Source organism: Acomys russatus, chromosome 31, assembly GCF_903995435.1.
Source record: "Acomys russatus chromosome 31, mAcoRus1.1, whole genome shotgun sequence".
NCBI lineage: Eukaryota > Metazoa > Chordata > Mammalia > Rodentia > Muridae > Acomys > Acomys russatus.
In genome coordinates, this window is record NC_067167.1 from 3,543,802 (window position 1) to 3,604,749 (window position 60,948).

Below are 60,948 nucleotides of genomic sequence, written 5' to 3' on the forward strand. Positions count from 1 at the left end.
TGAGAGACTGATGGTCTGCCTTGTCCCACAGGAGCAGCCAAGGTTCCATGCACCTGAAGTTTGCGTGGACCCGGGAGAACCAGGTCGTGCTGGGCCAGCACAGCGGGCCCTTCCCCAGCGTGCCTGAGCTGGTCCTGCATTACAGTGCCCGCCCACTGCCTGTGCAAGGCGCAGAGCACCTGGCCTTGCTCTATCCTGTCACCAGCAGCCAGAGCCCCTGAAGGACTCTGCACATTGGCTGCTAGGCCAGAGAGGGAGTGGGGGACCCTTGGCGCACAGACTTCCTCCAAGCCATCTTTCATGCCCCTTGGTGGGGTGCTCCAGACCACTAAAACACTGTCAGGACTTGTGAGGGGCTTGGCCAGCTAAGAAAGGCGCTCACTTGCAGCCCTGCCAGGTTCAACCCCGGGACCCCACATGGTGGCAGCAGAGAGCCAACACCTGCAAGTGAGTCCTCTGATTTATGCACAAGTCACACACCATAAATTAATAAATAAATGTAATAAAAAATGAATTTTAGAACCTTCTCTTTCCCTGCTGTTCTTCCGGGGCTGGGGAGGGGGCGCTCAGGGGGCGGCTGATTCAGCAGGACAGGTGACCTCTCTGACCTTGAAACGTCCTGAAAGCCATTGCAAACACAGGTGCCTGTGAGCAAAGAATGACAAAGCTGCCTTATGCCTTTGTCATGGGGACCCAGCTGGGGTTAGAAGCTGAATGTCCCCAGAGGCAGGGACACACAGTTCTGCCTTGTCCTCAGCCTGCAGCTGGGCCTGTGGCTTCCCAAGCAGAGTGACATCTGTTCCCCACCACCACCACCACCACCCTACACCCAGGAAATCCACAGAAGTGGAGGGGAGGCAGCTACAGCCCTTGTCATTTCAGGGTGACAGAGAGAGAATGCTGGTAGTGCTGACCCTCAGCTCTCTTTTCCTTGTTCAAGAACCCCCCCCCCCCCCCCCGGGGAGGAAGAAGCCAACCAGGCCTGTGTGTGGACCCATGCTTCTTGAACATGTATGAAGCAAGGGAGGGCAGGAAATAGTGTAATTACATTATAATCACACACACACACACACACACACACACACACACACAAACTCCACATTGTTTGACTTTTGTTATTTTATATACTTGTATGTGTGTGGGTAACTGGTCCTCTGGAAGGGCAGTGTATGGTCTTTACCTCTGAGCCATTGTTCTAGTGCCTATTATAAAAATATAAGGCAGTTAGGTAGACAGAGGCAGGCGGATCTCTGAGTTCAAGGCCAGCCTGGTCTTGCATAGTGAGACATAGTGAGACCATGCCTCCAAACAAACAAGGGGGGAAAAAAATCAAAAATGAAGTAGTCTTCCTGGCCAAAGTGGGATGTGCAGGCCATCTCCAGGGACCCTGGAACTCACAAATAACTCTGCATTATTGTTAGCACCCCCCACTCAGCTTTGTCACTGCAGCTACTGGTGAGGTTGAGGATTGCCAGTTCCAGACCAGCAACACAGTAGGAACTTGTCTCAAAAGTTTAGAGGACGTAGTGTCGCACACCTTTAATCCCAGCGCTCGGAGGCAAAGGCAGACAGATCTTTATGAGTTCGAGGCCAGCCTGGTCTACATAACGAGCCCAGGACAGCCAGGGCTACATAGGGAAACCCTGTCCCTAAAAATAAATAAATAAATAGATAGATAGATATTTAGAGGAAAACCAGAACTAGGGCTGGGAATACGAACTAGAAGCCCCAGTTAGGGGCTGGGGGCGTGGTCAGGGGTGGAGCCCCGCCTAGAATTTTGCAGTGAGAGGCTGGGGGCGTGGTCAGAGGTGGGACAACGCCTGGAACCTCCAGTGAGGGGGCGGCTAGGATCGTGATCAAGGGGTAGAACCACGCCTGGAATCCCTCAATGAGGGAATGGGGCGTGGTCAGGAGTAAATCATTTGCATAGCATGTTTGAGGTCCTGAGTACCGCGTACCGTGTTTAAAACAGCTTTTATTGAGAGCCCTTGGGTCACATGATTCACGTCAGCCTGAGGCTGTTGGAGGTCCCCTCCCCTTATAGAAACAGTGAGGCGCTCACATAGCTCTTGTTTGGGTTGACTCGGGTTTCCAGAGTCTCCAAGGCCTCTTTAGACTTCAAGGAACCCTCTTGGCGTGTGGCCTGTCCCTGCCTCCTAGGGAGTGCAGGAGACGCACAGTGGACAGGCCTGGGCCTGGGGCTGGGTTTGAGAAGCTGCTAGTGCAGGGCAGGTTTGGGGAAGGCCGCAGAATAGATGACCTCAGCTCTCTGACCCCTGGCCTTGTCTTCAGACCGGGCCTCAGGCCTGTGTGTTGTCTCCCGGGGCCGGTAGAGGACATTGCTGTAAAAAGAATTTTCTGGGAGGGGCAAATGACATAAATCAAAAGGTTCCAGCCAGTTAAGAGTGGCACAGCTGAGGAACGAGGCTTCCCCCTACTACGCTGCCTCCCCTCTCACCCACACCCGCACCCAGAATGCCCATTGGCACAGTGCTGCAGTTCCCATGTCTGCCGCACGGGGACGGTAGAGCCACGTATCGAGAAGCCTTCAGCACCCTTGAGTCTCACCTGGGCAGGTGCTCTCACCTGAATCCTCCCGGTGACACCTGCTGAGGCCCCATAACACAGCACCCAGCACCAAGGCTGCCACCACACCCCCAGCCACCAGAAGCACCAACGAGAGCCCTGGGTTGGGGAGATAGGACAGTCTGTTGGGGAGGGCCATGAAAGAGTGGGAGAGGTGGGGAGGGGGACGGGGGAAGGGTCTCACCTGACTGGCTGGAGGTCTCTTTCCGCTGGGGGTCACCTGCAGGAAAGAGGTGCCTGTCTCAGGAGGGGGATGGCTGTGGAGCCCAGACACCTGCAGCCACTCTCCTCCCTGCGCCAGGTTATTAAACCTGCTCGGTGATTTGGGCAGGTGTCCATGTAGAAACAACCCTCTCTCCCCATCCTCCTCTGAAAGTGAGTGAGCAGTCTTCTTGGGCTATCAGTGGGATATAGTTACGAACTAGGGATTCCATCTGGGGCCCCTCCAATTTTTTTTTTTTTCTTGAGACCTTCCCTCCTCCAAATGACATCTGCTTCCAGACTGGGGGACTCTTGGAAAGACAGAAGCTCATCCAAACTCCAAATCTTTTATTGTTGTTGTTTTGTTTTGTTTGAGACAGGGTTTCTCTGTGTAGTCTTGGCTTTCCTGGACTCACTTTGTAGACCAGGCTGGCCTTGAACTCACAACCATCCACCTGCCTCTGCCTCCTGAGTGCTGGCATTAAAGGCATGCACCACCACCGCCTGGCCAGTTTTCTTTTTGTTTTGTTTTGCAAACTCCAAATCTTAGTATGAAGCATGTTAAACGTCATCCCTCTAAATTCACCCTGCCACATTAGGAAAGGCCCATGGCTGCACGTGACAGAACAGGCAAGGAGCTGCCAGGGCTGGAGCCCAGGTCTATACAACTGATAGGAACCTCAGTCAAAGGTGCAGATCGCCCCAATCCTTCCTCTTGCAGGTGCCCGTGTGGGCAGGGGTCCCTGGAGGCTGTTGGGAGTAGAGAAGCCAGCTGGGTACAGCTGCTCCCCCACCCCACCCCAACCCCACCCACCCCCTGCCCTCAAAACCATGCTAATTGCCCCTGGCCCCTGGGGCCAGTGGATTTGACCCACACAGCCAGAACACAGTTCCTGCAATCACACTGAGTGCCCCTGCCAGCTGTGACAAACACACCAGGTGAGGCTGGCAGGAACCACAGGGGTACTGGGGTCCCACAAGGCCCTGCCATGTCAGAAAGGGAGAGGTGTGAGCCTGGCTCCAAGGCAACCAAGCTAAATGTGGTGGGATTTGCCTTTTGTTTCGTCTGAGACTGTGAAGCCCAGGCTGGTGTTGAAGTCTTGGCAATCCTCCTGCTTCAGCTTCCTGACCTCTAGGCTAGCAGGCAAATGCCGCCACAGCCCACTGACGCTGTTTGGTTTTTGTCTGCCTCACCCTCTTAAATGCTGGGATGACAGGAGTGCGCAACCATGCCTGGCTCTTCTATTATATATTGGTTTTGAGATAAGAGCTCCCTCTGTAGCCCAGGCTAGCCTCCCAAGTGCCAGGATGACTTTATTTTTGTTTATGTGTGCATGGGGTACCATTGGTGGCCAGAAGGGGTGCTGGGTCCACTGGAGCTGGAGTTAAAGCCTGTTGTGAGTCTCCATTGCTGGGAACTGAAACAGCCAGTGCTCTAACCACTGAGGTGCCTCTCCAGCCCAGACACAACCTTTTGAGACAGGATCTCGTGTAACCTAGGCTGGCTTTGAACTCCTGATCCTCTTCTCCTGCCTCAACTGCCTGCTTTTTGTTGTTGTTGTAATTGGTTTGTTTTTTCAGACAGGGTTTCTTTGTGTAACCCTGGCTGTTCTGGAACTCACTCTGTAGACCAGGCTGGCCTCGAACTCAGAGACCCACATGCCTCTGCCTCCTGAGTACTGCGTGTGCTGCCTCCACCCAGCTTAACTGCCTGCTTTTTAATTTTTCTCTCATTCATTATGGCGCCCAAACTAGCTTTGTGCCTGGCATCCTCCTGCCTCAACTTCTCAAATGCGGGTGTCACAAGTGTACTGTGAACAATTTTATATTCTAATAGGATCTAAGATTCAGGAGTTTAAAGATTCTGGACGCTTCCCCACCCACACATTGCTTCATCCGCACTCATACCTTCCTTTACCACAACCTCTGTCCCGTTGCCCTTAGCCTCCTGCCACATGGGGATATCCAGGGCGTCCCAGCACACGTAGTTCCCACTGTCATTGAGGCTAACACGGTCCAGCTACAGGGTGAAGTTCCCAGGTGGCTCCCAGAATAACTGTCCCCGAGACCCACAGCCCATATGGCTAAGGCTGCCATTTGAGACGAGCAAGCAGCAAAATTTATTGTGGTTCTGGGACCACTCCACGTGCAGGCTCTCCCACGCCTGACTCTGCATCACCCTGCAGGACAGGGGCACGTTGTCACCTTGTGTCACCGTTACTGACAGGGGCCACTGCTGCACGCTCAGGCTCACGACTTCCTGTAAAGCTAGAAAGGACATGGTGTCACACAAGTCTAGCAAATTGTGTGAGGGCCTGAGTTTGAATCCCTAGGGCCCCTGCAAAGGGCAGAGGGTGGTGGTGCACTCCTGTCACCTTGTGCTGGGAACAAAAAGACTCAGGGACCCATGAGCTCTCTGCCTCGCAGCCTCCCATCTACAACAGTGAGAAACAAAATCTTAGAAAATCAGTGGAGAGCTGGGCAGTGGTGGTGCACTCCTTTAATCCCAGCACTTGGGAGGCAGAGGCAGGCGGATCTCTGTGAGTTCAAGACTAGCCTGGTCTACAATGTGAGCCCAGGACAGCCGAGGCTACACAGAGAAACCCTGTCTCAAAAAAACAAAAAAAGCCGGGTGTGGTGGCGCACGCCTTTAATCCCAGCACTCGGGAGGCAGAGGCAGGCGGATTGCTGTGAGTTCGAGGCCAGCCTGGTCTACAAAGTGAGTCCAGGAAAGCCAGGTCTACACAGAGAAACCCTGTCTCGAAAAACCAAAAAAAAAAAAAAAAAAAAAAAAAAAAAAAAAACAAAAAAACAAAAAACAAAAAACAAAAAAAAAGAAAAGAAATTCAGTGGATATGAATTCCTGGGTTGAACTTAGGCCTTTGTATATGCCCTACACACACACACACACACACAAGCACACACACGCGCGCGCGCGCACACACACACACACACACACAGAGGCCAGCAAGATACCAGGACCAGCAGGTAAAGGGGCTTGCTGTCAAGGCCAATGACCTGAATTCTATCCCCAACAGGCCACATAGTGAAGGGGCTCAGTAGTTAAGGCGGCTTCAGGAGACACCACACCCTGGCCTCTGGGAGCACCTGCACTCACATGCACACGAACACCCCAGATACATATAGTTTGGTTTTGTTTTAATCCCCCCGTGGAGCGTGGTAGCACACGCCTTTAATCCCAGCACTCGGGAGGCAGAGGATCAGTCTGGTCTACAAAGGGAGTCCAGGACAGTCAAGGCTACACAGAGAAACTCTGTCTTGAAAAACAAACAAACAAACAAACAAACAAATAAATAATAAATTCCAGATCCCCAGAGGCAAAAGCAGGTAGATCTCTGAGTTCCAGGTTGGCTTGGGCTACAGAATGGGACCCTGACCCTGGAAAGCAATATCCTGCCTCAAAAGAACAAAAGAGTGTCGGGGGACAGAGACGAGATGCTGGGGTTCCAGGTCCCCACAGGCTGGGGTTTAGGTTGTGGTTTGGACCCCCTCTGAAGACCCCATAAGGGCCCAAGTATCCAGAAGAGGAGACTGAAGTTCACAGTGGCTTTGATGGCGGATCAGGTGCCTGGAGAGGGTTGGACAAGCCAGGCGCACACCTTTAATCCCAGCACTCGGGAGGCAGAGGCAGGCAGATCGCTGTGAGTTCAGGACCAGCCTGGTCTACAAAACAAGTCCAGGACAGCCAAGGCTACACAGAGAGACTTTGCCTCGAAAAACCAAAAAAAAAAAGAAGGCTGGACAGCAGGAAGGGGCACACAAGATGGGGACTCCCGGGTACTCACCCCAGAGCTGGAACAGGATGAACACCCAGCCAGGAAACATCATCATCCTAGAACCATCCAGGCCCAGGCTTACCCTGCTACACTCAGATCACCCCAGCCGCCCCCCTCTCTCTCACACACACACACACACTCTTCCTGTCACGGCATCCACCCCACCCCCCACTGAGGTGACACTGGGGGACAGGGAAAGACAGAGGGCGGGCAGATATCCTGTGTTTCAGGCTATGGGGAGGGAGAAATGGGTTCTAGTTCCTTCCACCCCATGCCTCAGTTTACCCCAAAGCATTGTACATCCAAAAAGGAGAAGACATCTAGCTGTGAGTGTAGAGATTGGGGTTGTGGTTGTGCAAATCCCTTTGGAAGGTTCTCCACGCATATACAGAGGATGCAGAGGAAAAGCAGTAACAAAGCGTGGGACAGAGGGACGTTGAGGGAAAATGGGGGCTGGGCTCAGTGGGGTGAACGTGCCTCCAGCATGCACAAAGCCTGGGTTCCAGGCCCAGCACCCCATAAAGTAGGCATGGCGGGACACACCTGTCATCCCAGCACTTGGGAGGTAAAGGCAGGAGGATTAAAACTTCGGGGGGCAGTAGCCCGGCGTGGTGGCGCACGCACCTTTAATCCCAGGACTCGGGAGGCAGAGGCAGGAGGATCGCTGTGAGTTCGAGGCCAGCCTGGTCCACAAAGTGACTCCAGGACAGCCAAGGCTACACAGAGAAACCCTGTCTCAGAAAACAAAACAAAACAAAAAAGAAAATAACAACAACAACAAAAAAGTTCAAGGGCAGCCTTGGTTACATACAGAGCATGAGGCCAGCCTGAGCAATGTAATACTTATCAAAAATCAGTAAATAAGTTAACAATCTCCTGTCTCGGTCCCCGGGTCCCAAGCTGTGTCCTGGTTGCAGTGCTGGGCACGAGGCTGAGGCTCTTTGCAGGTGCTCAGGCCCTGGCCATGTCAGCAGATTTCTGTGGTGACTAGATTCACACAGGCGTTGTGGGGTAACAACGCCCCCCCCCCCACAACCCCCGTGTCTGGCTTGGTGGAGCATGCCTTTAATGCCAGCGCTCAGGACGCAACCTGGGCTACGTAGAGAGACCTGGTCTAGTAGCAAAACTCAGCCATCCTGTTCTCAAACCACAAGAATGGCTGTGGCTTCCTGGTGGGCCATCCCCAGCCTCACTGACTGCTGAACCCCTCATCTCCTTGTGAGAACCAAGAGGTACTCGATGTGGCTCCAAGGCCTGGGCAAAAGTGGGGGCTGTCAACCACCAGCCTCAGCCCTACTTCCGGGTCAGTGGCCAATACGGCAATTGCTAACCAAAAGAGTTGTCTCCTAGTCAACCACAACCATGACCTGCTTTCTCACTGAGCGCTTCCTGGAATTGTTCTGAGGAGAGGGGAGGGCAGAACGGCAGTGTTTAAAGATCCAGGCCCGTGGTTCTCAACCTTTCTAAAGCTGTGACCCTTTAATACAGTTCCTCATGCTGTGGTGGACACCCTCCACACCATAAAATTATTTTCGTTGCTATTTCCTATGTGCGATTTTGCTACCGTTTTGAAGCGTAATATCTGTTTTCTGATAGTCTTAGGCGATCCCTGTGAAAAGGTCACTCGACCCCAAAGGAGTCTCGAGGGACCCACAGGTTCTCAACCAGACGCTGTTGTGTCGTGTCTCCCCGGCCCCCGCTAGACTCTGCCAGGTTGACAGCAGAGAGGGAGTTGAACATAATTAACATGTCTAGCGGGGGTGGGGATGGGGCAGTGGTGGCACACGCCTTTAATCCCAGCACTCAGGAGGCAGAGGCAGGTGGATCACTGTGAGTTTGAGGCCACCTGGTCTACAAAGAGAGTTCCAGGACAGCCAGGCCCATTAAATAGAGAACCCTGTCTCTAAAAACCAAACCAAACAAACAAATTTAAAAAACATGTCTAGATCTGAAGACCAGGGCCTGGTACAGAGGTTTCTAGGGGTAGATATAGTCTGGGGCTTTGTAGGATGTATAGGAGCTTGTCTCCCTGTGTGACCATAATGGCTGACCGATGGTTGATTGTACAGTTAAAGGCAGCAACGCGAGCCATGGAAAGACAGCTCTCAGGGTGGGCAGCCAAATGAGGGCAATGTGGGAGTAAGAGATAGTCCCGAGATCACAAGAGAGAACCAGAGGCCAAAGCCAGATATCCTGACTTCTTCCTGGGCGCTTTATTATCCCTCCTAATATCACAGACTGAGACCCAGGCTCTGGAGGAAGGCGAGTCTCAACTCCGGACTACATTTCCCAAGGAGCGACAGCCCCTCGCGCATGCGTAGTGCATGCAGTGATGGAGCGCTGACCGGGGGCGCGGCGGAGGAGGAGGAGGAGGCGAGGGCGCGGAGGGATTAATTGGCTGCCGGGTGCAGCCAAGGAGGTTTGAGGGTTTGGAGAACCAGCCGAGAAGGACCCCGCGGCAGGGCCCGGGCGACCCAGGGCTGCAACCATGGAGGACCAGAGGGTAGGACCCGGAGGGATGCGCGGAGCGGGCGCGGGGAGGGGACCAGGTGATGCCGCAGCGCCCCTCCCCCGCGTGGGCCGCCCGCTCCTTGGCCCCGGTTAACACACAGACCCCCCACCCCTCCCCCAGCCCTCACTCAGCACCTCTTCATCCCATCCTGGGCTCAACAGGGACCCCACCCCGCAGATCACTGACCCCAGCTCTGCACTGCCCAGCACCCCCACCCTGAGTGGGAGCCGAACTCTGGTGCCATTCTCTTCCACCTGCCCTGAGGTTCCTCCTTACCAAGCCCCGCCCTTCACAAGCCCTTCCGGGCTGCCCAGGTGAACTCTATCCATTTTCCAAGCTGACCTCTGCCTATCACACCTCTCCCAGGAGAAGTTTGTTTCTCCATGAAATCCCTTACTTCAAGCTAGCCCAGTTGGGTTTTGGCACTCGCCTTGCCCAGGCTACTCTCTCACTGCAGCTCACCTTCAACTTTCAAGATGTATATACTGTCCTGGGGTACACTCTTGTCATCCAGGCCCCCCCCTCCCCGAGGTAGAGGCAAGAGGTTGATGTGAATTCCGGGATAGCCTGGGCTACACAGTGAGACTGTCTCCAAAACAAAACAGCAAGGAGCTGGAGAGGTGGCTCAGTGGGTAAAGTGTTTGCTGTGCAAGCATAAGACCCTGAGTTCAAGTCCCCAGTGTCCGTGTAAAAAGTTATTGTAGCTGGGCAGGTGATGGCGCACGGTTTTAATCTTAGCACTTGGGAGGGAGAGGCAGGTGCATCGCTGTGAGTTCAAGGCCAGCCTGGTCTACAAAGTGAGTCCAGAACAGCCAAGGCTACACAGAGAAACCCTGTCTCAAACAACAACAACAACAAAGTTACTGTAGCTGCAAACACTGTAACCCCAGCCCTGGGGACACAGACACAGGAGGGTCCCTGGGGGACTTAGTGGCAGCTGGCCTGGCCCAGACTCAGTGAGAAACCCTCCCTCAAATAATATGTGGAGAGTGAGAGAGGATGACACCCCACACAACATGCGCACACACACACACACACACACACACACACACACACACACACACACTCCAAAATTAACACCACGTGAGCTCAGTGCTCAGGGTCTGTCCCTGCGAGGACTGCTGTGAGCCTCCATTTCCTTCCGTGCTATGGGAATGCTGCAGCCTCGCCTCGGGCCTGTATCCTTGGAGGGTGGCACTCACCCAGCCCACTGCCCATGGCCTTTCCGTCCCTCAGGAGGCACTAAGGAAAATCATCACCACCCTGGCCGTGAAGAACGAGGAGACGCAGACCTTCATCTACTCCCTGAAGCAAATGCTGCTGAATGTTGAGGTGGGCAGTGTGCTCTGTTCTGCAGACCCGGGTGGAGCGGTGCTGGGGACAGGCCGGGAGGCGTCGTCCCTCTGTGTCTGCTGCACACCTCGGTTTCCGTGTCCCCGTGGCCCTGGCCACCTCCGCCTCCTTCTCCTCCTCTTCTTCTTCTTCTTTGTTTTTTTGAGACAGTGTTTCTCTGTCTGTCTTGGACTCGCTTTGTAGACCAGGCTGGCCTCGAACTCACAGCGATCCGCCTGCCTCTGCCTCCCAAGTGCTGGGGATTAAAGGCGTGCGCCACCATCCTGCCCGACCTTGCCTTTTCTTTTTTGAGGCAGGGCCTCTGTGCAGCCTTTGCCGGCCTAGAATGTGCTCTGTAGAGCAGGCGGGCTTGGGACTCAACAGAGATTCCAACCTGCCTCTGCGCCCTCCCCAGGGCTGGGATTAAACACGTTTGCACCGCCTTCACGGTGGACCTCTTCCCGTGCAGGCAAACTCAGCCAAAGTCCAGGAGGACCTGGAAGCCGAGTTCCAGTCCCTCATGGTGGTTCTGGAGGAGCTGAAAGAATCCATGTTGATGAAGATCAAACAGGACAGGGCTAGCCGCACCTATGAGCTGCAGGTGTGCCCACCGCCCCCCACCCCCACCCACCCCACCCCGGTCCCTTCCCTAGGATTTCCCAAAACCAGGGCAACACTTCCGCTCAAACACCGCCAGTGGTACTCGAGGACTCCCCAACTCCAAGCTGGCTTCTCTCACGTTGTACCCAAAACTTCACCCTGATTTCTCAAGATCCCACACTCCCACCTGTGGCAAACGGACAGGCTGGGGGAGTCGGGTGTGACCCGGGCCACAAGTACGGCTCGTCCTGGCTCCCCTGGTGCTCAAGGCTTCAGTCTGCTCCTCCCCCCCTGGAGCCCTGTCAGGCCGTGGGTCCTGTGGGTGGCAGAACTCCGGATGGGTTTGTGGTGGCTGAGGGATCTGCCCTTGTTTCACACGGCCCACAGAACCAGCTGGCCGCCTGCACGAGGGCTCTGGAGAGCTCGGAGGAGCTCCTGGAGACAGCGAACCAGACCCTGCAGGCTGCAGACAGCGAGGACTTCCCTCAGGTGGGTGTCACAGGGGCCCTGGGGTCCACAGCACTCCTGCCTTCCCTTCATGTGAGTCTGTGGATCCTCCTCAGATCCACCAGGCTTGGCGGCAAGCACGTTTTCTCACTGAGGCCTCCCAGCAGCCCACAAGTCATTATATTTAGCTAATGCTTCCATGCAGCAGGCGTAAGTATGTTTCTGAGACCGTTCAGTGAGCAGCTGGACCCAGCGTGCAGTCGGTAGGATGCTTGCCTGCCCAGCATGCACCAGGCCCTGGCTTCCATCCTCAGCACCATATAGGCCAGGTGGTGCACATCTGTCACCTCAGCAGTTAGGAGGATGATCAGGAGTTCAAAGCCAGCCTCAGCTATGTAGTGGCTTCCGGCACAGCCTGGGCTACATGAGACCCTGCCACAAAAAGTAAAATAAGTTGTCTCAATGAATAAGTTATTAGCATAATCTCATGTCACTCAGTAGTGAGTGTATCAACACCACTCAGGATGGGTTTTTACTCTGTGGAGTGTCCGTTACTTTCTCTGAGGTTTCTGTAATTCTGAGCCATCTATATTTTTGTTAAATGTGAGGCTCTGGCCAGGAGTGGTGGCACAGGCCTTTAATCCGAGTACTTGGGAGGCAGAGGCAGGTGGATCGCTGTGAGTTTGAGGCCAGCCAAGGCTACACAGAGAAACCCTGTCTCAAAAAAAGTAATTAAAAAAATATTTGTTTATTTATTATGTATAATGTGTTCTGCCTGCCATGTACACCTACACACCAGAAGGGGGCACCAGATCTCATTATAGATGGTTGTGATCCACCATGTGGTTGCTGGGAATTGAACTCAGTTCCTCTGGAAGAGCAGGCAATGCTCTTAACCTCTGAGCCATCTCTCCAGCCCAATTAATTAAAAAAAGAAAAAAAAAAAAAAGAATTTTTTTTTAAAAAGTGAGGCTCAGAGCTGGTGGGGTGACTCAGGAGAACGGTGCTTCAGCCAAGCCTGATGGATCTGACCTCAATCCCCATATGGTGGGAAGTGAGACCTGAGTCCCAAAGGCTGTCCTCTGACCTCCATACACGTTAGAAATAAATATAATTTTGTTTGTTGGGTTTTGGTTTTTCGAGACAGGGTTTCTCTGTGTAACCCTGGCTGTCCTGGACTCACTTTATAGACCAGGCTGGTCTTGAACTCAAAGAGATCCGCTGGCCTCTGCCTCCTGAGTGCTGGGATTAAAGACGCGCACCACCATGCCTGGCTAGAAATAAATGTAATTTTAAAAAATATTTAAATTTAAATTTAAATTTAAAATATTAAAAAAAAAATAAAGCCAGGCAGGGATGGTGCACACCTTTAACGGCAGCAATCAGGAGACAGAGGCAGGTGGATCTCCGGGTTTGAGGCCAGCCTGGTCTATATTGTGAGTTCTAAGACAGCCAGGGTAACACAAATCCTATCTCAGAGAGAGAGAGAAAAACAAAAACAAAAACAAAAAAAACCCAAAGCAAAACAACAGCAATGGCAAAAAACCTAGAGTAAGCGCGCCTGTTGCCTACACGGGAGTGGGTAGGGGGCTACCATTGTCTGTGTCTCTTTGACATGCAGCCCGAGAGGGGACAGGTTAGCCCTTGCCTCCTGGCCAAGATTTTTGCCATTTGCCACCTGCCATGCCCTAGTCTCCCTGCCTGTATAGTAGAACAGATCTTGGTGACACCTTTGATTTCTGCTCTGTCTTTTTCTAGGCTGCCAAGCAAATCAAAGATGGGTAAGATGCCAAGGTCAGGCCTTCATCCCAGAGTCCTGCCTGTGTGTGAGGGTGGGGACACCCCACTGGGGGAGGCCAGGTCGTGAGCACTGCACAGGAACACAGGGCAGGGAACCCCAGATGTCCTAGCCTGGCCATTCTACCACCAAGTTGCCACTGGTTTGCTCCTCCCTCCCTCCCTGCAGCGTGACCATGGCCCCCGCCTTCCGACTGTCACTCAAAGCGAAGGTCAGCGACAATATGAGTCACCTCATGGTGGACTTCGCACAGGAACGGCAGATGCTACAGACCCTCAAGTTCCTGCCTGGTGAGATGGGGACCAGCTTGTGGGCCCAGGACTCTGGGAAGATTAGGAGTGGAGATAGAAAGTTCAGCCCACACTCACAGCCAACCCTGGCTGAGCCAGGACTGCACTAGGTTGAGCCTTGCCTGGGCTCTAGTTGAGCCCTGCCCACGTGAGGGTGGGTCTGTGGGTGGGGCCCTAGTCAAGCCCTGCTCATGCAGGGGTAGAGCCTGTGGGCAGTGCCTAACCAAGCCAGGTTCACTGGCTAGGGCTGTCTTGGGGGTGCGCTCTAATGGAGCCCCACCCACGCATAGCTAGGGCCTGTGGGAAGGGCCCCAATTTGGCCCCACCCACTGGGTTCTGTTACTCTAGGAAAGCCCTATTATGGGGATTGTAGAGAATTTTACCTCCTAGGGACCTGGCACTCTCAGGAGGACCACTGTGAGGAGGAGTCCCAAAAAAGCCACACCCCTAGTTAGTAGAGAATTTTACAGAAAAATGCCAAGTGGTAGTAACCTGAGATGATATAGAAAGCCCCACGGGGCTGACCCCTCTCCCTGGGCTTTGGCAGTGCCCAGTGCCCCCATCATCGACTTGGCAGAGTCCCTAGTGGCAGATAACTGTATAACGCTGGTGTGGCACATGCCCGATGAGGACAGCAAGATTGACCACTACGTGCTGGAGTACCGCAGGACTAATTTTGAGGGCCCACCCCGCCTCAAGGAAGACCACCCCTGGATGGTTGTCGAGGGCATCCGGCAGACTGAGCACACCTTGACAGGTAAGGGAGCACCCCTCAACAAATGAGGGAGGGTGGTTGGGCAGGTGAGGGAGTACACATAGGCGTGCGGGAAACAATGCCTGATGGATAAGGGAACGCTGTCAGGCAGGCGAGGGAGCACTCTAGGGTAAATGAGGAGCACTCACAAGGAGATACGGACGTTTAGTCGGGCACATGGGAGAGTACTGTCAGGTGAATGGAGGGACATGGCAGACAGGCATGTAGGGGAGCATAGCCTGATGGGGGACACTCTTAGGCAGCTGAAGTAGCATCCCTAAAAAGTGAGGGAACATTCCTGGGCAGGAGAAAGATTACTCCCCGACAGGAAGGAGCATTCTAGGCAGAAGAGGAAGCATTTCCTGACAAGTGAAGGAGCACTCCCAGGCAGGAGAAGGAGCACTCCCAGGCAAGAGAGGGAGCATCTGTAGGTAGAGAGAGCTTGCCTAAGCAAGAAAGGCAGCAGTCAGCCAGGCATGGTGGTGCATGCCTTTAAACTCAGCACTTGGGAGGCAGAGGCAGGTGGATCACTGTGAGGTGGAAGCCAGCCCGGTCAACAAGGCAAGTCCAGGACAGCCAACGCTAACACAGAGAAACCCTGTCTCAAAAAACCAGAAAAAGAAAAGAAAGAAAGAAAGCAGTCATTGACAGCTGCGGAGCAGTCCCCAATCAGCTTAGCTGTACATCTCACAGCCGCGCAGCCTCCTTATGGTACCATTGCCCTGTGTTGGTACTCTTGCCTTCCTGTAGCTCCCTGGGGTCTGAGAGGAGACTGGCAGGGTTAGCCTGTGGAACCATTAGCAGAGCAGACAGCAAGATGGGTGAATCTGTCCTAGTGTAGAGTGCAGGCTTCTCAAAGCTGTTCCTCCTCAAAGTGGAGGAAACTGAGGCATGGGAAGAGCTTCACCCTCATCTTTCTAGTTCTGCCATCCAGCTGCCGGACATGCGTGTGTCGGTGTGGAGGTCAGAGGTCCTTGTTGGCCGTCTCCATCTATGGCTCTCTACCTTAGTTTTTTGAGACAGTGTACCAGTGGCCTGGGGCTCAGGGTCAGCTAGCCTGTCTGCGCCTGGCCATTGGCTGGATGCTTCACACCTGGCTTTTTCCTTGGGCTGGATGACTGGATTCAGGTCCTCAGTAGCAGCTTACCCATCTCTGCTCCCTCCACTCACTAGTGAGTGGTAGGAAGATTCGGGGCAATTGGAAAAAGTCAGCAAGTCCAGGCATCCACACTGCGGGCAGGAGCTCGGGAGGCAGGAGTCATCGGGGCCCTAATGAGTTTACAAAACCTCTCCATGCAGGGAACCCCTGATTTTCCTCCCTAACTCTTACATCTCAGGCTCTAATCACCAGCCTGCTAGTTATCTGTAATTAGCATTCATGGTTAATAATGAGCATGCTAATTGTGGCAGCCGTGTCCGCCAGTGCCAGAGCCCCAGAAGCTACTGGTGTCCCCTCTGTACAGAAAGCAAAACAAATCTACCCTTGCTTTCTTACCCCACCGTGGGACCTCAGAACCTCCCACTCCAGGCCTCTCCGCTCCTTCCTGGTTTTGTTGTGCCTTTTTCCTCTGAGGGTAATCACACTGAAGCGAGGCCTCCTGTCTCCCCATCCGTGGCAGCTTGCTGAGTAGCTACAGTTCAGCGCCAAACCAAAGAAATGAAGGGAGAGGCGTGGCCCAGCTGCCAAGAGCTCACCTGGCAGGAAGGGAGCCCTGAGTTTCATCCCCAGCTCCGTGAATAGCCATGCCAGCACCGGGGAGGTGAAGGCAGGAGGATCAGGAATTTGAAGTCAGCCTTGGATACATAGAGAGTCAGCCTGGACTATGCGAGACCTGCCATATAAAAAGAAAACGGGCCGGGCGGTGGTGGCGCACGCCTTTAATCCCAGCATTCGGGAGGCAGAGGCAGGTGGATCGCTGTGAATTCAAGGCCAGCCAGGTCTCTAAAACGAGTCCAGGACAGTCAGGGCTACACAGAGAAGCCCTGTTTCGAAAAAGGAAAAAAAAAAAAAAAAAAAAAAAAAAAAAAAAAAAAAAGAAAGCAAGCAAGCAGAAAGCCATGGTGGCGCACACCTGTAATCCCAGCACTAGAGGAGGCAGAGGCAGGCAGATCTCTGTGAGTTCAAGGCCAGCTTGGGCCCTACTGCACAGTAAGACTCTATCTCAGAAACAAAAAGAGTGTGATGAGGCCTGTGTTCTCTTCTGTTCTGTTTGTTTGTTTTTGAGACAGGGTTTCTCTGTGTGGCTTTGGCTGTCCTAGAACTTGCTCTGTAGACCAGGCTGCCCTCACACTCACAGAGATCTGCCCGCCTCTGTCTCCAGAGTGCTGGGATCAAAGGCGTGTGCCCCCACCGCCCAGGGGGTGCTTGTGTTCTAAACTGGAGCTCTCTGATAACACAGTGAGCTATGGAAGGTGCTAGAGCACAGGGCATTGACTAACGTTTGCCATGGCAGCCAGGGAGCAGATATGAGGCTAACAGACATATAAGGCTAGGCTGGAGGTCGGGCTTGGTATCCTGAGTGGAAGGAGACAGTATGCAGAGCTATAAGCATGGAGCCCGGGCCAAGGACAGAAAAAGAGGGCGGGACCGGCAGGCCTGCCACCTGCAGTGACAATCAAGGGTCCCAAGAGACAGTCCGGTGGTATGAGCACCTGCCACTCCTCGCCCCATGCACACCTCCCACCCCGAGACAGGGCTTCTCTGTGTAGCCGTGGCTGTACTGGCTTTGTAGACCAGGCTGGCCCCGAACTCAAAGCGATCCGCCTGCCTCTGCCTCCCAAGTGCTGGGATTAAAGGCGTGCACCACCACGCCTGGCTTCTCTTATAGAGGACCTGGGTTTGGGTCCCAGCACCCACATGGTGGCTCACAACTGCCTGTAACTCCAGCTCCGCTGGATATGACACCCTCTTCTGGCTATCACAGACGCTGCATACAGGTGGTACATAGACACACATATACATCAAAATAAATCTTAATGAGACACAGACAGACAGACAGACAGACAGACAGACAGACAGAGGTGGGATCCCTGTGATCTTACCTCCTTTTCTTCCCTCCTAGGTCTCAAATTTGATATGAAATACATGAACTTCCGTGTGAAAGCCTGTAACAAGGCAGTGGCTGGTGAATTCTCCGAGCCGGTGACCTTAGAGACACCAGGTGACTGCTTCCCACCCCTTCCTGACTCTGTATCTCCTACCCGTCCTTCATAAGGATCTCGTAATGGAGTGATGTGACCTTTGTTGCTGTGGTTACTGGGGAGCTCACCCTTAGTCTATAGTGGCCATCTTCACTTGGATATCTTAGGCTTTTGTGGGTTTTTTTAACTTCTATTTATGAGGTGACCCGTGTGTGTGTGTGTGTGTGTGTGTGTGTAGGGGGTTTGTGCCTGTGGATAGCATCATCAGGAGTCATTCTTCAGGCATTGTCCACCTGGCTGGCCCGGGCCCTAAGAATCCCTGTCTCTGAGCGAAAGTTACAGCGCTGGGGTCAAAATGACACCACCGTGCAGGCCTTGTTTTTAACTTGGACTCTAAGAATTAGAATCCAGGGTTTTGGTTTTTGTTTTGTTTTAAAGATTTTTATTTACTTATTATTATGCATTCAATAGTTCTGTTTGTATGCACACCTGTACTCCAGATCACATTATAGATGCTTGTGAGCCACCATGTGGTTGCTGGGACTTGAACTCAGGACCTCTGGAAGAGGAGACAGGGCTCTTAACCTCTGAGTCATCTCTCCAGCCCCGAATCCAGGGGTTTTTATGGGGAACAGGTCAGGCTAGCACCTATCCCTTTTTGCAGTTAAGATTTTTTATTTTTTCCGAGACAGGGTCTCTCTGTGTAGCCCTGGCTGTCCTGGACTTGCTTTGTAGACCAGGCTTGCCTCGAACTCACAGTGATCCACCTGCCTCTGCCTCCCGAGTGCTGGGATTAAAGGTGTGCGCCACCATGCCCAGCCGCAGTTAAGATTTTTTAATTATTACTTTATGATTTTTTCCTTGCGTGTACGACAGTGCAGAAGGATGTGCTGTGCCCATGGAGACCAGACAAGGAACTGGGGTTAAAGACAGGCAGACAGTTGTGAGATGCCCTGTGGGTGCTGGGAATCAAACCCAAGTCCACTGGAAAGCTTGTGAGTGACCTCCAACCCCCTTGCTTTCTTAAAAAAAAAAAAATTAGTTAGTTTTTGGAGACAGCATCAGAGTAAGTATGTCCAGCCTCAGCATCCTGAGAGCTAGGATTGCAGATGTGGCTGGATGGAGTGGTTGCCCTGTCTCTTTCTCGCCCTCCCTCTTTCTGTCCTCTATGGCATTGGGGACAGATGCCACAGTCTCCCACAGTGAGTCTTTTGTGTATTGCTTTCAGAAGTCCCTCTGCTGTCTAGCCTAACTCCTTCTTGCTGTAGCCATGATCTCTCTCTGGGGTCAGTGGGAACACATGGCAGAGAGACAGGCTTGAAAATGCCTCAAGGGGTGCTGGAGAGATGGCCCAGAGGTTAAGAACACTGCTCTTCTAGAGGTCCTGAGGTTCAACTCCCAGCAACCACATGGTGACTCACAACCATCTATAATGTGATCTAATGCCCTTATCTGGTGTGCAGGTATACATGCAGGCAGAGCACTGTATACATAGTAAATAAATTAATTAAAAAGAAAGAAAGAGAGCCGGGCGGTGGTGGCGCATGCCTTTAATCCCAGCACTTGGGAGGCAGAGGCAGGCGGATCACTGTGAGTTCGAGGCCAGCCTGGTCTACAAAGTGAGTCCAGGACAGCCAAGGCTACACAGAGAGACCCTGTCTTGAAAAAATAAAAAGAAAGAAAGAAAGAAAAAAGAAAATGCCTCAAGACTCCAGAGACCTTTGGGCTACAGTCCCTTGGCCTTGTCCCTCTGGCTCACGATCAGCTCCCTCAACCTTCCTGTCCTGTGTCTCCCCATCTCTCCCCTTCCTGTCCGTCTCCCTCTGTCCTCTGTTTGGTCGGCCTGAGTTACTGGCCGTCTGTCTCGTCTCTCTATGTCTATCTGGGTTTCCCATCTCTGTGACCCCCCTCCCCGCCTCGTCTGCCTGGCCTCAGCGTTCATGTTCCGCCTGGATGGGTCCACATCTCACCAGAACCTGCGCGTGGAGGGCCTCTCTGTCGAGTGGGACGCCATGGGCGGGAAGGCCCAGGATATCAAGGCTCGAGAGAAAGAGGGCAAGGGCCGGACAGCGTCCCCTGTGAACTCCCCAGCCAGGTAGCCCGTCTCCCCCCCTGTCCCCTGAGTCTCCAGTGGACACACTCACTGTGATCAGTTTTGGCCAGGACTTGGGCGGAGGGAAGGACCTGGAAGTAGAGCTTAGTTGGTTAGGCATTTTTTTTCCCAAGCTGAGGAAAATGGCAGGCATGTTCACAGTGGCTGGTATGGACCAGCGAGGCTTCCCCTAGGGAAAAGTGTGACCTGAGCTCAATTTCCCTGCTGTCCGCAGAGGGACTCCATCTCCCAAGAGGATGTCCTCAGGTCGTGGGGGACGGGACCGCTTCACAGCTGAGTCTTACACGGTGCTGGGTAAGGAGGGGGCGGTATAGGATACTGGGGAGCTGGGGGCGGGGCCTGGGCAGGGACATGGAGTGCTGGGGTGAGGGGTGGAGGGGGGTGGGGAAGGAGGGTGCAGTATAGGATACTGGGGAGCTGGGGGGCGGGAGCCTGGGCAGGAACATGGAGTGGGGGGGGGCGGGGGGGAGGCAGGGGGGGGCAGGGAGGGGGTGGCGGGGAGTAACTTGACCCAAGGGAGCAGCTCAAGAGTATATGGGAGGTGTACACCTTCGGCTTCATTCTGGCCCCTTCCCTGTCCCTGTGTCTCAGGGGACACGCTGATTGACGGAGGGGAGCACTATTGGGAGGTGCGCTTTGAACCAGACAGCAAGGCCTTTGGCCTGGGTGTGGCCTACCGCAGCCTGGGCCGCTTTGAGCAGCTGGGCAAGACAGCGGCGTCCTGGTGCCTCCATGCTAACAACTGGTTGCAGGCCAGCTTCACGGCCAAGCATGCCAACAAGGTCAAAGTGCTGGACAGCCCGGTGCCCGACTGCCTGGGCGTGCACTGTGACTTCCACCAAGGTACCATCACTTTTCCCTATCTCCATCCCAATGTGCCGGCCCCTCCCCTGGTCCTCACCCACCTCCTGACAACTGTCCCCCCACTCCTCCCCTCACCCCAGGCCTCCTGTCTTTCTACAATGCCCGCACCAAACAGCTCCTGCACACCTTCAAGGCCAAGTTCACACAGCCCCTGCTTCCAGCCTTCACCGTGAGCCTGCCGCGGTGGGAAGGGGTGGGCTCCGGTGGGAAGGAGTGCACCGGGCCTGTCTGTGGGAGCCGGGACTCCTGGCTGAGCCTTCCTGTCCCCTACTCTCCCCAGGTGTGGTGTGGAAGCTTCCAGGTGACGACAGGCCTGCAGGTCCCCAACGCTGTGCGCTGTCTGCAGAAGCGTGGTAGTGCCACCAGCAGCTCTAACACCAGCCTTACCTAGGCCGTGGCCGCCTGCCAGCTGGGGCAGTTCAGCCTGGCATCTCCTCCTCTGCTGCTTGGAGCCTTAACTCTGGAAGGAAGGGTCAAGGTCCTTTCCCCACCTCACTTCATAATAAAGATAGACCACTGGTGACACTACTGCACTTGCCTTTCTTTTTTGTCTCTGTCTTTTTCTTTTCTTTTCTTTCTTTCTTTCTTTCTTTCTTTCTTTTTTTTTTTTTTTGGAGACAGGGTTTCTCTTTGTCCTGGACTCGCTTTGTAGACCAGGCTGGCCTCAAACTCACAGCGATCCAGCTGCCTCTGCCTCCAGCATGCTGGCATTAAAGGCCTGTGCCACCACGCCCAGCCAGATCTTACATTTCTTAACCGAGAAATAAGCTTTCCTTGTGGGCAGGTGTCAGATCCGCCATCTTGAGGCCAACACTGGACAACTCCTTGCCCCTAATCTCAGAAGCCATTCGAGACACAAAGCTGTGGTCATGTGGTGCGTCAGTTTCGTTTTTGCCTTTATTAAACGAGGTCTCACTATGCAGCCCAGGCTAGCCCCAAAGCCTCCAGGGGTCTTCCTGGTTCAATGTTGGGAGGATGTTTCCTCACCGTGCTGGCAGTGTCCTGTCTTCCTGTCCCCGGGAACCAGGATCAGTGTTCCAGCGCCCTCCTCTTCTGTAGTTTCTCTTCCAGCTCAGCCGTGATGTCCCCAAGCCCTGGTGGGTGGGAACCCAGACTTCAGCTGGGACACCCTGGGCTCTGTTCTGCACCCAGGACCTGCCCACCACGCACCCAGGCCCCCAGGGTCTCCTTACTTGTCACGAGGGAGGGAGCCTGGGGTGGGCTGCCACCTGCCTTTCTGGCCCAGACACTGGTGATGGCTCTGAGATCTGCAGGAAGAGATGGATGAGGTTCAAGGCCACCTGTCACCAAGGAGAGGGGAAAACGGGGAGGATGGAGCCTCACCTGGCTTGGGTACAACTGGTGGCTTTGGGGGTTTTGCTGGCAGCTTCACCGGCTTCTTGGGCTTCGGGGGGAGTGGCTGACTGAAGGGAGACACTGTATGGAGGAGAGTGAGATGTCACAAGGTGCCACCTGCTCCTCCCAACCCTGGTGTCTGCAGCCTGGCCCTCCCCCCAACCCCGGCTTACCATCCTGATTCATGTATTCAGCTGTTGGGGGGTCTTCAATGGGGGTTACATAGTTCTCATCCGGGTCCGGAAGCTGAGGCAGGGGAGGCAGTGGGGGCAGCTTGTCTTCCTGGCTGGGTACAGACACAGGCACAGGTGGGAGTGGCTTCGGGACACTAGCGTGGAGAGCAGGGCCTGATGGGAAACAGTCACTGTCAGAGCCCCTTAGGGTGTACCTGCTGAGCTAAACAAGCGTTCCTGTGTGCCCACCTGTCAGTCACGCGCATGCATGCATGCGTGTCTGCAACTTTGGAATGCATATGAGATATGGCTTCAGAGAGGTACAGAGATACATTCGTGTGTGTGTGTGTGTGTGCATGCGTGCGTGTGTGTGTGTGTGTGCATGCGTGCGTGCGTGCGTGTGTGTGTGTGTGTGTGTGTGTGTGTGTGTGTGCGCGCGCGTGTGTGTGTTGTGGTGCTTTGAGTAGGTCTGGCCCTCATTGACTTGTGTGCTTAAATGCTTGTCTCATACACAGTGGCACTATGAGGCCTTGTCGGATGGAGTAGGTACGGCTTTGTTGGAGGAAGTGTGTCACTGTGGGGGTGGGCTTTGAGATCTCCTATACTCAAGCTACACCCAGTGTGGCACACTGTCCCCTTCTGCTGCCTACAGACCAAGATGTAGAGCTCTCTCGGCTCTTTGAGCACCATGCGTGCCTGCACGCTGCCGTGCTTGCTTCCCACCATGGAAGAGTAAGGCTAAGCCATGGACCAAGCCTCTGAAACTGTAAGCCAGCCCCAATTAGACATCATCTTCCTTTATAAGAGTTGCCTTGAGCCGGGCGTGGTGGCGCACGCCTTTATTCCCAGCACTCGGGAGGCAGAGGCAGGCGGATCACTGTGAGTTCGAGGCCAGCCTGGTCTACAAAGTGAGTCCAGGATGGCCAAGGCTACACAGAGAAACCCTGTCTCGAAAAACCAAAAAAAAAAAAAAAAAAAAAGAGTTGCCTTGGTTATGGTGCCTCTTCACAGCAGTAAACTCCTAACTAAGATATATATATATATATATAAAGCCGGGCGCGGTGGCGCACGCCTTTAATCCCAGCACTCGGGAGGCAGAGGCAGGCGGATCGCTGTGAGTTCAAGGCCAGCTACACAGAGAAACCCTGTCTCGAAAAACCAAAAAAAAAAAAAAAAAGATGTGTGTGTGTGTGTGTGTGTGTGTGTGTGTGTGTGTGTGTGAGAGAGAGAGAGAGAGAGAGAGCCTCTGACATGTACACACACCGCAGGGAGCACAGCTGCTCTCACCTCTCCCTCTCCTGCATCCGCTCTCCGCCCAGCCCCCCCGCCCCCCCGCCCCAGTCTCTCTGAGGTGGCTAGTCCGCCCCTTTATCGATCTGTATAATAAAATCCTTTTGAGCTAAACCACTAGTTCCAGCACTCAGAAAGCAGAGGCAGGTAGATCGCTGTGAGTTCCAGGGCAACCGCAGGCTCAGAAAACTAATAATGATCATAATAGTGATAATAAAGCCAGGCGATGGTGGCGCACACCTTTAAGCCCAGCACTCCAGAGGCAGAGGCAGGCGGATCACTGTGAGTTCGAGGACCGCCTGGTCTACAAAGTGAGTCCAGGACAGCCAGGGCTACACAGAGAAACCCTGTCTCTAACCCCCCTCCCCCAAAATAATGATAATAAAATAAAAAGAAACTAAAATCCTTCGGATCTCAATGAAGGCACTGGTGCCTATCATCTGAGGCCTCGGCTACGTGACAGTCTATCAAAAAAAACCAAAGCAGGTGGGGGTGGCACACTTTGACCTGTGCACCTGGGAGGCAGAGCAGCTAGAGCTCCTGAGTTCAAGGTTAGCCCAGTCTATAAGAAGAGACTCCATCTCAACAAACAAACAGAGCCACTAGGGGTAGTTATGCTCACCTTTAAGCCCAGCACTCCAGAGGCAGAGGCAGGCGGATCACTGTAAGTTCGCGGCCACCCTGGTCTACAGAGCGAGTTCCAGGACAGCCAAGGCTACACAGAGAACCCCTGTCTCAAAAGCCAACCAACCAACCAACCAAACAGAGAGCCTTTGGGGTGTGGCTCCCAAGCCCTACATCATGGGAAAGGGGAATCACCTGAGCCTCGGGAGGAGGGCACAGCCCAGACACTTTCGCCATTCTCCCGATCCGAGTCCACGAAGCCTGGAACAGAGAGGGCGGGCAGCCTGGAGGCAGCGTGGAGGCCCAGAGCTAGCCCCTCAGAGCCTGTCCCTGTCCGAGCCTGGCTGCCCCACATCGCACACACCTAGAACCTTCTCATAGTCCTCGTCCATCAGGAAAGGGACCAGCGCCCTCTTGGTGTGCGTCACGAAATAGTTGACCACAGCTTCCAGCGAGAGGCAGGAAAACTAGGCGAGAGAAGTTGATCAGGCAGGGAGGGGGTGGGACAGGAGGAACACAGAGCCCAGGATCCCCCAAAACTCACAGGGTCTTCCACGTCGATCACATACTTAGGACCCTCCCGCTTCACCTTGTAGTGTTTGACCACGGGAGACCTGCAGGTGACGGACATCTGGGTAGCTGGGATGCCGCCCCGCCCACCCGTGAGGCCACGCCCCTAAGAAGGCTAACTTCAGGGCTCCTCCTGTAGCCATGGCCCCTCCTCGAAGCCCGCCCGGTTATGGCCTAGTCCCAGGATACCCCCCCCCCCGGAGGTCCACCCGCGGGCACATCCTAAACAAGGGCCTCTGACCTGACTCCATTTTCCCAGCAGCCTCCACCTACTAAGCCTCCAGCCGGCCCCCAGGTTCCGTACCCACTGGTGGCCACACCCCCAGAGCCCCGCAGGCATACCCATTGAGTATCTGCCGGGTAGTGACAGACACAGTGTCCTTGCCGTCCCCGCCAGGCCGCAGCAGCAGGTTCCCGCACTCGGGGTAGCGCTCAAGGAGCAGCTGCGCCTCTAGCCTGCTCACCTGCAGAAAGCACCTGAGAGACCGCACACGGGAGATGGGGGGAGCCGCGCAAGGCCACCCAGAAAGAACCTCTCCTCGACATAGGACCTGTCCACTCAGAGACCCAGTCTCCACTCCTAAATCCAGGACTCCTTTCTAAAATGAGGCGTTGCCTAACACACAAGACCCGCCCTTCTCTTGAACGCGACCCCGCCTCCAGGGGCCGAGGCCCCGCCCCAGACCCACTCCGTCAGACGTTCAAAGCCCCACTGGACGTTCTCGGCCCACCCCATGGGCAGTCAGCACTCACCAGGGCACCTCGGCCGCCCTCCGGGCCTCCTCCTTGGCCAGGACCTCGGCCATCATATACAGGTGTCCAGGCAGCAGGGTCAGGTTAGACGGGACACGAAGCTGAAGGATGATCCAGGCAGGGAACGCATGGGTAGGGACCCAAAAGGTAAACCGAGGCCAGCATGTGTAGGCAGGGAGGAGTCCCTTTGGGCCCAGCACCACCAGGCACGCCCACAGCATACAGATATACAGACAATCAGAGGCAGACCCTAAAGCGGATTCAGAAGGTGCTAGAACCTTGCTCTGAGTACTGGGCAATTCTCAGATTCGACTTGGAGCCAAAGAGAAAATTTTAAAGTTTTAAACTGTGCGGTGATGCACACCTGTCACCTTAGCACTTGATAGGTAGGGGCAAAGGTGGGAAAATAAAGAGTTTCGGGCCAACCTGGGCTACATGAAACCCTGTTTCAAAAAGAGAGCAAGGTGCTAGAGCTCTGGCCCTGCAGTTCGGAGGACTGGAGTTCTGTCCCTAAAACCCAGCACTCAGCAGCTCTCAAACTCCTGTAATAACTTCTGCTCCAGGTGTCTGACGCCCTCTTCTGGCCTCTGAGGGCATTGCACTCATGTACACACCCAATCTAAAAAATATATAATAATAATAATAATAATAATAATAATAATAATAATAATAATAATAATTACTACTAATAATAAAATAATAACTCCTCTTTCTGTAAACAGCCAGAGGTGACTTGTAAAGATGGTTCGCTACTCACTTGATTCAGAAAACTCTACAAAATCATGCAAATCAAGAGGTCCAAATCTTTGTGTTCACTTTAAGAACACCCGGGAAACTGCCCAGGCCTTCAAGGGTGCATATCCGAAAAGCCACCAAGTGTCTGAAAGATGTCACTTTAAAGAAGCAATGTGTGCCATTCAGGCGGTATAGTGGTGGAGACGGGAGGTGCGCCCAGGCCAAACAATGGGGCTGGACTCAAGGTCGGTGGCCAAAAAAGTGTGCCGAGTTTTTGCTGCACATGCTGAAAAATGCAGAGAGTAATGCTGAGCTTCGGGGCTTAGATGTAGATTCCCTGGTCATTGACCACATCCACGCGAACACAGCACCAAAGATATGCCGATTAACTCATCCCGCTGTCCTTCCGGATCCCACGGGACTTGCGGAATCATCCTCCTGCCTTCTAACTTTGACTTCTTAGGTTGCTTGGGCCAATTATTTTGTGATGACAAAAATAACTAATAGAGCAGTAGAGGCGGACATTACCTCCACCACAATCAGGATAAATCCTTTCCACATCTCGCGAGACTCCAGGCTCTCGACCTAGGGAGTGGGGGAGAGGGGCGAGACTTAATGTTAAGGAGAACGGACATGTTTCTTGGAAAAGTGGGGTAAGGGCCTATTCTACCCCAGACCTTTGCATAGCTGTGCCCTCTGCCCTGAGCTTTTGCACAAATGAGTTCTATATGGTCCAGTGACTTGGAGAATGTGAGGAGCCCAGAGGAAGACTTCGTGTGACTCAGAATTCTCATTATAAATGTTGGACTCAATGGAATCGATCTCTCTTTCCTTCAGACATACCTTGAATTTGACCTCCTGGTCCCGGAGAACCAGACTGAAGTGATGGGTGGTGTCACACGAGCTTCCCCACGGAGCCTCATCTTTGAGCTTTGAAAACAGCCTCAGGTCCAGCTTCTCCAGAGGCTGGCCCAGGGAACAGGAGTGTGTGAGTACCCAGTTCCCGGGCCTGTGGTTCTCTCAGGTTCCCAGGATGATGGCGACACCCCCTTGATGACATCATCCCAGACCCTGTACCCACATATGTATCCCTCTATTAGACCCTGAGCCCACCTCTCTCCTTCCTCACCTGCAGGTCCCGGTTACTGTTGTAGAAACAGATGGTTAGACCCTGGAGGCCTGCCCAGAACTTCCTGTAATCCTGGGGGGCCAGAGAAGAAAAGGGAAAAAAAATTGTGTATGCTTAATATATTTCTTCCTGTGGCAGAGGCTACTCCTTATGCCTGCGTGCCCTTCCCCATACTCTGCTAAGCTACGTGTTTTCAGTAAAGGTTCTGTTTTCCTTTCCTTTTTTTTTTTTTTTCCCCCTCTTGACACCTTCCCATGCGGTCCAGGATAATCTTGCACTTCTGTCTCTCCTGTATGCACCTCCCGAGTGCGGGGATGATGAGTTTGTACCACCATCGCCCCTTCCTGCCTTGCTGGGCGTGGAACTCAAGGCTCCATCATGTTAGGTGAGTAGGGGACTCACTGAGCCCCAGCCCCTAAAAGTACATGCTCACTGAGGTCCTCCCTGCCCACTGTGGAGCCTGAGCATCTCCTTCGGTCTGAGATACTATGCTTTGGGGTATAGTTAGTGGCATTTGTCTAGCATGGATGTGATCCTGGGCTCCGTCACCAGCATTTAATGAAGAAGAAAACAAAGGGACTCATAATGGGATGGATCACAAAGCACCCCACAATATGAAGAGATGGGTGCTGTGGGGGTAAGCTGGTCTAACTGGATTATTGGTATTCTGTGGACAAACTCATCTATCCTCTCACCCACCCATCCATCCATCCACCCACCCATTCACCCATCCATCCATCCACCCATCCATCCATCCACCCATCCATCCATCCACCCATCCATCCATCCACCCATCCATCCATCCACCCATCCATCCATCCATCCACCCACCCATCCATCCACCCATCCGTCCATCCACCCACCCATCCATCCACCCATCCATCCATCCATCCACCCACCCATCCATCCATCCATCCATCCATCCATCCACCCATCCATCCATCCACCCATCCGTCCATCCACCCATCCATCCATCCATCCACCCACCCATCCATCCATCCACCCACCCATCCATCCATCCACCCATCCATCCACCCATCCGTCCGTCCATCCGTCCATCCACCCATCCACCCATCCGTCCATCCACCCATCCATCCACCCACCCATCCATCCACCCATCCACCCATCCATCCATCCACCCATCCATCCATCCACCCACCCATCCATCCACCCATCCATCCATCCACCCATCCATCCACCCATCCGTCCGTCCATCCGTCCATCCACCCATCCACCCATCCGTCCATCCACCCATCCATCCATCCACCCACCCATCCATCCATCCATCCATCCATCCACCCACCCATCCATCCACCCATCCGTCCATCCACCCACCCATCCATCCACCCATCCACCCATCCATCCATCCACCCATCCATCCATCCACCCACCCATCCATCCACCCATCCATCCATCCACCCATCCATCCACCCATCCGTCCGTCCATCCGTCCATCCACCCATCCACCCATCCGTCCATCCACCCATCCATCCACCCACCCATCCATCCACCCATCCATCCATCCATCCACCCACCCATCCATCCACCCATCCGTCCATCCACCCACCCATCCATCCACCCATCCATCCATCCATCCACCCACCCATCCATCCACCCATCCATCCATCCATCCACCCATCCATCCACCCACCCATCCACCCATCCACCCATCCACCCATCCATCCACCCATCCACCCATCCATCCATCCACCCATCCATCCACCCATCCATCCATCCACCCATCCACCCATCCATCCATCCACCCATCCATCCATCCATCCACCCACCCATCCATCCACCCATCCACCCATTCATCCATCCACCCATCCATCCGTCCATCCATCCACCCATCCATCCATCCATCCACCAGTTCACCTGCCTATCCATTCATCTATCCATTCAACCCCCACATCTGCCCATCCGTCTGTCTATCTATCTATGCACTTCCGTATGTCCATCCTTTGAGCTCATCATATAAAGGACTTGCTGGTTAGGGTGTATCTGGACACATGGGATGTGGATGCGGGACCTGAGGAATAAAGTCAGCGTGGTGAACAGGAGAAATGGAGGGGCACATTCAGCAGAAAATGTATATGCGCTGAGCATGGTGGCAGAGCACACCTGTCATCCCAGCACTTGAAAAACCGAGGCAGGAGGATTGCTTCAAGTTTAAAGCCATTATGGGTTATAGTCCTGAAAACCTGTCACATAACAACCCTCTCCCATGCGGCTACCGTCAAGCTGTCGCCGTTTCCACGTGCCACCTGCCTTGACCTGGTCCAGAACCTCAAATTCACGGGGGTTAATTCTGGGCCGGGAGGGGAAGGAGGTGCAGGAATGGGGGGGACACCTTCTTTCCTGGAGGAAGTCTCCACGCTTGTTTATGTTCACAGAGTGGAAAGAGAGACCGAGTCAGAGACACTGAAACAGCAGCCGATGGAGAGACCAAGAGACAGTCAGGCAGTGCGGCAGCCAGGCAGACAGACAGATAGACAGAGGGGTGAAATCAGAGGACAGAATGTGGAAAGAGACAGAGGCAGACAGATGGTCAGACCCTTCCACAGCCATGCTCCATGTGGTCCCCTTGCCGGGCCCTTGGTCTGTGAGGTGACCTGGTCCAGAGAGGCTGTGCCGGTTCCCAGGACCGAGCGACGCTGCTGGCTCCCCGCCCTTCATACCTGGTCGCAGGGTCCCTTTTTCTCTACGAAGCTCTCATAGTAGTGTGAAGGTGGCACACCTTTGGGCTTTGGGGCCCGGGGTGGGCTCAGGGCCGAGGCCATGTCCAGCCAGGTCCCTCTCTTTGCAGTGGGAGCCCCAGCTTGGCCAGGAAGCAGACAAACAGGTTTCTGGGGAGTTTCCTCAACTCACTCAGCTGTCACCTCCCTCCCTGGCAGCTCTGGGCGGAGGCTGGATCCTGGGGAAATCCCGGCAGCTCTGGGCTTCTGTCCTAAACAAAGACAGGGACCCGTGTTACAGAAGATGGCTGAGAGACGGACACAGGAAAATCACAGAAACGCACAGCAGAAACATAATAGCGAGAGCTGAAACAGTTGGTAGGTCACTGAGGGTAACGATAAGTTTCTCTGGATCATCAAATACGCTTTGCTGACATCTAAAAGACAGGGTGGTAGCCTGCAGCCAGCCTGGGAGAGACTTTCTCAGTGTTGTTCCGTTTGAGAACACTCGACTTACAACAACTTAATTTGTGGTTACATTTATTGTGTGTATTTGTGTGGAGATCAGAGGACAGCTTGCGAGAGCAGAGTCTCTCCTCCTACCGTGTGGGACCCGGAGATCAAATTCAGGTCCTCAAATGTGGTGCAAGCACCCCCTCTTCCCCACTGGTACACATCGCTCACCCCTATATTGAAATTATTCCCAGCCTGTGTATCCAGATCACCCTTTATCAGATCTGTATCTAAGTACTTCAGCTATCTGATTTTAGTTTTCTTTCTGTTGCTTGGGGGTTTGTTTTTGTTTTTGTTTTTGTTTTTAGTTTTCGAGACAGGGTTTCTCTGTGTAGCCTTGGCTGTCCTGGACTCGCTTTGTAGACCAGGCTAGCCTTGAACTCACAGCGATCCGCCTGCCTCTGCCTCCCGAGTGCTGGGATTAAAGGCGTGTGCCACTACGCCCAGCTTCTGTTGCTTTGTTGGGACATGGTTTCATGTAGACCAGGCTGGCCTTGAACTCACAGCAATCCGCCTGCCTCTGCCTCCCACCAGGCTGGCCTCCAACTAAGTAGCTGAGGGTGCCTTTGAACTATTTCTCCTCCTCCTCCTCCTCCTCCTCCTCTTCCTTTTCATCCTCCTCCTCTTCCTTCTTCTTTTTTTTCCCCCCTTTCTGTTTTTCTGAAACAAGGTTTCTCTGTGTAGCCTTGGCTGTCCTGGACTCCCTTTGTAGACCAGGCTGGCCTTGAACTCACAGAGATCTGCCTGCGTGTTAGGATTACAGGTGTGGGCCACCAAGCCCTGCTGACATTGAACTTCTAAACCTCCTGTCTCCATCTCCTGAGTGTCCCCATGTCTGTGGTTTAATTTTTTTTTTTTTTTTTTATTGCTTTGATTTGTTTTTGTCTTTTGAGTCTAGATACACAGCCCAAGCTGACTTTTAACTCCAGATCTTCCTGCCTCAGCCTCAGTGCTGCGATGACAGGTGGTGTGGGCCACAGGCCCCACGTTCACTGCTTTTGGTGTTTTGAATAATTGTTAACAAACTTCATTTTTCCCCTTTTGTTCTCTCCACATTAGTTTTTTTTCCTGTTTGTGCAGATGCAACCCAGGGCCTTTGAACAGGCTACGTAAGCGTTCACTCTATTTCTGAGTCACACCCAGCCCTTCCCAGTGAGATTCTCTTAAACAAGATTCTCTTAAGCTGAGGCTCCGCCCCTGACCACGCCCCCAGCCCCTCACTGGGAGATTCTAGGCAGAGGACAGTTCTGAGGAGGCCTGGGGGTGTGGCTTGTGGTGGCGGTGTATTAACCTAGCTCCTGGCTAGTACAAGGCTCTAAGGTCACTTCCAGTGCAATCGATCAGTATATAATTACAAATTCGGCCAGGTGTGGTGGCACATTCTGGTTTTCCCAGAACATGGGAGGTCGAGACCAGCAGATCACCAGTTTAAGGGCAGACTTAGTTACATAGTAACTTGAGTCCACTGTAGTCCGTAGGAGGTGCTGTTTTCAAAAGACAAAGGCCGAACAGATTATGAACTCTTTGTCTTCACAGATAATAAAGGGTAGTGATGGGCACCTAGGTAGCGGTGGTGTGCGTGAGGCACATCGGTTCAAGGATCCGATGTTACCTTTAGGGCACTTCCTGGACATTGTCAAGCCAAAGCTCTTGCTTCAACGTGTCAAAGGCCACCGTGGAGCTAGGTGTGGGAGGCTGAGGCAGGAGGATTACTACTGCTAGTGTGAGGCCAACCTGGTTAATATACTGAGTTCCAGGGCCCGACGTGGTGGCGCACGCCTTTAATCCCAGCAGAGACAGGCGGATCTTTGTGAGTTCGAGGCCAGCCTGGTTTACAAAGTGAGTCTAGGACAGCCAAGGCCACACAGAGAAACCCTGTCTCAAAAAACCAAACCAAAGCAAAGCAAACCAAAATATACCGAGTTCCAAAAGCTATGAAATTCTATCTCAAAACTTGAAAGAACGAAGGGAAAGAAAAATTAATGTGGGCTGCTATGGAACAAGGGCAGACTGTGGCGGTGGAGTTACCTTAAAGGTACCTTTGGGATCAGGGTGGGTGAGAGTGGACTGTGTGGTGTCCCGTGAAAGTAGCCAGTGTCCAGAACCTCTCTCAAAGGTTTGCCTGCCAGGAGGTCGTTAGACTTGCATATTGAGCAGGGACTTGGCAGGGGTAAATGGAGCCTAGCCTGGTCTCTGCGGAGCCAGGGTCTGGTGGCCTGGGCTAAGGGAAATAATGATTCTTTATTCCTTTGACCCTTCCAGATCGCCCTGCCTCTCTTTCTTCAGTGCGACAAACCCACCTACCATTTGAGGCCACTCTCTAACTTTGGCTAGTGCCCTATCCGGGATTTTCAGACCTCCCGGGGCTGGGGGAATCACCGGCGCAGTATGCGCGGGGGGGGGGGGTGCGGGGGGGGCGAGGAGAGAGGGAAGGCGGGGGGGGGGGCGCGAAGCAGGGAGAGGGGGGGGGCGGGGAGGGGCGGAGGCGGCGGGGAAGGTCAGGTCAGGTTGGGAACAAAGGCCGTAGGGCCTTGGGCGCGACTGTAGTAACACCGCCCCTTCCCTCCTGCTTCCACTTGGACTAGGATTGGCTGGCTGGAAACCATTCCTGGTATCTGATTGGATACTGGAGGCACCTGGTGATTGGCTGACGTGAACCTCTGGCCATTGCCTGAATTAACCGTATAGAGGCCGAAGCCCAGCTTTTGACCCACCCGCAGAGCGCAGCTGCCTTCCGATCACCGCCCGCCCTACAGTTGTTACAACCTGTTTCTCCCCTGCTCCCAACCATCGAGGACTCTGAGTCTATCTAGCACCCTGGCCTTGGGATCAGTTTCCTTTATCGCTGCTGCAGGAATGCCCCGGGATGCAGTCCAGCTGGCATTGGCCTGAATGAGCGGGTCCGGGTTTTTCCCTCCAGGTCACTAGCACCACCTAGCTCCAGTTGCCCTAGTGTCCCAGAGGCTCTGAGTTCCCGCATTTCCTTTCCCGCCCTTGGGCAGGCCCCAGACCTCAGGTTCGCATCTCTTTCCAGCATATTGAGACAATCCTGTCCAGGGCTCAAGGCCTCAACCTGGTAGCTGGTGGCCTCGAGGGGGAGGTCTCTAGTCCCTGAATGCGACGGTCCTAGGCCTGTTTCCTACTCCAGATCTCCCACAACATCCCGCCTCAGTTTCCCCAGTTGCTCCGGAGCGCTCCAGCTCCAGCGCAACCCAAAGGCTCTGTGTCCCCTCCGCCCACAGTGGGCCAAACCTCTCCGCCCATCCCCAGTGACCAATGGGCTGCGGCGTCCCCGCGCGGGGCGGAGCCCGGTCAGAAGGAGGCTGTGCCGGGACGCAGCAGCCATGGCAGGTAGGACGGTCCGTGCGGGAGGGGACCGGGCAGTCGGGCGCGACCTCTGCAGCCCAGTCGCTGTCTTATTGCAGCTCCCGAGCCTCAGTCCCCCGCGGCTGCGGCGGAGGAGGCTCCGGAGGAGGATGAGGACGACCAGGAGGCCGAGGACCCCGAGCGCGGGACGGGCAGCGGAGGGCGCATCGGCAGCCTGGGTGGCAGCGGAGGCAGCATCGTAGGGCCTGGGATCGCCCTGGGGGGCGCGCTCACGAGGCGCGCGGTCACGCTGCGGGTGCTACTCAAAGACGAGTTGCTGGAACCCGGCGAGGGGGTGCTATCCATCTACTACCTGGTGAGTGACCCCGGAGACAGTTCATGCCCTCCACTGCTCCGGCACGAGAGGAAACTGAAGACTACAGGAGTTGTGTTAACCACAATGCCACATAGCCATAACCACTGCCATCTGAGTATGTTCATAGGCAACCAATCTGTGCAATTCTTCGTCTGTAAAATGAGGTATTCCTTCCCAGGCTCTCTGTGAAGATAACGGTTTCAAAACTGTATACTGTTATTTAAAACTATAGCCCCCAAAAACTGTGGTACCAAGAATGGAATCTGAGCCACACACACACACACACACCTAGGTAGGTGCTCCACCCCCCTGACCACGCCCCCAGCCCCCCATGGGGGATTCTAGGCAGGGGCTCCACCCTGACCACGCCCCTAGCCCCTCACTGGGAGATTCTAGGCGGGGCTCCACCCTGACCACGCTCCCAGCCCCTCATGAGATAGTCTAGACAGGGGCTCCACCTTGACCACCACGCTCCCAGCCCCTCATGAGATAGTCTAGGCAGGGGCTCCACCCTTGACCACGCCCCCAACCCCTCACTGGGGGATTCTAGGCAGGGCTCCACCCCTGACCACGCCCCCAGCCCCTCACTGAGGGATCCTAGGTGGGGCTCCACCCTGACCACGCCCCCAGCCCTCACTGGGACATTCTAGGCAGGGCTCCACCCCTGACCACGCCCCAGCCCCTCACTGGGGGATTCTAGGCAGGGCTCCACCCCTGACCACGCCCCCAGCCCCTCGCTGGGAGATTCTAGGCGTGGGTTCTACCTCTGAGACCAGAATCTTATTAAGTATTCCAATCAGGCTTTGAACTTGTGGTCTGCTCTGGCTGCCATTGCTTAACGTTAAAGTTGTGCAGCCTGGTGTTGAGTGCCAGGATGCTGTACTGCTGTGACAGATGCTGTTTCTACGACAATGCCGCTTGGGAGCTTAGAGGAACAAGGCCAGCAGGCCTCTTGGGAGCGTGGAGCGTTAGGAATCACCGGGAGTGGGCGCGTAACAGCCCTCTCCGTTGCTTCAGGGCAGGAAGTTCATTGGGGACCTGCAGCCGGATGGCAGGATCGTGTGGCAGGAAACAGGGCAAGTCTTCAACTCACCCAGCGCCTGGGCCACACACTGCAAGAAGCTCATCAACCCGGCCAAGAAGTCCGGCTGTGGCTGGGCCTCTGTCAAGTACAAGGGCCAGAAGCTGGACAAGTACAAGGCTACCTGGCTCCGCCGGCACCAGCTTCACATGCCGGTAGCTGCCGCTGACGAGGTGTGAACCGCACGCCTTCCCCCTCTTGCGCTGCGGGATGGTGTGCAAAGGCCCTGGGGCAGGACACAGCCTGACGCGTCTGAGAAACAGCAAGGTGGCGGTAGCTGCAGAAGCAGAAGAAAGCACGAGGGAGGAGAAAGGCGGGGGGGGGGGGGGGCAGGCAAGTCCAGCCGGGCCTCCTGGGGTGCAGGGAGGGCTGCAGGGAGGACTTCCGCTTTCATCCTGAAGGAGGTGGGGGTCACGGAATACTGTTGCTGTAGGGAGCCTGACTGGGGACAGCAAGGGTGGGGCCGGCTAGGTCTCCAGCCTGAGCCTTGGGCACCTCTGCTCACCCTTGCCCTCTGGTGGTCACTCCAGGCAATAGCATCTCGGGCTCAGGCCTGGGCCCCTGTTGAGTGACTTGTTCAGGGTGAATGAGGCACCCAGATTGAGGGTATCGCCACTGCACCCCCATTCCACCAGAGTCCCACCAGTGAAGGGGAGGAGGAGGAGCTGCTGTTGGAGGAAGAGGAAGAAGATGTGCTGGCCGGGGTCTCAGCAGAGGACAAAGGCCGCAGACCCCCTGGGAAGGGCTCCTCAGAGCCAGGTGAGAGGCAGGGACAGAGGAGGGACTGTGATATAGCCCCTGTGATGTTTGTTAGGCCCTGGGAATCCTGACTGACAGTCCTGCTTAGTTTCACTCTCTGCCTGGTTTCTTTCTTTTTCTTTTCCTTCCTTTTTAAAAATTTATGTTTGAGACAGGGTCTCCTTGTAGCCTTGCCTAGCCTGGAACTCACAGAAATCTATCTGCCTCTGCCTCCTGAGTGCTAGGGTTGAGGGTGTGTGTTTTTATTTTTTGTTGTTGTTAATTGTTGTTTTTCTGGGTTTTCAAGACAGGGTTTCTCTGTGTAACAGTCCCAACTATCCTAGAAACTTGCTCTGTAGATCAGGGTGGCCTCGAACTAACAGAGATCCTCCTGCCTCTGCCGCCCAAGTGCTAGGATTAAAGGCGTGCGCCACCACCACCTGGTGAGGGCATGTGTTATGTATTGTGATCGGGCATGTAGATCAGAGAACATCTTTCAAAAGTTGGGTCACTTCTTCCACCATGCGGGGTCTGGGGACTCGAACTCAGGTCATCAGACTTGGTTGCAAGACCCGCTGAGCCATCTCGTCAGCGCCAGTTCCTCTTGTTTCATAGGCGTCCTTGCTTATATGCAAAGAGAGGAAGGGGGTGGAGGATTCACAGTAACTCTTCTCTTTTATCCCTTTCTCCAGAGGCCACACTCTTGAGCAAGCGTGTAGACAGGGCCCAGGTGCCTATCCGATACTGCATGCTGGGTAGTCGCGATTCTGCCAGGTCAGTTACGTCATCTGCCCTGATCCTGGCTTCCCAGGAGCCCTTGGTTGGTCTGGTCCAGCAGAAGCAGGGCCTGGACTCCTCAGCTGCTTGGGAGTCCTCAGGATGGGTGGGATGGGGAAGAGCCCCAGTTCCTGAAGCCCTGGGACCCTCCCAACCACTCCAGGAACCCCCACACCCTGGTAGAAGTAACATCCTTTGCCGCCATCAACAAGTTCCAGCCATTCAACGTAGCCGTTTCCAGTAACGTGCTGTTCCTGTTGGTATGTGACTAAAGCCGCTTTGCCCAGTCACCCTCCACGTCCAGGGAGAAGGAACTCGCTGACCTGGGTCGGGGGTACCGAAGACATATACAGTAGGCACAAACTGAATGCTTGCTGTTAGTAAATAGTAGGTGCTCATTTAGGAATGGATCCCAATGCCTTTACACATGCTAGGGGCCTGCATGCTCCCCAGTGAGTGACGTCCTAGGTAAACAGTAGGTGCTTGATAAATGCACATAGGGAGAGGGTGGGCTGGCTCCTGAGCCTGAGCCAGCTCTCCCCATTTTGTCGCCAGGACTTCCACTGTCACCTGACTCGGAGTGAGGTCGTGGGTTACCTTGGCGGACGCTGGGACACCAACAATCAGAGTGGGTATTGGGACTGGGTGGGCGATGGTGTGTCTGGGGCAGGACAGGACTGACCGGCTTTTCGTTGGGTACCCCGCAGTGCTGACAGTGCTGAGAGCCTTCCCCTGTAGGAGTCGGCTTGGGGACGCTGATACTGCGGCCACCGTTGAGGAAGAGGTGAGGGCTTGTCCTGGTGGCCAAGTGAGTGTCAGTGCCCACGTCTGGGATAGAAGTGCTGCCTCTGTGCTTCATATAACCAGGCCTTGATTTGTAGACAAGGGTAGCCTAGAATGTGGCATCCTCCTGCTTCACCCTGTTGGGTACTGGGAAGACAGCCCTGCCTGTTGATTTATTTTTTATTTTATATTGTTTTTTTTTTTGTTTTGTTTTTCAAGACAGGGTTTCAAATTAAAAAAAAAAAAAAAAAAAAAAGACAGGGTTTCTCTGTGTAGCCTTGACTGTCCTGGACTCACTTTGTAGACCAGGCTGGCCTCGAACTCACAGTGATCCACCTGCCTCTGCCTCCCGAGTGCTGGGATTAAAGGTGTGTACCACCACTGCCTGGCTTATTTTTATTTTTTGATGAGTTACTTTGTATATCCCTGATTGTTCTGGAACTCTCTCTCTGTAGACCAGGCTGGCCTGGGACTCACAGATCCACCTGCCTCTGAATCTCGAGTGCTGGGATTAAAGGCGTGTGCAACCATTGCCCAGCCCTAGTTGTAATTTTTTTTTTTCCTTTTTGAGACAGTTTCTCATTTTATTTATTCATTTATTTATTTTGGTTTTTTGAGACAGGGTTTCTCTGTATAGCCTTGGCTGTCCTGGACTCACTTTGTAGACTAGGCTGGCCTTGAACTCACAGCAATCCACCTGCCTCTGCTTCCTGGAGTACCGGGATTACAGGCGTGTGCCACCACGCCCAGCTTTAGTTGTAATTTTTGAGATTTTATATCTCCTGTGTGATGTTTTGCCTGAGTATCTGTGTATCATGTATATACCTGAAGTTATGGATAGTTGTGGTGACTAAACCCAGCAAAAATGTTTTGGGTTTTTCTGGTCCTGTTTTTCAAGACAGGGTTTCTCTGTGTAGCCTTGATTGTTCTGGAATTTACTTTGTACACCAGGCTGGTATCAAACTCCCGAGGTCTACCTGCCTCTGCCTCCTGGGTGCTGGGATTAAAGGTGTGCACCACCACCACCCAGCCCCCCAAATTTTTGTTTTTTTGTTTTTTTTAATGATGTGCAGGAGTGTTTTGCTTGCATGCATGTTTTGCTCTGTGCCTGCCATTGCTCAGGGATGCCAGACAAGGGTGTCAGATGCCCTAGACATGGTTCCTGATCGTTGAGAAACGCCACAGGGATGCCGAGAATCAGGTTAACAGCAACAAGTGCTCTTAACCACTCAGCCATCTTTCCAGCTCCCAGATTTTTTTTTCCCCCAAGACAAGGTTTCTCTGTGAAGCCTTGATTGTCCTGGAACTCACTTTGTAGACCAGGTTGGCCTCAAACTCAGAGACTCACCTGCCTCTGCTTCCTGAGTACTGGGATTAAAGGCGTGCGCTACCACTGTCCTGTTCCTGATGTTTTTGCTTTTTATTTTTTAAATTTATTTATTTTTAAAGAGCTGTTTATTTTATATATCTATCTACATGTACACCTCTAGACGAGGGCATCAGATCCCAGTATAGATGTTGTGAACCACCATGTGGTTACTAGGAATTGAACCCAGGACCTCTGGAAGAGCAGACAGTGCTCTTAGCTGCCGAGCCATCTCTCCAGCCCACTTAATTTTATTTTTATGTGCATTGCCGGGAGGGTGTCAGATCCCTTGGAACTAGAGTTACAGTTGTGAGCTGTCATGTGGGTGATGGGAATTGAACCTGGGTCCTTTAGAAGAACAGACAGTGCTCTTAACTGCTGAGCCATTTCTCCAGCTCCATCCAGATATATTTCTTCATCACTCTGGCACAGTGGTTGGGTGGTTACAGGGTGAGGAGGGGCAGTGCTTAAATACCCTTGTGTAGGGACTAGAGGGCAGCTAGAGGCCCTGATCCTGCCTACTCCCAGCCTTGTTTGTATGTCTCCAGATCCACCAGGTCCTGTTCCTTCGAGGTCTGTCCCTGGTGGGCTGGTACCACAGCCACCCTCACAGCCCCGCAGTGCCCTCCCTGCAGGACATCGATGCCCAGATGGAGTACCAGCTGAGACTGCAAGGCTCCAGCAACGGCTTCCAGCCTTGCCTGGCCCTGCTGTGCTGTGAGGCCCCCGTGAGGCTCGGGGTGGGGGGCTCACCAGGCCAGGCTCTCTGAGCCCCCAGCCTTAACCCCTTTCTTTATATTCCCACAGCCCCGTACTACTCTGGAAACCCGGGCCCTGAGTCCAAGATCTGCCCTTTCTGGGTGATGCCTCCCCCTGAGGTGGGTGAGCTGGAGGAGGGCCAAGTTGAGGGACATGAATGTGAGTGGGCACGGTGGGGTTACGTGGATGTGAGTGGGCACGGTGGGGTTACGTGGATGTGAGTGGGAACGGTGGGGTTACTTGGATGTGAGTGGCAACAGTGGGATTGCGTGGATGTGAGTGGGCACGGTGGGGTTACGTGGATGTGAGTGGGAACAGTGGGATTACGTGGATGTGAGTGGGCACGGTGGGGTTACGTGGATGCGAGTGGGCACGGTGGGGTTTCATGAATGCTAGTGGGCATGGTGGGGTTACGTGGATGTGAGTGGGCACGGTGGGGTTTCATGGATGTGAGTGGGCACAGTAGGGTGGTATCTGGGCTGGAAGATGTGCTGAATCTGAGGCAGGCAACTCCAGTTCAGGGCTGTGTTAGGTACCCGTGCCCCACTTTCCCCATCTGTGCATTTGTAGCTCAGTGGCCACTCTAAGGTCTATTGGGTGATGCCCTGGCCTCCCACGCTCACCTTCAGGCCCTAGAAGCCCCTGGCACCATAGGCTGGGGACAGGCGAGGCCTCTCTGACTGCTCCCCACCCCTCCTAGCAGCAAAGGCCCAGTGACTATGGCATCCCCATGGACGTAGAGATGGCATACGTCCAGGACAGCTTCCTGACCAACGATATTCTGCAGGAGATGGTGAGCTGCCTGCCCATGGCTGTGGCCCCAGGGTTTTCACTGTCTGGGGTTTTTTTTTGTTTGTTTGTGGTCCCCCCTGCTGGCTTCAAGACAAGGTTTCTCTGTATAGCTTTGGCTGTCCTGGACTGGCTTTGTAGACCAGGCTGGCCTTGAACTCAGAGAGCCGCCTCCCTGCTTTGTTTTGATTTATTTTGAGATATGGTCTCCCTATGTGGCCACCGGAAATCTTGTCTCAGATTTCTCAGTGTAGGGACGACATGTGTGCCCTCGCCACACCTGGGTGGGCAACCAGTCTTTAATAGCTGTGTCTGTTCAGATGTGTTTGTCACTTCTCAGGGCTCATGGGTGTGGCTTCTTGGGAAGAGACTAGCCCAGAGCCAGGGCAGACTGGCACTGTGGTCAGCATGGATTTAGCTGTCAGTTCAGGGAGCTGCGGGGTCAAGAGCAGGCAAGAGCCAGTTGTGTTGTCCCTGCCCTGCAGGTGCTGCTGGTAGAGTTCTACAAGGGTGCCCCTGACCTAGTCAAGTTCCAAGAGGCCTGGAGCCCAGAACATACCTACCTGGACAAGCTCAAGGTGAGCCCGTGGACCCCTACCCTGGGTCCTGTGGGGACCACAGGCTATTATAGCTTATTGTCTGGGCAACAGTCTTCCCTGGAGTCCCAGGGGAGGTCTCAGGACCTAGGTGGCTGGGTGAGGGCACCTGTCAGGCATGCAGGGGCCCAGGTTCCACCTGCAGCTGTGAGTGAATGAATGCATGCATGCATGCATGGCCGCGGGCGCCCTCCTGCTGAGGACTGGGTCCTGGGTGTGGCCTGCGGTCTGAGCTGGAACTGGTCCTTCTGGAGTTACATCCTGTGCCTAGGAGGGTGCTCTGCGCTGTGCATCAGTCAGACTCAAACAATGAGGCCGTGTGTGTGTGGCATGGGTTTTTACCAGCACCCAAACACGTGTGCACGCAGGATGTGTGTGTGTCTTGTTCTGGCTGATGACAGCCAAGACCCTGATCCCCAGATCTAAACCAAAGATCCCACATAGCCAAACATTTAAAAAGGGTCCAGGCTTGCCAAATGCTGCACCCCAGGCAGGGCCTTACTTGGGCTGCAGCACTTGGGGGCAGGGGATATGTGTCTAGGGCAGAGCCTGACCTCAGTCCTGCTGTTGCAGATGTCCTTGGCCAGCAGGACCCCGAAGGACCAGGGCATGTGCCACGTGCTGGAGCAGGTCTGCAGTGTGCTCAAGCAGGGGAGCTGAGGCCAGGCAGGCTTGCTGTCTGGGGCAGGCGGGGTAATAAAGTCTCTGAGTATCCACAGCTGAGCCTGTGGCTAGGGAGGGAGGGAGGGCTGTGTGGGGTCCTTGCAGGAGACAGGACTGCACTGAATGAAGATTGGACAATGGCTGTAGAAAGAGACATTTAATACTTTTAAAAAAAAAAAAAAAATCAGGAGTAAAGTTCACTTCAGCCAGGGCTGGAGGACAGTGTTGCCCATCAGGGGGCATGGGTTTGGCCCCACATGTCAGGGACAAGCCATAGGTTGTGGGGCCACTCTAAAGAGGAATGTAACTGAGCCCAGACTGGAGGCCTCGCTTATTGGAGCCTGGCAGGGTGTGATGCAGAGCCCGGTCTACAGCAGGCCTGCTGGTTGAAAAAGGGACCTGCAAGCTGCCTGTGGTGGCCTACATGGTCACATGGACAGGTAGCAAGGGAGCTGGCTCAGGGGAAGATGCCAGGGAACTGGGAATGTCCTCTCTTCAGGGCCTTTGTGCTTGGCCTTTGGCAGGGCTGAGCTGGATGTGTGGTCCCATGGGGGGGGGGTGCCTTGTGCACTTCTGCGTGTGCAGCTGGTGCCACGCATCTCCATGTGCTGAGTTGGGGAGCTGGCCAGCCTCAACTTGCAGGCTGGGGACCCCAAGGATCCACCTGCCTCTGTGGGGAGCTGGGAGAGGGGGCTTGGGCCCATCGCCAGCAACGGGCTGGGAGGGGTTGAGACAGGTGGGAGCTGCCACCACCAGGAAGGTGATAGAACCTCAGGGTGGGCCCTCCCAAGGCTTAGGATGGGAGGCCCAGGACCAGGGGAATGGGAAGAGGGTCCCCCCCTGTGGGAACGTTAGTGTTTCTAGAGCACCTTGGCGTTGGGCCGCCGCCGCACTGTGACCGGCAGCCAGGGTGCAGGTGCGGTCACTGAGGCAGGGGCACCAGCACCTGCACGTAGCTGAGCGGGAAGAAGCCGGACTGGCCATGCAGCATCCCCTCGTACCAGTTCTCGTCGATCTGGTTGGTGAGCGTGATGAGGTCGCCCTCGCGGAAGCCCAGCTCGCCATCATTCTCCGGCTCAAAGTCATACAGTGCCTTGCAGCTTGGCTGGTCCAGGGGCGCTAGGAGTGTGGTAGAGGTGTCTGTCAGTGCACAGCAGGTAACAGATGAGCCGGTGGCCAGGGTGGGTGGAGCCTTGACACTTGGGGCCATAGGGTGACTGAGCAACCTGCAGCAGGTCGGGGTGGGGTGTGCAGTCCCTCCCACACCCAAGGACGGCAATGACAACTTCCAGCCCAGACACTCACGCACACTCCTGCTGGGCGTCCTAGCGGGCTTCTCTGCTGATCTGAAAGACGAGGAAGCTGGTAACGGAGAGGAGGGCAGGCATGAGTGAGGTGAATGGTCCTAGCTCTAGCCCTGGCACCTCCCAGGGGGCTCGGCTACCTGTGATCTTGGGTGCTGGAGTGCAGGAAAATCCCCCGTTGGGCTGCTCCGGCTCTCCAAGGTCAAAGGGCTCCCGAGGCCGGGGCTTGAACTCCCGCCTGGGCCTTGAGGAGGCCTCCCGAACACTGTAGGAATGGAAGGCCAAGCACCCATGCACCCTCTTCTACTCTGCTGCCCCGTGCCCAGGCTGTCATGGACCTGGGCTGGGCCTTATCAAAGTCCTCCATCTGGAGTACCCAGAGACTGCCACCACCTCTGTCCCCAAGGCCACCTGTGCAGAGCCACACCCCCTGGCTCAGGTGGCCAGCACCACCATCTCCATATCCCATTGGGCCTTACTTCCTCCTGAGACTCTATGGCCAGCCTGTGCCACCCAAGCACGCCAGCAGAGGGCGCCTGCAGGCACAGGCACTGTGGGCAGTGGGAGGAAAGATGCCACTCACCGGCGCTTCAACTTGTCGGCCAGCTCCTCTAGGATCTGCACGGCCTGCCGGTGGTAGTCCAGCTGGGCATCAACCAGGGCCGAGAGCTGGCTCACCTGCTCGATCTGTGACGGGGAGAAGCCAGGTGACATGGCCACACCCCCATCCTGAAGGTTCAGCACCCCACCCGCAGTGGGCAGCCCCCTCATCCTAGCAGGGTGCTGTCCTGGGCCACAGGCCCCGCCTGACACGCACATCAGTCTCCAGGAGGTTGTGCATGCTGGTCTCTGCCACCTCCTTGGACTCCTCGAACTTCTCCAGGGCCTGGCGCAGCTCCTCGTCGGGGATCTTGCCCTGCCGCTTCTTCTTGTAGTCGAAGTCCAGGCGGCGGCCCTCCAGCTTCTTCAGGTGATGCTACGGGCGCGGACACATGATGAAGCAGCATGGCGGCACGGGGGCGCCCTCCCCACCTACCCAGGAAGGGGTGGGCACCTGGATCTCCTTCAGGTCCTTGTCACACAGGTTCTGCAGCGGGTCAATGAAGTTCTGCTTGACCTCGATGTCCAGTGAGTCCTTCACCTCGGCCAGGCGTTTCATGGACTCGCCTGCATCTAGCAGGGCGTCCCCTGCAGGGAGGTGGCTGTCAGGGCCGGGGTTCCCCACTCCTGAGTAACCCACATGCAGAGGCAAGCCAGAACACAGCCAGCACAGGACCCTCCTGCCCGGCTGCCCTGCTCACCCAACCCCTCAGCTGCCCCTCACCGAAGTTGGACTCTCCGCCCAGCTCCTTGCCGTGGCGGACCATGCACTCGCCCAGCAGACCCTCTGACTGTGGGTAGCCAGGATTCTTCACTTGGCCCCGGATCTTGGATACGGTGTTCAGCATAGTGAGCTTGGCCCGCGAGGCTGCAAGAGGACAGACAGGAAGCTGTCACCGCATGCACTCAGAATGGCCTGGGACCCGCTCCCACAGGTCCTTCCCTTGGGCCATGATTTGTAGCGGCTGAAGTGGTCACCGCACTGCACTTCAGTCTGCGTTCCCGGCCAGGGTCTCCACCTTCTCCAGCCCGTCTCACCCCTGCCTGGGAAAACCTGGCCCTACAGCACACTGGCCCAGCAAGTCAGCAGAAGGGACCCTTGTGTGCGGAGCCACCAAAGCCTGGGATGGCCATGCTCACTTCAGTGCAGGAGAAACCTGAGAAAGCGGCCACCACGGTCCCTTTCCCGGTGAGCTGGCCGAGGCTGGGGCATACCTGGGTTGGGCTGCAGGTATTCGATGGTTCTGACCAGCACCTCCGCGACGGCCTTGCTGGTAACATCCACCTTCTGTGGGGACAGCCAGAGAGTTGGAGCCATTAGATGCCAAAGGGGCCGGATGTGAGCCCCTTTGTCCTCCAGCAGCATTGGGGCCCACCAGCCCTGTCCCCTGCCCAGCTCAGTGTGGATCGTGCCTGGGACCCCCTACCTTTTCCATCTCTTTGAAGTCATCATCCAGCTTGGTCCCCTCAGCCCCGCCAACCTTCTCGCTGACCAGCTGTGGGGTAGGAGAAAGGCATGTGAGGGCACAGGAAGACACCTGCTGCCGAACGGGCATGGACACCTGCTGTGCCTGTCAAGGATGCAGCCTCTCTGGATGGGCAGGCACATGGGCTGTCTGGGTGAGACTTGGGAGAAGCCAACAGTGCTGGGGTGTGCCGTGACCCAGCCCAGCATCTAGCACTGCCTCTTGGGGTCCAGGCCCAGTGTTCGACGGGGACTGCACCACCTCTCACAGTCTTGGGTTGACAGAGGGAGAGTGGGCCCCCTGACAGCTCAAGCCTATGTCCTACGCATGTGGATGCTGCAGCTTCAGGAGGCTCCTGTGTACCCGAGTCCGGTGCCTGCCACGGTGACACTGACACCCAAGTAAGGATGGCCCCTCAAGGAAGCCAAGACTTGATGCACAAAGTACACCTTGCAACCAGGAGCCTTGACTCAAGATCCTGGAACAGAGTGGACAGAGCCGGGCCCTGGCCATGCTGGACCTTGGGGCATGGTGGAGAGCCCTGAGAACCAGTGTTACTATCTGAATGCAAAACAGTGTGTGTCACCCGGCTGGGGCACAGGGCCCAGTCTGCCCACTATAGCCATCCTCATTCATCACCCAAGCAGGGCAGCCACTGCCCAGGCCACCCTCACGTGGGGTGTGACAGGTCCACTATGAGCTATGGAGACAGAGGGACCAACAAGCACTCTGTGGGACACTCTAGGGGCCCTAGCTCAGAGGCCAAATGTATGTATACGTCAAATGCAGAGCGGCAGGGTGGCCTCCAGAGAGAAGGTGCCAGTGAGGTTTTCACATGCCGTGGCCTTGATGCCTGACTCTGAGCTGTTGCCTGATGTTAGCAAGAGTTTTGCAAGGGGTGTGGTGTGCCCCATGCCACAGGTGGGGACAGTAAGGACTTTGTAGAGTAGGTTGGGAGGAAGTGACCAAAGACATGAGGAAGTGAGGTGACTAAGTGCTGGAAGTGACCTCCCAACCCTGTGCTTCTGAGCAGCTACCCACAGTGCTCTGAAAAAGGCTGCCATACTTTCTAGCCTGGCCTGCCTAATAGACAGGGCTGCTCCTGGGGTTCCCCAGGGAGACAGGAGGAGAGTGGGGACCCCCAGAGCTACGTCTTCCCAGGACAGGCTCCACCAGCTGCCTATTGGGTATTCCCAGGGAGCCCCCCCCCCCCCCTTTCGTGGCCAGTTTCGCTTCTCCAGGCTGAGCAGGATGTCACCTACCACAAGGCCTGGCTCTGTTGGTAAATGCAGAGCAGTGAGGCGGGGCCACAGCTTCCGGGGGACGGCACCTGGGTCTGGGGACCTGGCACCTCAAGGAAGGCAGCAAGAGGGGAGCCTGGAGCACCCCTGGCTGCTCTCTCAATGGTGCTGTTTCCTGTGCCCTGTCCTCTGCGGATCCAGCCTCCCCTAGGCCCAAGAGCTCCACTGGAGCCACGTCACTGGCACATGCCACGAGCAAGCTGCTCCCCCACGCACAAGGACTATCCATGTCCTCCACAGCTCATGGGCAGGTACTGGCAAGGAGGAAAAGTGGGAAACAGATACCTCAAGCCACCCACAGTCCAGAGCCAGAAGGCAGGGTGCAGCCTGTTTACAAAAGCCTGTGAGGACCCACACAACCTCCCACAGCATGGGGGGGGGGGTGCATGGTGGCATGCAAATACCAAGGTTCTTGGCAGAGAGCTGCCAGTCCTGCAGTCACCTTGGGGTAGCATACAACCAGGGACCCTGGCAGGGCTGATGGCTATGTGGGCACCACTGCCTCAGCCTGATTGTGCTGGGAACCCTAGGGAACATGGCCCAAGGCACCCTGCACCAAGATTGCTCCCACTTCTCTGGCCAGCCTGTTTCCATAGCCTTATCCCCTCTTAGAGAACAGGGAGCAAGTGGCTACGCCACACATGTTGAGTCTGTCCCTACCATGACCTTGCTGTAATCCAGGCACCTGGGGTGAGGACAAGCACAATGGGGTGGGATGATTGGCCTCACAACAGGATCACAAAGACTGGGGTGCTGCTGGGCACAGCCCCTGCCCCAAGCATGAGACCCCCCAGCTCTGCACCAGCATTACCTAACTAAGCAGTGGTCTTTCAGAGCATGGGAGGAGAGGGGTAACATGGAGGAAGGTGGCCAGCTCCTGTCCCTGGAGCTAGTGGCATGTCTTGGGGCCACACAGAGGCCTCTATTGCTCTAAACAGCAATACCAGGATGTCCCAGGGTATCAACAGGAGCCACGCTGTGCGCAGGGAGGCATCACAGAGCCTTATCACACACCACAGGCTCTTGTAAATATTTGGAATTTGCTGGTTGTGCAAACCACCGCCTCCTTTTGTGACAACAGGCATGAAGGCACTTCCTCTGCCCTGCCAGGAAGCGTAAGGTGACCCGGTGTGCCGCCAGGGTGTGGTGCTTCCCCAGGGGAGCCGTGGTGAGAGGCAGTGCTGTCAGTGATCACTCACGTCTCCCACTCACGTGGGAACCACTAAGCATGTTTCCTCATGCCCGCCCTGGGCACACATGGAGGAGACAGCCCTGCATAAGGGGCTGAAGCTCATGTGGGAACTCCAGGCTGAGTGAGGGCTCTCAGCGGAAACCACCACCAAGGCACGGGCAGTATCAGAGTGCTTCTTCCCTGACGGGGTCACAAGACAGATAGTCCCCACTGCCTTGTAAGGGCAGTCTGGGGTCTCAGTGCTGGCTGGACAGTAGGAATGAATCTGCACCAGGTCCCACGCAGCCTGCTCACTGGCCATCACTTCCTGTTTCTCTCCTAATCCTTTCCAGAGGTTATCCTAACTTTGCTTCCCCATATCTATGCTGATGGGACAGAGCCCAGCACACAGACCAGTCATCAATGTGTCATCTTAGGATAATGGTGGCCTGGCTGGTGCTCCTCAGTGTCCCAGGCCTGGTATGCAAGGACACCCCCAGGCTCTGCTCTTCACAAGCAGACTAGATGACGGTTGCTCCCCACAGGGTGGGAGCCTTAGGCCACAGAGGTGGGCAGGAGGTGACAGGCTTACCCCGGGCTAGGCAGGACATGGTCTAATAGCAGAAAATGAGGGTGGTTTAGGGAATCAAGAAATTTTGGACGTCTCATACCCCACAAATGGAGCTCCCCTAGCACCTCACCCTCTGTCCCTGCCCTAGGAGTGTCTGGGGAGCCACCTACAACACAAATGGTACTGGTATATGCACTTAGCCTTGTCAGAGGATGAGACACAGGGATGCTTGTCCTGGGACCCTTTCCCTGGGTGGCTCTTGGCCTGTGCTCTACATGCTGGGAAAAATCAACTTCAGATGAAAACTTACATTTAAAAAAAGCAAGCAAGGGAGAAAAAAAAACCCAAAACACCCCAAGCCACAAACAAATGAGGCCCCAGTTCCCAGAGGCCCAGAGGGCATCCGAAGAACAGTCTCAGGGCTGCTGCTCTCCCGAGGGGTGACCCAGCCTGATCCCACACATGCCTGGGAACGAAGAAGGGGTCAATGGATGGAGGGCTAAGAGGGCCCGCCTGTCACCCAGGCAGCAGTGCCAGTGCCCAATGCATGGCCGTGGGAGCACGGGCCAGGAGTCTGTGGGTGTGAGTCCCAATAAATGTCTTGAGCTCTCTCATGTAGGAAAAATGGGGTCAGGTCTAAGGGCCTGGAGTCCCCACCCTCCTCTCCCTCCAGCTCTGAGAAGGCGTGGCATCTAGGCTGCTTGTCACTGGCCTTCCTCAGCAGGAGGGAATTCTGCCCCTCCATTGCCCCCCCCATCCCTTGAAGCCCCTGTCCAGGCTGTCTTGTCTGTTGGGATCCACCCTATCTCATGGTAGCCCTCCCCTGCCGCACACTTGGTGGCCTTAGAAGCAGAAGGAGTTGGGGCTGTCAAGCAGTCCCCTGCATCCTGCCTTGGCCTGACCACAGCCACATCCCCCACTGTAGCAGAAAGTTCTGGGAAGGCTGAGCAAGCTAGACAGAATCTTGCTCTGCACCCTAGGGACCTGGCTCTGGGGGTTGGGTGTGGCTGTGTCACAGGACACAAAAGTAGGAATGGCAGGTCTCTCTGAAGGACAAGTGGGATGGTCCAAACCCTGCTGGGCCGCCAGGATTACTTTAGCCTTCCCAGGCTGCAATTTGCACCTGTCACACCAGACTTGGTTGACAAGTGACACATGGACAGGTAAGGGAGACCAGGTTCTGCAATCCAGAGTGGCCTGGGGCAAGGCGGGATGAGCAAGGGCGGTGACCTGCACTCCCACTGCTTGGAGTCTGCTGACCCATCACAGATGCTGAGTTAGATGACACTGTCCCCTGAGTGGTCAGCAGAGGCAGGGGCAATGGGTATTTACTGAGATAATATGTATTAAGATAATAAACAAATAAATGGCCTCACCCTCAGTGTGTCAATGCCAAGTAACCCACAGGTGTGCTCACAAGGTCTGGTGACAGGTGACAGAGAGATCCTCTGTCTGGGAGCCTGTCCCTTAGAGCCAGAGGGAGGACAGCACCTCCCTGGCATTGCAGAGGCCCTGGGGTTTCATCCTCAGCATTGAAACCAACGCTTCCTGCCTCAGTTTCCTCAGCTGTAATATGGGTAAGCAGCGCTTTAGCAGTCACAGCTACTTGGCCACTCAGCTCCACAGGGTCCGCTCCTGAGGGTGGACAGCTGCAGGGCAACCTCTTTAAGGAGCGTGGTGGGTGTGCTGGCACACAGATGCCATCCCAGCACTCAGGAGGGAAGCAGGAGGACCAGGAATTCAAGGTCATCTTCCTCTACGCAGTGAGCTGGAGGCCAGCCTGATTCAAAGAGACAAAGCAGGCCCTGGGACACAGCCCAACAGTAGAGTGCCTGCCTCACCTGGCCAAGGCTCTGTGTGTGATCGCAACAGCACCTCAGCACTTAGCCACAGTCCTAGGGCAACCTGAGCCACATCAGACACTCCCTCCAAAAACCAAAAACACCAAATAAATGTTTAAAAAAAGAGAGGAGGGCAACGCCTCTCCCAAGCTGTGGCCAGCCTTGGATGCTGGTGACACCATCCATACTCCGAGGGTAGGAAGGGAACTGCATTCTACCAACTGCATCAGTGATGGCTGTGCTGCCATGGTAACAGGGGTGAGGGAGGCTGGGAAACTCTCTGGTCCCCACAGTGGCCACCTCATCCCTGCATGGCTCACTGCCCCTCTTCTCCTTTCCCTGCTGAGCCAGTGTCCCTGACTCCCCGTACAGCCACCCTCCTGCTTCCAGCCTGGTGACCAAACTCTTCTGAGACCCTGTCTTCCTCTGCTCTGCCTAGGCAGCCTTGTCCACATCAGAGGTGAGGCGAGGACGTGGCCATCCCCAGGACACTGAGCGCTGATGGCTGCAGCGCCAATTCCCAGTGTTCACAGGACCTTTCGTCTTAAATTTATGAGTAAAATATGCACACCCCAAGTCTCCTGGCCTGATCTCCCCTCTGTGTATCAAGTATGGCACCAAGGGCCTCATGCTGCCCAGCCTCAGTCCAGAGTGACAGTGGTGCTGAGCCTTCCTGCCCTCAGCCAGCTGCAGGGAGGGGCCAGCCGTGCGTGTGGAGAAGTGACTGTGGTGACGCCTGGGTGGCATCTATGCTCACTGCCCTCTTCTTTCCACATCTGAATTCCAGCGGCCATGTGCTCTGTGAGTCACCATGCCCTCCTACAGCGGCCACCCGCCCGTCCTTGCCTTGTCAGTCACAGACAATACTGTATGCATCTGGAACGCTCGGATGTTGACCTGCCAGCCTATCAGGCCAAATCTGGCCACTTAGATCTGCCCTATCTAGGTGCTGCAGGTCACACTACAGCCAATATATATTTTAAAGATTTATTTATTTATTTTATGTACATGAGTGTTTTATTTGCATGTACACCTGCACACTAGAACAGGGCGTCAGATCTCATTATAGATGATTGTGAGCCACCATGTGGTTGCTGGGAATTGAACTCAGGACCTCTGGAAGAGCAGCCAGCACGCTTAATCTCTGAGCCATTTCTCCAGCCCTACAATCATTATTTTTATCTGTGCGGTTCAGGAGGGAAAAGAGGGGTGTGTGGCCAGGCGGTGGTGGCGTGCACCTTTAATCCCAGCACTTGGGAGGCAGAGGCAAGCTCTGAGTTCGAGGCCAGCCTGGTCTACAAAGTAAGCCCAGGACAGTCAAGGCTACATAGAGAAACCTCGTCTTGAAACAAACACACACACACACACACCCCAAGGCGAGGAGCGAGGAGTGGGTAGGTGTGGAAATAGGAAGAGAAGAGCGATGCCAGTGGCCTGTCTGATGAGAACGGGAGGAACCCGGTCTGGGACACGCTCCTCTGGAGGGCACATGGCACCAGGCTCAGAGGCACCCACTCACCTCCTGCTGTGCCCTTGGACATAATGAGGCCCAGAGTCACAGCGGACAGGTGCTGCTGAGGGCTACGGCGTGGGGACAACCATAGGGTTAACTGGTGAACAGGGTCTTCTGCAGAAACCTGAACACATCACCAGCTTCCTGAATGAACATCCAGCAGTGCCTGTGACCAGTGGTTTCTCCTCAGTATCCAGGGGTCGTGTGTGGACAGCTGTTGGCTCCAGAGTACGGGATGAACAGGGGCTCTGGAGGTACCCCACTGCCTTCAGCCAGTAACAGGGACAGGGGCTCAGGACTCTGGCTTCCTTCTCTCATGGAACCTAACCATCCCTAAAGGCCTGGTCTTCAGGGCAATAAGTGTGCCCTTTTTAGGACAGTGGGGGTCCCTAAAGCCAAAAAAAAAAAAAAAAAAAAAAAAAAGGCCTATGAGCAGGGAACCTCCCAACTGAGCCAAAGCAAACCTTTCTGGGTAAACTGCCTCTCCCAGGCATGTGGTTACAGTGACTAAAAGCAGTGTGTCCCATTCAACACACCTCTCAAGGCATAGGGCCCCTGGTCTGGAAAGACACTGGACTCCTTCATCCCAACTCACAGCCTACAGCAGCACACCAGCATCCCAAGCTCCGCTGCTCTGGCCTTGGAGGCTTCCATGTCCTCATCCTGGTGAGGAGCACCACGCTCAGGGACCAGCCTAAAAAACGTATGCATTGACATGGCCCATGAGGAGGCTGAGGTGTCACTTGGCAGGAGGCTTTGGGAGCTGGGGCCAGGAGACAGCGAGACAGCCTTTGATCCCACTGGGAACACAGGCACAGGTGCCCGTTCTCAGCTCTGTGAGAACACCGATCCTGCGGATGCAGGGGAACTGCAGATATGCTGGAAACTGCAGTGGCGGGCAACCAGGGCTGGGTATGGCCGAGCATAGGAGCCTGATGGGTCTCTGTCTTCAAATTCATGTGATCCTCCTGCCTCTGCCTCCTGAGTGCTAGGGCCCCATGCTTGAGCCAGCAGGGCTGACTGTGTGCCTGGGAACCTCCTAGGCTTTCTGTGGCTCCAGGCATGGACAGCATAACAGCGTGGCTGAACTATCACCCTCCACAAGGGCTCAAACACATGGCACCTGTAGCTATGGACAGGGTCACGCCAATGGAATGACCTGGCTATTTTCCAGGCTAGGAGCACTGGTGTCAATATGGTCAAAGCAAGCAGGCAGGACTCTCAGAGAAAGCCAGGGAACCTGCCCCAAGACAGCAGCCACGAGATGACCACGAACTGCACGACTGCAGAAGCAGTGAGACTTAGAGGTGTCTTCTGCCTCTGCTAGGACAAACGACAGACAAGATGGTGACAGCATCCGAGCTCAAGAACAGCTCACCCACAAAGCAGGTTTCCAAGTACCACTTATGGACATTTGGGTCATCATCTGACACCTCCTGCTGACAGTAACCCACACCAGCTTGCTGTCCCTGCCTAATAGGACTCATTCTAGATCTCATCAGAAACACCTTGTCCCTTACACTGAGGAAGGGAAGTGGCCCCTGCATTGCACAGTCCCGCACTGCACAGGCCAAGGGGTACAGAGTGCACTTGCCACCTTGCCAGGCTCTGAAGAACTGAGGCGGCACTGGCTGTTAGTGTGCATGCATGTAGGCATCACAAGCTGCCCTGGTTGACAGTGGCATGGTGTCCCCTCCCCAAGGGCCTCAGAGAGCATCTCTACCCACTGCTGGGCTGAGCCTGAAAGTAGCCGCATCACATACTGTCCTGCTGAGAGCCAGCAGGGCTGGACTGCAGTTGGCTCCTGCTCGCTATGGTGATGTCTGGACACTCCTTAAGGCAGCCGCCAGGAGAGGCCATTGCCAGGAGAGGCCATTGACGACCAACCAGGCTCCTGCAACTTCACTGTCTCCAAGTCCTGTGGTAGCTACCATCTTCTCACCCAATCCCAAAACTTTAGGACCCCAATTTCCCTGAGATCATGGGGGAACAGTGGTGCTGGACACCAGGGAGTTAAGGCAAGGGCCAGGTAACTCCCAGGAGAGGTGATGTGGGTTGAACCCTATTCCCATAATGATCCTTTTATAGCTACAAGCTGTTAAGAGAAACTTCTAGGTGGGCATGACTGAACTCTGCACAGTCCTCAAATCTGCCACACAGGGGCACTCACTGTGGAACTAAGAATTTACCCCACCACACTCTCCCTCAGGTATCTGAAACTCCATTTATCTAATCATGGCAAGGAAAACCACCAAGACTCCAGTCCTGCCTTTAGTTCCACGTTGCTGGTGACGGAGCCACACCCCCAGCCCCTCACTGGGAGATTCTGGGGGTGGGGAATCTGCCAATATGTCACCCCGTGGAAGAGCCCATTAAGACAGATTGGAAATGGAGTTTTATGCTAGACATGGTGGCCAATACCTGTGACCTCAGGGCTCGGGAAGCTGGCACAGGACTGTGAGTTCACATTAGGATGAGTTAGAGCAAGACTGAAAATTAGTAAGTGCCTCCTGCGAAGAGTCAGGCTGTGACGTGAACAGGTGAGGCTCTGGCACGCCTACAGAGGTCTGCGAGAGTGCTGGTGGGCAAAGCAGGAAAGAGCAACTGGAGCCACTCAGCGCTCGGGTGAGGGAACAGGTGAGAAGGAAGGTGGAGGCGAAACGGTGGGTGCTTAGGAGCAGCTCACAGACAGAACGAAGGGTCAAGAGGCGGCCGCAGATGCTGCAGTGTGTGGCAGGCAGTGTATCACATACAGGCGTATGGGATGCAAGCCAGGCCACCTGGACCCAGAGAAATCGGTCTTTGGGCCAGGGCTTGTCTAACTTGGGGAGATCTGAGCTGGGGTGTGTGGAGACCACTGTTTCCCAGCAGGGTGGGCCAGCCCCTCCAGGGAGAATGGCAGCGTGGCTGTCCCCAGCCTGCTCCAGCAGCTCTGGGTCAGTTGCTGCTGTGACACCTTGCAGCTTCCTACAGCCTAACCTAGCCCAGGCCTTTCTCCTGAGTGCTGGAGGCGCATCCTAAGGCCAGAAGGCCACAGCCACGCTAACTCCTCTGTAAGACCAGCCAGACCTGCTCCTGGCCAAGTTTTAAAGGACCCATGAGCCACCCAGTTTCCTTAGGTGCTACCTGATTCCACAAAGTCAGGCCAGGGAGACTGTGGGAGGCTGCAGAGAAGTAGCCCACTCTTAGCTTTCGGCAGAAGCCACCTTGATGGTGCCTTTATTATACGCCTGTCAGCTGGTACTACATAGGAGGACACAGAGCTTGGCACAGTCCACCTCTAGGAGCATGCCAAGCAACAGCAGAGCACATTTGACGTCATAAGAGACAGAGGGACTAGGTGCTCATGGGCAGAGGCTGCCCTCCACCAAGCACTGAGACGACAGGGTGTATGGGAGGAGGGCGGAGGACCAGGTAGGGCGAGGTGCAAGAGGCAAAGTGCCACCAGAGAGAGGTGGTGCAAGGCATAGCACAGGCTGGGCGGGGTGTGGGTAGAGCCGTGCAGACTGGTCTGGTGGTATGTGGAACGCCATTACCAGTGTAATCCCAAAACTCTGTGCAGAGATATGAGGTCCCCAGTGACTCAGCCTGGACCCCAGACACCCCAAGGCCAGTCTGCTTTCCCTCTGACATGTCCTTCACCCTTGAGCTGCTATATAGTTGGGCACATTTCCAGGGCAGGCCAGGACTCAGCTAACAAGGGAACTGTTTCTGCTCATAGAACTTGGTGACCTAGGACAAGGCAGCAGGGCATCTGTCACCAGAGTCACACTGAAATGTCGAGTAAGCATGCTGGTCCTCAGGGGTCAGCCACCTTCCACACATTGGGGGGCAAGTTGGGGGAAGGGGGGTGACACTGAGGGGTCACCCAACAGGGAAGGAAGGAACACTTATGGGAGTCTTCCAGAGAGGCCTACTGGCAGGTGCTGAGTCAGGGCCCAGGAGGAAGCCACAGCTGTGTTCCCGAAGAGCTCAGGAAGTGTCCCGTGACCCCCGGGGCGCAAATCAGCAGGTTTTCTTGGAGCTGAGCGGAAAAGGAAGATGAGGCATTCTGCCAGCTGCACGCAGGCCCCGCAGAGCGCAGGAAGAGGGAGCAGAGGTGCCCACCCGAGCGTCAGGGCTAGCTCCCAGCAGGGATAGGTTGAGAAGGGCAGCTGCAGGAAGCTGCTGTCCTCTCTCCAGCTTTCTAGGGAGAGTTCAAGAAAGCACCGGACAGTGGCCACTCAGCCGCTATGCAGCCACACATCCACACACCGGTCATGCCAGCATGCGGAAAGCCGAGGCAGGAGGATGGCCCTGGTTTTGGGTTTGTTGTTAGCCGAGGTGATAGAATGAGACTCCATCTCAAACAAACACAAACCCCGGAAGAATGAAAATAACAGGGAATGAGACGGCTCAGCTGGTACAGTGCCCGCCGCACGGACCCTCAGCTGCCACACGCAAAGCTGGGTATGGTGGAGGCCAGCAGTCCCAGTGCTGCTGGACACAGGGGACCCCTGGCCAGGCGGGCTAGCCTAAGTGGTGAGTCCCAGCTCCCAGTGCTGGGGTGCTACAACACCTGAGGTTGACCCCTGCCCTCCCCCACAATAAATAGATAAATAAAAAGTCCTGATGGGGCTGGGGGTGCCAAGCAGAGAGTCAACCTGGGTCTGGCCTCACTCCTCAATAGTGGTTGCTATAGCCTCTCAAATCCCACCGGGGAATCAGATTGTGGGGTGTGTGTGTGGCTGTACCCCAGGTCCCGGGTCAGAGGCTGTGCTTATTGGAGGAGACGGACACATATACACACACACAGATCCTCTCTGGAAGGACCCAGGCTGAGGAACAGGGAGGAGGGGATGGGTACTAACAGGGAAGTAGGACCACAGGACATGGTGGTGGGGTTTACAAACAAGATGTGACAGCCCTCATCTTCCAGGCACAGGGGCCTGCGGTGTAGCCCAGGTCTAGGTGTGGGGGAGGGGCGGCCCAGCACACCCAGATAAATGATTAGTGGGGTGCTGTACTGGGAGCCCAGGGCTCTGACTCAGGTGGACTTTCAGCTCACAGATTAAACGTGGCCTCGTGTAGAGGAAATCAAAGCAGGGGCTGGGATGCCGCTTGGTATCCAGCTGTGGGAGCCCTTGGGTTCCATCTCCAGCAGAAAGAGAGACATCTGTCACACCCCCAAACCCAGAGCCCCCAGTCTGCAGCCCCTCCTGGCCGCAGGCCTTCTTATGGGAAGTTATAGCTTCTCCCACAGGCAGGTCTCCAGCACAGCTGGAAGTCTTAGGTGGGGGTGGGGGGTTGGTAAAGGGAGTGGGGTGGGGTGGGGTGGAGGGGAGGGAAGGAATCACCAAGCATTTTCCTGGTGCTCGGTAGGCAATGGGCTGTCTCCAGAACAACATAGTCTCTGGGAAATGCAGTTGGCAAATTTCTTCCTAGCTCAGACCAACCAATCTTTCTTTTCAAGAATGTGTGTGTGTGTGTGTGTGTGTGTGTGTGTGTGTGTGTGTGTGCACACGCGCGAGCACATGCACGCATGCTCGCACACACTCACACTGAATTCCAGGCAGCCATGAGCATCAATCATCCTTAGTTACACTCCATCTCTAGGCCACCACAGAATCATCAGGAAGCCAGCCGCCAGCCCAGGCTAGCAGTCAAGACACCAAAATAAACTTCTGAGCCACAGGCCGCTTCCATCTGCACCCAGACTTCCTCAGAACCCTCAACCCCCCTCCACATGCACACCAGAGCAAAGAGACAGAGGGCACAACAGCTAGGGGACCTAGGTTGCGTGAGCCACCATCCCTCCATCTCCAGATGTGGGGATGTGGGCTACTACTTGGGGTCTATGTGGCGCTGGGGATGGAGCCCAGAGCTTCCTTACAAACAGGTGAGTGCTCTACCACTGAGGCCCAGCTTCTCACCTGCCTTTTTTTTTTTTTTTTAAGACAAACTCCCACTAGTAGCCCAGGGTAGTCCAGAACCCACGACCCATCTGAGTTTCTAGTATACAGGGATTATGGGTATGCCTGCCACACCCAGCATGTGGTTTCTCCTTCTGACAAAATATTCTGAGGACTCAGGAGACCAGAGAGGTGTTACTTAGAGGAAAGAGACACAAGAGAGGGACCTGGCTGAAAGAGTAGGATGTTGAGGAACCAGGGACACTTCTGCAGGTGGCTGGGCCATGGGCTATCTGCGTGCAACTCCTGACAGCTGCCTCAGGCTTCTGGGCACAGCAGTCACTCCTTGGGACAGGGCCTTGGAATGTCCAAACAGTAAACTGATCCTGAGCTGAGCTGAGCTTTCCAGGTTTGTAGGCAGGTTGGATGGGTGGTCCTCCAAGTGGGAAAGGGACTGGTGGCTTCCCCTCCTGCAGTGCCAGCTGAAGATCAGCAGGAGGGGGCGGGGGACGTCCAGGGACTTCTCCATCTGAGAGACCTGGGGCCAAAAGGATCCAAACAGGGCAGCCCCAGAATCGAGCTGGCATCTCCCCAAGGAGCCCAGGCACATGAGATCCTTGCCTGCAGCACAGTCCAACCCACACAACTCCATCTTGTGTGCTACAACATACAACGTCCCTTATTTAACCCTCTTAACCCCCACGCTGTGTCCCTCAGAGCCTAGATGTTTTTATCCTTAGGCAACTGCTGGGCCTTTCAGCGCTGGGTCGAGAGCACCAGCTGCCTGCTCCCTCCGGCTGGGCCTCTCCAGACTGTGGGGAGAAACCCTTCTCACTGGCACAGACCAAGCAATTCCTTATGCTGTTGCTCATCTCTCTGTGGAATCTACTCACGCCAGCTCCACACCCAGGATTCTCAGCCTGTGGCGCTGCACAGCCACAGGATTAGCACATCTGGGGCTTTTTTGGAACAGAAACTGGGCGACAAGCTACATGTTCACAAGGCTCCCTGCACAGATCACAGCTTGCGTGACTCTGAGGGGCGGATATTTATCTATTTTGAGTAGGGTTTTACTACATTACCCCCGGAGCTAACACTATATTCCAGGCTGGCCTTCAACTTGTAACAAAGCCATGACTTCCTGCGTGGTAGGCAAGCACTCTACCAACTGAGCCACATACCCAGATCATCTGCTGTCGTTCTGAAGTATGGAGAGGTTCTTACTCTGTGGCCCTGGCTTGCCTCGAACTCACAGCTAAAATCCTGATAGCTGCAGGCTGTCAGATGCTGTGGCGACAAGGCTAAGCCAACAAGCCCAGGCCCCGTCCTGCTCTCTGCATTTTGAGAGTCATTCTGGAGTTCTAGAAGGGGAGAGCAGCCGCTCCAATACCCCTGCCTGGGTAAGGCCTCTGAGCAGAGAGTGTGGCACCGGGACGGGTGCACAGAGAGAAGACAGCCTTCATTTTGAAAGAGATCTCACTAAGTGGCTGGCACTCACTTGACTGTGAGCTTTTGATCCTCCTGCCTCAGCCACCAGAGGGTCTGGGGTTACGGGCCTGCCAGGCCTTCCAGTAACGCCCCATTTAAAATGCATGTAGAGTTCAGGGTGGGGCATTTGCTAGTGTGGGTGAGGTCCTGGGTTCCGCCCCCAGCCCACATTGAGAGAGATAGAGAGAAAGAGAGATAGACAGACAGACAGACAGACAGACAGAGATCACAATTGATCAAGCAACCTGAAGACAGGAAATGCAATGCATTAGGGAAAAAAAAAAAAAACCCAAAACAGACAACGGAAAACTCAGCCACCAACTTGGCAATCCACTTCTGGGGAACTTACTTACAAATCCAAACTCACCAGTGAGGCTTTGGTGGCAAACACCTATAAACCAGCACCAGGATGCAGAGGCAGGAGGATAACGAATATGAGGTCACTCTAGCCACTGACTGAGACAGAGAGGTGATGGAGAAAAAAACAAGTTTGCTCAAGGGGCAGCCTGGGACATACGATCAACTCCCAGCACCGAGGGAGCTGAGGGAGCAGGCTCACGTGAGCCTAGGAGTTCAAGGTAATATAAAACCTTTAACACACAAAGGCAAGTTTGAACTGTGGCGTCCTGTCATCCCAGCATCCGGGAGGGAGAGGCAAGAGGGTGAAAATTTCTGGGCCAGCCTGGGCTACCCAGCAAAACCTTGACTTAAAATGCAAACCAAAAGCTTCCAGAGGGATATTACGGGATGTAATGAAGACATCTGTTGTCGAGATGGATGGACTTCCTGCCTGGGGTAGAGTTCTCAACCCTGATACACTGGAGCCCAAGACGCCCGCCCTGGAGAACTCACTCCTCAATGTCAACACAGCTAGAATGTAGAATTTCAGTTCAGAATCACACATAGACTAAGCACTGAACCCAAACCACCAGTACCCAGGAATCCAGTCTGGTACATATGAATGCATCTTTTTTTGTTGTTGCTTTTAGAGATCGGCTTTCTCTGTGTAGCCGCGGCTGTCTTGGACTCCCTTTGTAGACCAGGCTGCCCTCTTCCTACAGCCTGACTCTGCCTCCCTGAGTGCTGGGATTAAAGGCCTTCCCCCAGCATGAAGGTATCTTTCAAAGAAACATACATATATGTTTTGGAAATCGAGACACAAAGCCTGTGACATTTTGTAACTGGGGAAACCTGGAAAATTACTTTTAACTGTCCATTTTCAACTTGGCACAGTGTCTACCAAGAGATTTTTTTTTTCCCCTTTCGTTTTTGAGACAGGGTCTTCTTATGGAACCCTGGCTGGCCTCAAACTCAGATCTGCTTGCCTCCTGAGTTCTGGGACTAAAGATGTGTACCACCTGGTAAATTCGGGCGTTTCTTGGTTTTTGTTTGTTTTGTTTATGCAATCTATCTTAGAGACAGACAGCGGGGAGGGGAAAAAGGATGGGACACTGATTATTTTTTTCTAAGCCCTGTGTGGACCTGGAAAATGTATCCATCGAGTGTATTTTGGAGAACAACCTACGCAAACATTTTCTGTAGCCTGAGGCTGTGTGAGGAGAGTCCCGGACGCACAGCCTGGAGACCTAAGGTCTCTGCTTTCATCCTTGGGGTCCCGGGGATCGAAGGCAGATCATTAAGCTTAGTGAAGTTTGGCGGCAAGCCCCTCGCGGCGAAGCCCTCTCGCCGGCCCTCCAGAGCTTTCTGAGAGCCGCCTAGACACACACACACCCAATGCTCCTGATCAGCCCCGGGGACCCGGTTTCCCCTTCCCAGACAGCCCAGGGGAAGCCAGCTCGGCTCGCCCAAGGTCTCCCAAGCCAGGCCCGAGCCCGGATCGCCCGGCCGCGCCTCACCTGGCTCGCCTTGTAGAACTGCTTCTTCAGCCCCGCCACCGACATGCCGCCTCCCACTGTCGGGCCTCCCGCCCGGACTCTTGATTTCCGCCGGCGCCGCCGAACCGACTGCCTTCCTCCGCGCGCGAGTCGGCGCCGCCTCCGCCAGATCAGCTCGCCAACTCTGCGCGCCCGCCCCGGAGCCACCTCGGCCCGCCAGCGCGCACGCGCAGCCGGGATAGGCCGAGCCACCGCACACTTCCGGTGACGCCCCCGCCTCGCCCCGCCCCGCCCCGCCCCGCCCCCCGCCAACGGCATCCGCGCGCGCTCCGTGCCTCGGCAAGTGCGCGCGCGCCCCCTGCAGGCCGGACAGAGCATGCAGCGGGAGGGCCGGCTGAAACCAGCCCACGCCAACGAGAGCCAGAGGGTGGGCGCTACAGCTCCCTCTAGAGTCGAGGACTGGATATAAAGTCAAAGTCA

At 54.9% G+C, this 60,948-nt stretch overlaps 5 protein-coding genes across 7 annotated transcripts in view; 3 read left to right on the forward strand and 2 right to left on the reverse strand.

Annotated features, from left to right (window-relative positions):
• The window catches only part of Shd (Src homology 2 domain containing transforming protein D), a 5,549-nt gene extending 5,180 nt beyond the window's left edge, over positions 1-369 (forward strand). The window contains 2 exon segments of the mRNA XM_051172738.1: positions 32-215; positions 217-369. Coding sequence (XP_051028695.1) covers positions 32-215; positions 217-369 — 337 coding nt within the window.
• Positions 370-8,923: 8,554 nt separating this feature from the next.
• Positions 8,924-20,902, forward strand: Fsd1 (fibronectin type III and SPRY domain containing 1). Of its 2 annotated transcripts, XM_051139863.1 has the most exons (13): positions 8,924-9,087; positions 10,333-10,428; positions 10,898-11,029; positions 11,416-11,517; positions 13,234-13,256; positions 13,442-13,563; positions 14,111-14,320; positions 17,380-17,478; positions 19,394-19,553; positions 19,786-19,865; positions 20,163-20,414; positions 20,516-20,604; positions 20,716-20,902. In XM_051139863.1, exons 1-13 carry the CDS (start codon positions 9,073-9,075, stop codon positions 20,824-20,826), a joined length of 1,491 nt encoding a protein of 496 aa, XP_050995820.1. In that variant the 5' UTR covers positions 8,924-9,072; the 3' UTR covers positions 20,827-20,902. The 2 variants fall into 2 exon arrangements, with proteins under 2 accessions (XP_050995820.1, XP_050995821.1); XM_051139864.1 differs by lacking the exon at positions 20,516-20,604.
• A 405-nt stretch (positions 20,903-21,307) lies between these two features.
• Positions 21,308-29,946, reverse strand: Stap2 (signal transducing adaptor family member 2). The gene is made up of 13 exons (XM_051139826.1): positions 29,744-29,946; positions 27,066-27,137; positions 26,780-26,902; positions 26,465-26,521; positions 25,202-25,302; positions 24,791-24,925; positions 24,423-24,492; positions 24,243-24,345; positions 24,074-24,139; positions 21,965-22,138; positions 21,780-21,872; positions 21,629-21,703; positions 21,308-21,529 (listed from the first exon to the last, which is right to left on the reverse strand). Exons 1-13 carry the CDS (start codon positions 29,843-29,845, stop codon positions 21,465-21,467), a joined length of 1,236 nt encoding a protein of 411 aa, XP_050995783.1. The 5' UTR covers positions 29,846-29,946; the 3' UTR covers positions 21,308-21,464.
• A 3,400-nt stretch (positions 29,947-33,346) lies between these two features.
• Mpnd (MPN domain containing) lies at positions 33,347-41,562 on the forward strand. The gene is made up of 13 exons (XM_051139696.1): positions 33,347-33,604; positions 33,679-33,935; positions 34,953-35,189; positions 35,652-35,775; positions 36,447-36,528; positions 36,695-36,791; positions 37,087-37,159; positions 37,239-37,315; positions 39,229-39,397; positions 39,488-39,558; positions 40,140-40,232; positions 40,714-40,806; positions 41,398-41,562. Exons 1-13 carry the CDS (start codon positions 33,598-33,600, stop codon positions 41,482-41,484), a joined length of 1,467 nt encoding a protein of 488 aa, XP_050995653.1. The 5' UTR covers positions 33,347-33,597; the 3' UTR covers positions 41,485-41,562.
• Positions 41,563-42,316: 754 nt separating this feature from the next.
• On the reverse strand, positions 42,317-60,684 carry Sh3gl1 (SH3 domain containing GRB2 like 1, endophilin A2). Of its 2 annotated transcripts, none has more exons than XM_051172944.1 (10): positions 60,490-60,684; positions 44,819-44,887; positions 44,607-44,679; positions 44,116-44,259; positions 43,846-43,979; positions 43,609-43,767; positions 43,375-43,478; positions 42,932-43,056; positions 42,793-42,849; positions 42,317-42,606 (listed from the first exon to the last, which is right to left on the reverse strand). In XM_051172944.1, exons 1-10 carry the CDS (start codon positions 60,532-60,534, stop codon positions 42,410-42,412), a joined length of 1,107 nt encoding a protein of 368 aa, XP_051028901.1. In that variant the 5' UTR covers positions 60,535-60,684; the 3' UTR covers positions 42,317-42,409. The 2 variants fall into 2 exon arrangements, with proteins under 2 accessions (XP_051028901.1, XP_051028900.1); XM_051172943.1 differs by having other exon boundaries at positions 42,317-42,627.
• Positions 60,685-60,948: the final 264 nt, after the last annotated feature.

Bases quoted from the DNA above. Each gene is read 5' to 3' on its own strand.
- Fsd1 (XM_051139863.1), top strand. The intron at 11,518-13,233 runs GTGGGTGTCACA...GTCTTTTTCTAG, and splicing joins ACAGCGAGGACTTCCCTCAG to GCTGCCAAGCAAATCAAAGA. The intron at 14,321-17,379 runs GTAAGGGAGCAC...CTTCCCTCCTAG, and splicing joins GACTGAGCACACCTTGACAG to GTCTCAAATTTGATATGAAA.
- Stap2 (XM_051139826.1), bottom strand. From the start codon at position 29,845: ATGGCCTCGGCCCTGAGCCCACCCCGGGCCCCAAAGCCCAAAGGTGTG. The intron at 24,926-25,201 runs GTGAGTGCTGAC...GCGGTCTCTCAG, and splicing joins AGGGCGGCCGAGGTGCCCTG to GTGCTTTCTGCAGGTGAGCA. The intron at 24,140-24,242 runs GTGTGTGCGATG...TCTCTGTTCCAG, and splicing joins GGACTATGAGAAGGTTCTAG to GCTTCGTGGACTCGGATCGG.
- Mpnd (XM_051139696.1), top strand. The intron at 36,529-36,694 runs GTCAGTTACGTC...CAACCACTCCAG, and splicing joins GGTAGTCGCGATTCTGCCAG to GAACCCCCACACCCTGGTAG. The intron at 37,316-39,228 runs GTGAGGGCTTGT...GTATGTCTCCAG, and splicing joins CGGCCACCGTTGAGGAAGAG to ATCCACCAGGTCCTGTTCCT.
- Sh3gl1 (XM_051172943.1), bottom strand. From the start codon at position 60,534: ATGTCGGTGGCGGGGCTGAAGAAGCAGTTCTACAAGGCGAGCCAG. The intron at 43,057-43,374 runs GTGAGTGGCATC...CCATTCCTACAG, and splicing joins GCCGACAAGTTGAAGCGCCG to TGTTCGGGAGGCCTCCTCAA. The intron at 42,850-42,931 runs GTAGCCGAGCCC...CTCCGTTACCAG, and splicing joins TCCAGCACCCAAGATCACAG to CTTCCTCGTCTTTCAGATCA.